This window comes from Lycium barbarum, chromosome 4 (assembly GCF_019175385.1).
Source record: "Lycium barbarum isolate Lr01 chromosome 4, ASM1917538v2, whole genome shotgun sequence".
Classification (NCBI taxonomy): Eukaryota; Viridiplantae; Streptophyta; class Magnoliopsida; order Solanales; family Solanaceae; genus Lycium; species Lycium barbarum.
The window spans coordinates 138,761,816-138,833,904 of record NC_083340.1 but is presented as its reverse complement, the minus strand read 5'-3'; the positions used below and the strand labels follow the sequence as shown (position 1 = coordinate 138,833,904).

The window sequence follows — 72,089 nt, the reverse complement described above, 5'->3', positions numbered from 1 at the left end:
GAATCTCTGTGGTCGCCTCAGTAACCAGCTACTGCACTATTCTTACCACCTTCGGCCTGAATTGTTGCAAGATTTTGTCTACTTGCCTTTCGGTCCGCACCGCTTTGACTGAAATCTAGCTGTAGTTAGCAGGGCTGAAGTGCAGCAACCCCAGCTCTGGATCAGCAGGCTCGACTGTCGCAGCGACAGTGGCAGACCCCGAAGGAGGGCCCTGTGTGGCCAGAGGTGGTGGTGGAGGTCGTGCCTCAGAAATACCCAGTGTGGCTGCAACAGCCTATGTATCGACAGTATCTGGAACACCTGTCGTGGGAGCCTCAGTCCTAGTAGTAGCAGCACCAAACTCGGACCCTACAGGATCAGTCCCATAAGCACGGCTCGGACTCAACTCTAACTGAGTGTCGTCGTCATCACCGGACTGATCTGCCTCCCGATCCTTTTTACTTATCACCTTATTTTTCCTCCAATCCCCTCCATGTGCAGGTGTGATGGTACCGTCCCAATCTGGAAGCTGAAATATCCTTGCCCGTCGACACAATTCCGTAATAAGAAACAGAACTACTATGTTCTGGTTGGGCTTGTGTGCCCGCACATGCAGCTCCTCAGCTATTAACTCTCCAATATCCATCAATTTGAAATGAAAGAGGCAATAGTTACTGCCTGACTGGTGGAAAGGGTATTATCTGCCTGGGTTGGCGTGATCCTGTACCGCAGCAACGTCCACCAGAATTTAGCCTCTGTGGACAAACAACTTTTAGTGATCTTGACTTTCCCATCATTAGTCCATTTTTGCTCATGTGGCTCAGATGAGATAAGTGTCGCAGTCCATTCCCTGACGAATTTCTTGTCCTTCCTGTCTCGTTTGTCTAGGAACAGGCTCAGATCAGTAGGAGCCACAAAATCATCACCAAACAGGACCCTGTTGATGGCTTTGGAGGAAATATCAACTAGGGAGTTCCGGACCGTCACATTTTCCAGCATGGGAATCTGATGCCACGCAAGACTCAGCTTCTTCATCGATATCAGGACGGCCCCATATGATGCATAGAACTCCCGCAATATATGCGGAGCATACTCTCCCGGCTCATGAGTGAACGCATCTAACTTGTACCCTTTGATGGTATCATCTAGTTGTGGATGAGCGGAAATACCATCGATAATCAGCCGCCGTTCTTCAAATATTTTCCGCGGCGGCTGTCCACCAGTTTCGGTCCCGACCATCCATTGGTCATACAATTTATTTGACCCTTTTACGGAGAACCGCAACTTTTCTTTCTCCAGCCGTTTGGTCCGGACGGCCAGTTTTCGACCCTTAGGCGGCGTACCATTATCCGGATCATTATAATCACTAGGCCCTGCTGATTCACTCTCCGGATCCGTTTGGGTGGCAGCCCCCCTACTGGATGCTTCCACGTCAGAATCCCCCTCTTCAGACTGGGAGGCTTCCGACGCAGACTTGGACGGAGTCATAGTTGAGGGCTGTGATGATTTTACCGTTGTGTCTTGCGTGGGGGCCCCCCTAACCTTGGGTGGCGGTATAACCTCGGCGTACTCGGATCCTGATTGTTCCCCTTCCGAATTGGAAGGTTCATCGATCAACCTTGAATCCGAGCGCACTTTCTTTCTTTTGCCCGTGCTTTGGGCCCCCGCTTTCTTTGCGTTCCTTTTTTGACCCATTCCTGCAAAAGACAACATCATCTTAGTTACCATGGAACATCCAACCAAGGACAAGACAATTTGACTAGGCACAAAATATATGTTTTGTCTATGGTCGTAAACTTTAAAGACGGACAGTAAACTGATTTACGGTCCATAAAGTACGATCGTAAACTGAGCATTTTTATTGGATAACATTCTGTCCCTTCATGTAATCTTAATTACGGACCGTAAACTGAAATACGGTCCGTAAAGTTAGATTGTAAATTGCTCATTCCTTTTGGATAACATTCTGTCCACTCGTACATGCTTAAATACGGACCGTAAATTGAAATACGGTCCGTAAAGTGTAGTCATATTTCTCACCACAGACAGATACATATTTTGATTTCAAAATTTCATTTCACATCTCGGTTTCACATTGTGTTCGGGGATTAGGTTACTCAGACTTCACCTATTTTCTACCAAATTTTGCATAATTCCCACAAGAGTCAAGTTATTGGTGGGCAGACCAAAACTTCAAATATTGAAATTTAAAGTATGGAATACTCTCCAACCCATTTGGGTTTTATTAAAAGAAATTGAACACCTCTATCCCCTCACAGGATCATTAACCAAGATAATTAAGCACTTAATTACACAAGCCCAGCCTAAACAATCACTTACCACCAAGTTCAAATTCACAGATGTAAAAGAGAATGGGGAGTGTCAATCATACCTTTCAAAGATGAACCACAGAGCACTATAAGCACAGATTCTGAGAGAGCACAACTTGAATCACATACAATTTTAAACCTAGGGCAGAGGGGATACGAACTTTTGGTGAGATGGGTTTGTTGGTGGATGGGAGTTATGTATTTATGGTGGTTAGGAATAAGGGAGATGATGGGTGATGGTGGGGATCGTGGGAATGAGGGGGATAATCGTTTCAGTTGAAGGGAAATTAATTGAGGGAAGTTTAATGGGTGACGGTTCTCTGCCCTTTATTAAAAACACTGTTGTGGTTTTAAATCGTGCCTCTTTCATTTTTTTTTTCTTATTTTTTTTATAATTCTAAATACAGTCTGTAAACTAGTTTACGACCCGTATTTAGAGAGGTTGATGAGGGCAAAACACTGCAATGTCTCATGTTAGTTTACGATCAGGTTTACGGACCGTATTGTGAAATACGGTCCGTCCTCCATGGTCGTAAACTAGCATGTTACATTACAGTGCTCACTGTTTGGTAACATTGTTAAACACACCCTGGTTTATGAGCCGTATTGTGAAATACGGTCCGTAAACTTCAGGCGTATTTTGTAATGTTGCGAAACAGTGTCTTACAACTGAACTTACCTGCTTTTCAGCAGAATTTTTCTGTGATATATGCCTGCACCAAAACAACCATTACCCTATATGTAAGAAAAAAACAAAGAGCAATATACATTACACTTGGGTTGCCTCCCAAGAAGCGCTTGATTTAACGTCGCGGCACGCCGGTGGTGACCAATCACTCCTTATCTTGGTACACCAGATCATTGTTCGTTCCGAGGTGTTTCAACCTGTAGCGATCAACAATCCTATCCTCCGAAATCATTCCGTGATAGTGCTTCAATCTCTGCCCATTCACCTTAAATGTCTGAGTACCATCTCCGGACTTCAATTCAACAGCTCCATGGGGCGAAGCATCTACTACCTCAAACGGACCAGACCACCTGGATTTAAGCTTACCTGGTAGCAACTTCAGCCGAGAGTTAAACAGCAATACAGAGTCACCCTTGTAGAACTCTCGCTTCAGAATCTTCTTGTCATGGTATTGCTTCATCCTTTCTTTATAAAGTGCTGCACTCTCATATGCCTGGTACCGAAACTCATCCATCTCATTTAGTTGGAATAACCTGAGCTTGGTCGCCTCCTCCCAATCCATATTCAATTTCTTCAGCGCCCACATAGCTTTATGGTCAAGTTCAACTGGCAAGTGACAAGCTTTCCCGAATACAAGCTTGAAGGGTGAGGTCCCAATCGGAGTCTTGAAAGAAGTTCGGTATGCCCATAGAGCATCATCGAGCTTGCGGGCCCAATCAATACTATTTGCATTCACTGTTTTCGCTAGAATACTCTTGATCTCCCTATTAGACACTTCAACCTGTCCACTTGTCTGAGGGTGATAAGGCGTTGCCACCCTATGCTTCACACCATATTTCTCCTTCAGTCCCGCGAAAGCTCTATTACAAAAGTGGGATCCACCATCGTTGATTATCGCCCTCGGAGTACCAAAACGGGTAAATATGTTCTTCTTAAGGAACCCCATAACACTCTTGGCCTTATTATTAGGCAAAGCTACCGCTTCTACCCATTTTGACATATAGTCCACAGCAACCAAGATATATTTCATGCCACCTGAACTCACAAAGGGTCCCATAAAGTCAATCCCCCAGAAATCAAACACTTCTACCTCCACAACAAAATTCATAGGCATCTCTTGCCTTCTGCCGATATTCCCTTGCCTTTGACATTGATCACAGGACCGCACCAATAAATTAGCATCATGAAAAATGGTCGGCCAGTAATAGCCGCACTCAAGTACCTTAGCTGCAGTCCGATTTCTACTATGATGACCCCCAACAGGAGAGTCATGGCACGCCTTTAGAATCGCCATCACTTCACATTTCGGGACACAATGCCGAATGATGTTGTCAGCGCATGTCCGGAACAAATAAGGCTCGTCCCAATAGTACTGCCGAACATCCCGCAAGAACTCTTTCTTTTGGTAGGCTTTGATCTCTTCTGGGATTATACCTGTTACCAAATGGCAATATCAGCATACCACGGTGCTACCTGCATTGACACCGCTAACAGTCTTTCATCTGGAAAAGCTTCATCTATATCAAGCTCATCAGAGGGTCTCCCAGCTTCTTCAAGCCGAGAAAGATGGTCAGCCACCTGGTTTTCAGTGCCCTTGCGGTCCTTCACCTCAAAATCAAACTCCTGCAGCAATAGCACCCATCTGATCTGTCGCGGCTTTGCTTCCTTCTTTTCCATGAGGTATCTCAAGGCTGCATGATCAGTATAAACCACAACTTTGGACCCCAACAAGTAGGCCCGAAATTTCTCGAAAGCAAACACAATGGCAAGCAGCTCTTGCTCCGTCACTGTGTAATTCATTTTTGCAACATTCAGTGTTCTGCTAGCATAATAGATCGGGTGCATAATTTTATTGTGCCACTGCCCAAGCACAACACCTATTGCAAAACCACTAGCATCACACATCAGTTCAAACGGCAGGGACCAGTCAGGAGCAACAATAATAGGAGCAGTAGTGAGACGCTCTTTTAACTCCTCAAACGCCTTCTGGAACTTATTATCAAACACAAATTTAGCCTCTTTTTCAAGAAACTTGCACAATGGATTGACAATTTTGGAGAAATCTTTGATGAAGCGCCTGTAGAACCCAGCATGTCCCAAGAAACTTCGGACACCTTTGACTGAGAAAGGTGGAGGAAGTTTTGCAATCACATCAATTTTTGCTTGATCGACCTCGATTCCCTTTTCAGAGATTTTGTGACCGAGGACGATTCCTTCCTTTACCATAAAATGGCACTTCTCCTAGTTTAGCACCAGATTGGTCTCCTCACACCTTTTTAGCACTTGACCCAGATGGCCAAGACAATCTTCAAATGAGTCACCCACCACAGAAAAGTCATCCATGAACACCTCCAAGAAATCCTCTACCATGTCAGAGAAGATTGACATCATGCACCTCTGAAAAGTGGCTGGTGCATTACACAAACCAAACGGCATCCGGCTGAATGCAAATGTCTCATAAGGACAAGTAAATGTGGTCTTCTCCTGATCCTCCAAAGCGATGTTGATCAGATTGTAGCCCGAATAACCATCAAGGAAACAATAGTAGGAACGCCCTGCTAACCTATCAAGCATCTGATCAATGAAGGGCATAGGGAAATGGTCCTTGCAAGTTGATGTATTGAGCTTGCGATAGTCCATGCAAACTCTCCATCCGATGACAGTTCTGGTCGGGATCAACTCATTCTTTGCGTTCGGCACAACAGTGATGCTGCCTTTCTTAGGAACACATTGGACTGGGCTCACCCATTTACTATCAGCAATTGGGTAAACTAAGCCCGCATCCAGCCATTTAATGATATCTTTCTTTATGACCTCTTGCATATTCTCGTTGAGTCGCCTCTGATGCTCTACACTCGGTTTGCTACCTTCCTCCAACTGAATTTTGTGTTCACAGATACCAGACGGAATACCTCGAATGTCTGCTATAGTCCAACCAATAGCACGCCTATACTCCCTCAACACCTCCAAAAGCTGCAAAATCTGCTCCTCAGTCAATAGGGCTGAAACAATCACCGACAATGTATTGTCCGGACCAAGGAACTCATATCTTCAGCTTCTTTGGGTGGTATGTGTATGAGCCCAGCCCAACAAGTGAATTAACTGTCTCCACATAGCCTTCCATGTCTTCAGCATCGAAATTCATAAGAATACCAGCTAAAGCCTCGCCCAAGCTCTCTTCTTCCATCTTGAACTCCACTGCTTCATCAACAACATCGAACGAATCAATTACCGAAATACTCTCGTAAGCACTTGGTAACTTCATTTTTCATTTTTCGTAAGAACGAATCAACAACATCCATCTTGATTTCATTTTTCTCCGAATCCATCAGCGCCTTCCCTGTAGCAAGGAAAGGTCTCCCCAGAATGATAGGAATGTCCCGATCTACAGCACAGTCAAGAATCACAAAATCAGCGGGCAACATAAAATCACCAACCCGCACAATTACATTATCAACCACCCCAACAGGTCTTTTGATAGACCTATCAACCATCTGCAACCTCATCGTAGTCGGCCTTGGCATCCCCAAACCTGATTGATTATATATAGCAAGGGGCATCAAGTTAATACTCTCCCCATTATCACACAAAGCGCCAGCAAAATCATGGTGCCCAACAGAACATGGAATGGTGAACGCCCCAGGATCTCCCTTTTTCTGCACAGTTGTGGTTGAGATGACGCAACTCACAGTGTGAGTCAAACTCAAGGTTTCATGTTGAACCGTCTTCTTCTTGGTCAGCAAATCCTTCAAATATTTCGCAAAACCAGGCATCTCCTTGACAGCTTCCAAAAAGGAAAAATTTAGAGATAACTGCTTCAGCTGATCATAAAACTTCTCAAACTTAGCATATTCCTTCTTCTTTACCAACCTCTGAGGAAAGGGAGGTTTAGATTTGAATAGCTGCATCAAAGGGCGGAGAGCCCCTTTCACTGCCTGCTTACTTGTGTCATCAGCTTCTTTCACCATCTCTGGAATATCAGCAATCTTCTTGTCAGTAGGAATCTCATCGGCAATAATGGGTGTTTCAGACTGCTCCTCATCCTCTTCATCTATTTGCTCCAGATCAATCACCTTCTCTGCAGTCACCTGGAGTGTTTTACCACTCCTAGTAGTGATGGCAAACGCACGGTCTACACCGCCTCCCCCATTCTTAGGATTTAGAATAGTGTCACTCGAAAGTACTCCCTTTTTAGGAGGGTACTGCTCTCTAGAAATATCCCTCATCTGTGACTCAAGCTTCTGAATAGCCGCTGTATGGGAACCCACTGTTTCTGTCAGCCCAGATAAAGTCCTTTCAGACTTAGATTGATTTGCTAGAATCTTCTCAAGCATTGCTTCAACCTTCGAACTACCCTGCTCTGTTGACTGCCCTTTTGGTGGTATATAAGGATTGGAACTCTTGTTCCCAAAGTTGTTGCTGTTGTTGTAGCTCCCTTGGTTCGCACCACCATAATTATTGTTGTAGTTCCTAGAGTTGTTGTAAGCACCTTGACCTTGTTGAGGTCTCCATTGATTCTGATTTTGATAGCCACCTCGGTAAATCTGTCTTTGATAACCCCCTTCAGAGTTATTAACAAAATTTGCATCCTCAACCTGCATAGGTGGCTCATCAAGGAACGGACCATCTTGAGCATGGTACATCCCTTTTGGCAAAATTGTATCATCCTCACAAACATTTACCTTCTTGATTTGAGATTCATCAAACTTCTTCGTCAGCAAGGAAATGTTTGTTGCAAGTTCTGCCAATGTTTGCTGGGTGTCTTGGTTCTCCTTCACTATATTCTGGATCATAGCACTACCATACGGTACCACATCAGCACTGTTTGAGTGCCAAGCCTGATTATGAGTTGTCAGCTTTTTGAGTATGGTGGTCACTCGTCGGAAGGTCTTGTTCATAAAACAACCATTAGTTGCATTGTTAGCTACTGACTGTGTTACTGGATCTAACCCTCGGTAGAACTTCTCCATCAATATATTTTTCTAAAAACCATGACTCGGGCTCTTCTACAAATATTCCTTGAATCTCTCCCAGGCTTCATATAATTGTTCCCCCGGTCGCTGCTTAAACTCATAAATCTTGTCACAAATTTCAGCCTTCTTGCTAGGGGGGTACCCCTTTGTAAGAAAAGCAGTCACCATCTCTGCCCACGAAGTAATTGAATTTCTGGGCAGTTTCTCGAACCATGTTCTTGCCTCTTCAGCTAAGGAATATTTGAATAACCTCAACGGAATAACATCTTGTGGAACACTGTTCTGGATGTGATTAGCACACACATCCACAAAATTCTGCAAAGGACGTTGAGGGTCATTCTCGGTAGAGTTCCGAAAGTACCCCTCAAGCTTCAACAACTGGTATAGAGAAGAGTCAATTTTCACAGTATTAGCTCCAACCCGAGGCTGAACAATAGCAGATGCATAGTCCTCCTCTGGAACAAGATCAGCAAAAATATTCTCATCATCAGATTCATTCGCCTGATTGTTCAATCGATTCCCTTGGTTACCAGCACGTTGATTTTGCTGATTCTGATTCATGTTCGCCTGGTTTACACAGAGTAGCAAACAAGGTGTGATGGAATAAGCAAAAGACTTCAATCAAAGCAAACACTATTTGGTAATTTCAAAACCGTATTCCCCGGCAACGGCGCCAAAATTTGATACGCTCAAATTACACCTATTAATGGTATAACGCGGACGTTGTCAAATATAGTAACCCAACAAGGTTGGGGTCGAATCCCACAGGGAATATGGTGTGAAAAGGTTACTAAAGTCGTAGATGCTAAGTTCTAGGTCTAATGTCTTAATCCGATAATTTTGGTAAAATTTGGTTTTTCTAGAACTAATTTCTAAACTATTGCTTTGGTGGAGATTTATGGTAAAAGAAACTAAGGTTGTGTCCCTGTTAGATAGGGTGTATGATCATGGGTATTGATCTTGATATACTTCTAATGGATCATTATATGAATGCACTTAATCTCTATGTGAATCTCTACTATTTCCCAATAAATAAAGATTATGTCTTTCTATGATTTTTCCAAATATAAGAAAGTCACCATGAAGAACAATTAATCATGCCAAGTAAATTCGTCTTATTCCTAAGTGAATTTATTAAACAAAGTTTAAAGCTTTGAGTTGTTGTTAGTTATTCTTACCAACCCTAATTATTTTCCCAAATAAATCAAGGTTTATGGCTTTAATCAATGTTTGCAACCATTAATTATGAATGAAGAATGAAGAATAACTAAACCCTAATAATCCATTACGAATATATCAATCACAAACCCCAATCACAAAATACCCATCATTGGGTTCACAACCCTAGTAAGGGAATTTAGCTACTCATGACAAAGAACAAGAAATAAGAGATTGAAGAATTCATAATTGCTTACTTTGGAATGAAAGAGGAATTGATAATACTTGAATTGATGTTTGAATCTTCAAAAACTAGACAGAAGTTTGTGTTCTAAGTCAAGAGACAAAAATATAATAACTCATAACTATTAAAACCCTACAATGACTATTTATAAGTTTTGGAAATATAAAAGTTACAGATTTGCACTTTGGTCCCGTCATTACGAAATACGGTCCGTAAATCACTTTACGGACCGTAAAGTGGTTTACGCCCAAGTCATCTTCTCAGTTGTGTGCAACTTCACCCTTCTGAAATACGGACCGTAAAGTGGTTTACGATCCGTAAACTGCCTGGTCGTATTTCAACATCCAACACTTCGACTTTCTGCCAGATGCTCAACTGGTTAAATACGTGATGGAATACGGACCGTAAACTGAAATACGGTCCGTAAACTGAGCTCGTAAATCACCATCTTCTGAACATGCCTTTCTGGTTCTGTTATCCTTTAACACGACCATGGAATACGGCCCGTATTGTAGAATACGGACCGTAAACTGCATTTACGGCCTGGTTCTGCACTTCAACTGTTGTCATGTCAAATTTGTTCCTTCACCTGAAAAACACTAAAAAACACGTAAAATCACATAGACTTGCTTAAAAACAAGTAAAACTTATAGCCAAAAAGCATCGATTGTGGCGTAAAATCACGCCACATCACTAAGTAGGTACCCCTTGTAATCTGCTCAGATGACTCCGCCATTTCAGCTTCTGCTGGCCAGCAATATGAACTTGCAATGCAATTTCCCTCAGCATTTTGGTTGTTGATATAGCCTTCTGCTTGAACCTCCTGTTGTTCCTTTCCATCCACACATTATACACAGCTGCAGCAAACATAAATCCCAGAATTCCAGCTTTTGGTAGTTCCTAAGTTGGTTCGGCATCTATCGTGTCTCAGTATTCCAATTCCCTGTTCTTAAGTTGGTCTGTTGTTCCTAAGCTGTCAAAGTTAGATACAAGATAGTTAGAAGTAGTTAAAGGCTAGTTAGTTACTTAGTGAATTTACTAGAGGCTGTTAATCTCAACCATGTATTTACGATCTATATAAGTCACCTTTGTAATCACTTTACATACAACTTGAGTAATGCAATCACAGATTTCTCTCTTTCAATTCTCTTCTCCTTTAACTTTGAGTTCTTTATTTTCTTGTTCATATTGATCACAAGAATCATGACTGATTCTTGATTCAATCTCACATAATAACAACCCTTAATAGATTTTGACCAATAAATATAAATAGATAAAATATTACTTATAATTTGAACCGCTTTTAAACTTAATCCAAACACCCCAATATTCATTCTAATGTCAGGTGCATTTTTTGTTCGGATAGCCCTTCAAACGCACTGGTCTTTAATTTTTGTCCCTCAAATTGCTGGTCTTTAAATTTTGCCCTTCATTTAAAAAAGTGGACGAAAATACTTGGAGGTTCTGTGTTCGAACCCCTGCTCAGTAAAAAAAAAAAAAAATCGCAAGGCAAGTCATTCACGAAACCTCTACCTTAAGACCTAGCATTTGGCCAAAATTAGGGCTATTCGAGCAAAAGTTAGGGCTTAAGGCAGAGGTTTGCTTTAAGGCCTAATATTGGGCAACAGTTTGCCTTAAGACAAACCTCTGCCTTAAGGCCTAACTTTTGCTCGAATAGGCCTAATTTTGGGCAAAAGTTAGCCCTAAGGCAAACCTCTGCCTTAAGACTTAACTTTTTCCCGAATAGGCTTAGTTTTGCTACGAAACTCTGGCTTGCGATTTTTTTTTGACTAAGCCGAGATTCAAACCCAGAACCTCAAGATTTAGGCGAAGGGAAAAAATTAAAGACCAACAATTCGAGGGACAAAAATTAAACACCACCCACGAACAAGGGCCATCGTGCAAATTGCCAAGGCTAGCCAATGTTTTGGGCCCACTTTTTACACATAGTTGTAATTCTTTCTTTTTTTTTTTTTTTTTTTTTTTTTTTTTTTTTTTTTTAAAGTAAAGAAAGTTTCATACCTAGTACTCCATCCATTATCATCAAGTAATTCACAGTGCCATGTCTGTATTGACTAGAAACTGACTGATGGTAACAGAATAATTATATCAGTACTATTCAGTATTGACTTAGTGTTGAGATGACAAGCTTATTGTAGAAATAATAGATCCTCCAGATTCGATTGGTATCGACCTATACTATGTCTACTTCTTGGTTTTTAGAAGAAAAAAATTATTACGATATGTTATTATCAACAGAAGGTTCTCTTAGTCTTAGGCAAGGACGTTTTGTAAGTTTGTTGAAGGTGCCTTAAAAAATATAAACCTTCGGGTCTGGAAAAGTTGTATCACTTGTCATATCGGAGTAGAAAAATTTACTTTTTCAAATTTTTTAATTTTTAAAATTTAGGCCGAAGGTGCTTTACAAAGGATGAACCTTTCTCCAGAGTTTGAAATATCCACTGAAGGCTCATGAATAACAGAGTACCTTCAGTGTAAATATATTTAACGGACCGTTCGTTTTTAGACATGAAAATTGTACACTGAAGGTGCTCTACTAGGGGTGCGTTTTCACCATTGACAAAAATTCTGACAAATCGATTTGTTGAATTTGTTCCTCAAAGGACACCATTTCAGTCAAAAAGTCCATATACCGGCTATACAAAGAAAATAGGGAAAAAAACATTATTAGCCATTCCAATGATACAATATACTTTTTATAGCCCTAAACTACATATAGCCATAAACCTTGTTTGCAAGGACAACATACTACAATAGAAAGGAACTACCATGCCTGCCGTTTGCTTAGATCATGGAAATGTGATTTTGTTGAACAATTTCCCAACAAAAGATCCCAAGAGTTTCTCTAACAAATGAGTCGTATCATTATTCCAGATTTATTCAGGTGTACGTTTTAAAAAAAAATATTATACAATTTTTGTGAAAAAAATCACAACACCAGATTTGTTGTTCTCATAAAAACTTTTCTTTTGAGTATCAAGCACTCCATTGAAGGGTACCTGAACATACAATATATATATATATATATATATATATATATATATATATATACATACATGATATGCATTTAATTTATACTCATTATGTATACATGATCGATGTACGAAAGATGGACAACGTATAAACTGGGTATAAACTATTTATGGACATTATACATTCAGCCTATAGTGTATAATTCATGTATCTTGGGTATGTACTTACGATTTATGCACATTATACATTGAGCCTACAGAGTATAATTCATGTATCTTGGGTATGTACTTACGATTTATGCATATTATACATTGAGCCTACAATGTATAATTCTTGTTTCTTGGGTATGTACTTACTATTTGCACATTATACATTGAGCCTACAATGTATAATTCATGTTTTTTGGGTATGTACTTACTATTTATGCACATTATACATTGAGCCTACAGTGTATAATTCATGTATCTTGGGTATGTACTTACTATTTATGCACATTATACATTGAGCCTACAGTGCATAATTCATGTATCATAGGTATGTACTTACTATTTATGTATGAAAACTAATTGATTTTTTTTGTAAAAATCAGAAAGTACTCACCCGAAAATTTTGATAAGAATGGGGGGAATGTGGGTTTATGAATCCCTTATGAATATTGGAGAAGAAGAAGTTGTTTGGGGTTTTGGGAGGGGGGGAGGGGGTTGTAAGGGTTATGTAACGGGGAAGTTGTATGAGGATAAAACTTTTAACTTAAATAAGCCTAGAAAGAAGGAAAATAATGGCTTAAGTCTATTAACTATTTCCTAAATTGTAGGCTTGGATATTAATGATCCCTAAGTACTCTATTATTCGGCTAAAAAAAGAAAAGAACTATCCCCGTTTTAAGTTTTCGTTAGTTATGGGCTGTTATATGAGTTAATTTTTCAAGAAAAATAACTGTACCAAATGAAAATCTTTAGAACTATATATCACACCCGCAAACTCGGGTAAGACATGATTAATACCGAACTCTTAGTCCCTTGCTACCTATTGAACGAATCTCGAACTGTCTAACTGCAAGCTTTAACTGAACTTGATAATATTAGTTAGTAACATGACAACGATGGTACTAATTAATATATTATCACAAGTTAAATTACATCAATTATATGAAATACACAACTTCATTTCAGCATTTGCACACCTATAAAATAAAAGTAATCATTTATTTATAAAATCAGCTCCAACATTTAAAAAGTGCAATTAAGCACTTAATTTAATTCAGCTAAGCCAAATTGGCTCTATGAATAAAATTGTGATAAAAGCTCATCTTTTAGTAGTATTTTGAAAAAAAATAAAAAATAAAAGAGAGACAATTCGGATCGTGTCCATGTATGCTAGTATAAGCAAAATAACATTTTATTAGCTCGATACGAACTGAATTAACAAAGATTTGCCACCCTATATAGGACACACGTTCCACGAACTAATAAATAAGAAAAGAAAAAGAAATTATTCGCCACAGAGATCTGATCCCCTTCAACATAATAGCTTATCAAAATTTCTCTTAGTTTCTAAAGGCACAATGTTTTCGAATTTCGCCTGCTTTCCCAGTAAGGACTCCAATCTTCCCCATTTTCACCATCGATTCACCAAAATCCTTGAAGAAAGTTGATCCATGAGGTTTTGATTGGGACAACTAGGGTTGTTCATGATTTGGTTAAAAACTGATCCAAATCGAAAACCGAACCAAACCGATTAAATAAATCGACACCTTTCTGGATTTGGTTTGATTTGGTTTTAAATTTTTTAAAACCAATAATATTTGAGTTGGTTTTGGTTTTATTAAAATAAAATCGGAAAAAAACCGAACCGAACCGAACCGACAAATTGTATACATAATTTTTATAATTATATAACATAATATATTAAATTAAATAGAAATTACCATGAAATTCCCCAAATTTAGTCACAAATGTTTCTTCCATAAGGATTAGCCGATCTTTCTTGTGCCATAAAAAGATAAATATTCAAGAATCTTTAGCTTTTGAGTATTTTAACTTACATAGAATATATCATTAGACACAGGATAGTTAAATATATTTGATTTGTTCTGATTATATTTAACGAAATGATGTTACATTTACCTAATAAAAAATGTCACTTCATTTGTTTGTCTAATGTGAAGAAATAATACATAGTAGAAAAAGAAGGAAAGAGTATATATTTATGTATGTTTAAAACCGAATAACCAAACTAAACCGAACCAAAATCGACAACAACCAAACCGATAAATGTATTTTATATTTGATTTGGTTTAGTTTTAATATTTAGAAAACCGATTAAATTGATTTGGTTTTGGTTTTGACCAAAAACTGACCCGTGAACACCCACAACACATAATCTTTCGCTTGACTATTTGTAAGAAGAGCTGCATCAGATCCAAACAACCCTCTTCTTTTGGCAACCATAGTGTAATAATCAGTGTCGAAACTCTTGAAACTTCCGGGGTCCATTTCAACAATTGTGGTCACATCATTGGGCTTACTTTTGATCTTCAAACGATTAATGTAGTTTTGGTCCATGTTTGGGTCCATGTTACCTTTGCCAGTGAAATTGTACAAACGGCTTGGGAAGGAAAAGCAATGTGACATCCCAATAGTGTGTCCTCCTAGATGAAAAAAACACAAATTTTAAGGATTTAGTGTTACTTGAATTAATGTAACTCTTCAACATGTAGTGGTTTCGCTTTAATTCTGATTTATCTTATGCATCTTAGTTTAGCTAGGTATAGAGTTCAAAAAGTAAGAAAGACTTTTAAATCTTGTGTGTATTGTATCAAAATACCTTTTGAATCTTGTGGTCCTAAACATGTCATATGAGATGTTGGAAATTAAAAATAATCAGGTACAGAAAGTGATATTCTTTTAAATTAAAACGAAAAGAATAAATTTACCTGATAGAACAACATTTTTTTGGGTGGATTGCTCTTGTTTTGCGGTGGTCTTTAAATTCTGCCCCTCAAATTGGTGGTCTTTAAGTTTTATCCTTCGGTTGAAAAGGTGACTGAAAATACTGAGGTTCTGGGTTCGAACCCCCGCTTAGGCATAAAAATAAAAATAATTTCACAAGGCAAGGCTTTAAGAAAAGTCTGCCTTATGTGGCATAAGTTGTCTTAAGGCATAACTAAAGTCATGTCGGATCCGGCATATGTAGTTGCCTTAAGGCATAACTAAAAGTTTACCTTATAAGGCAACCTATGCTGGATCCGGCATGACTTTGGTAATGCCTTAAGACAACTTATGCAGTCTCAGCAGAGGTTGCCTTAAGGCATAAAAGTCTGCCTTATAAATTGCCTTAAGGCATAAGATTTATGCCGGATCCGGCATAACTATACTTTGCCTCAAGGCGCTTCTGCCGGATCCGGCATAACGTTCCCCAAGTCTTGCCTTGTGAAATTATTTTTTATTTTTATGCTGAAGCGGGGGTTCGAACCCAAAACCTCAGGATTTCTACACGAAGGGCAAAAATTAAAGACCAACAATTTGAGGAGAACAAATTAAAGACCACCTCAAATGAGGGGCATTCCTGCGAATTGCCCATAGAACAAGGTCTTTTACATTTAGGCCCAATGCACCAAATATTGTTTTAAGAGTAGTGAAGTTATCAAAAGGAGTTGGAGGGTTCTTTAAGGCCTCTGAGAGAATTGACACTCTCCCATCTCCTCTCCCTAAGGGGGCTTGCCAACTTGGTCCATTAACCTGAAACAATAACCCAAAATATGTATGTTCAAAGAAAAAATACAATTGAAATGCTAATAAATGGATTAAGTGCTAATTGATTAGTTACCAGTGAAAATGCATCACGAGCTGCTAAGGCCAAAATATCAGAGCAAGAGACAACGTCAGGGCACTCTTTCTCTAAAGCAGATTTAGCAGCATCTATTACTTGGAACCCTCTTAGGCTTTGGTTTGGAATTGCATATTTCTCCGCTTGATTTCCATTTGTTGAATTAAGTAGCACTGAGCCATCATATCCCTACAACAACAAGTAAAAGTAATCGTAAAATAAAATCAGTTACCTATTACAACTGGTTAAACTGACCCGGTTAAAAAAAAATCCTTACATTGACGATATATATATATATATATATATATATAAATCTTAATCTAAATATGATTTAGTGCATTAGACGTAAGAAAAAAAAAACAAACAATTAGTCAAGGCTTAAAATCGCGGTACTTACCCTAACAAAACAATCATGAAAATGCATTCGCAACAATGGGGCAGTGAGAGTAGGAGCACTAGAAATGTAGTGAGCTATTTGATTAGTTATGAATTTTGATGATCGACATATGTATCAGGGACTAGGTCTTTTATCAGGTCCCCTGGGCACTGTACGAACGTGACAACTGTAAAGATGTGGCACTATTCTGACTTGCAGAGCCACAGTGGGACAGACGGATCATTGTAACGTCTCTATATATATCACATGCCACTCACATGATCCTCACATGCTCTCATTGGTCCCCTATATAAACAACATGTTGGCATTTGTTTAACCTAGCACTTGAAACATATAATTCTCATTGTTGAAAAGAGCAGCCGCCACGGTTTTCTCTGAGATTTCAAGATCAAGACTAAATAACTCCAAGGACCAGATCCCAAGACTGAAAAGAGCAGGTTCTTTCTAAAAGGATAACACCTAGAAAGGATCTCTCATTGGCTGCTCTACCAAACTTTGAGGAAGGACAGTCAGCCACGAGACTTCCAAGGTTTAATGGAAAGTATTATGGATGGTGGAAAACTAGAATACATGACTACTTGATGGATGAAGACTCTGAACTCTCGGATATCATTCTCGATGGCCCTTTGGTACTTACAAAGACTGATACTGAGTATGAAAAGTTAGAGGTAAAACCCAGAAAAGAATAAATCGAAGTTGATAGAAATGCTGCTGAAAAAGGGTTCAAGGCAAAGAAGATTTTAATGTATGGTGTTGGACCATATGAATACAATCGTGTTTCATCTTGTGAAACTGCCAAGGAAATATGGGAAGCCCTTTTAACGGCTCATGAAGGAACCTCTCAAGTCAAGCAGTCTAAAATAGACATGTTCACCACTGAGTATGAACTATTTAGAATGAAGGATGATAAGTCAATCTAGGATATATACACTCGTTTCACCTCCATTATCAATGAGCTTCATTCTCTTGGTGAGATCATTCCAATCAACAAGCGAGTTTGAAAAATAATTTGTGTTCTACCAGGGTCTTGGGAGAGTAAAGTTAATGCTATAACTGAAGCCAAACATCTGGAGAAAATGACCATTGATGATTTGATTGGAAATCTCAAAACCTATGAGGTGAAGAAAAAGAAGGAGGTTGAAATATTGGAGCCAAGGAAAGAGAAGAACCTGGTCCTTAAAGTGGCTAAAAGTGACTCAAGGGGTGATGAATCTGATATGGCCTACATTATAAAAAGGTTCCATAAGATTATTCATAAAAATGGTGGGTTCTCCAAGATATGAAGCTCCAGCAAGAACTTCAAACATAATGACTTATGCCACAAATGTGGGAAGCCTGGTCACTACATTAAGTAATGCCCTCTTCACAAGCAAGATTACTACAAGAACGCTAACAAGGGAGTGAAGAGGAACCAGGTCCCTGATAAGAAGTTCAACAGAAGAGATATGGCTGACAACTTGGTAAAGCAGGCTCTAGCTGATTGGGGAGACTCCTCTAGTGAGTTTGAAGATGAAGATACAAGGGATACCTCTATGATGGCAGTAGAAGACGAACCTGCGAAGTATGAGTCTATCTTTGCACTCATGGCCAAGTCCGAAGATGAAGATGACAACGAGAATGAAGAGGTAAAAAAATATTCTCAAAAGAATTTAGTATCTCTTGCAAATATGCTGATTGATACCTATCATAGCCTTATTAATGAGAAAAATATCTTAAATGAAGAGATTGAAGGGTTAGAACAAGTAAGGGATGAAGAATTCCTTTGATGTCCAGAAAAATCTAAAAAAAATATTCTCAAAAGAATTTAGTATCTCTTGCAAATGTGCTGATTGATACCTATCATAGCCTTATTAATGAGAAAAATGTCTTAAATGAAGAAATTGAAGGGTTAGAACAAGTAAGGGATGATATGGTAGTAAACATTGTGGATCTAAACGAACAAATTGAAGTATTAACTAGGGATAATGCTCTGTTGATTAGTCAGATGAACAAATGGGTGAACAACCCTTCTAAGGGAAAACAAGTGGGCAGTGAGACTTATTTTGAGCTTGATAGTGAACTCAAAAAGGCTAAAATGAATCTCTCTATTAAGATAGAAAGAAATAGGCAACATCAAGAGGATCTAAGCCATGTGAAATCTGAACTTGATAAGTCTCTTCACTGGACCCGCTTTTCTGATAAAGTGGCTACTATGTGCAATGGTAATGATGGTAGATAGGGCATTGGTTATAAAAAGGCCAAGACCCCGTTCAATACTCACAACAAATATGTTTCTGTGATTGATAATTGGCTTTGCAACCACTATGGAAACACTGGTCATTACAAAAACTCCTACAAAGCAAGATTTCAGTCTATGCACAGAAACAGAGCTTATGTTGAAAACAAACCCAAGAATGTGGGACTTGGTCTCCCAAAAATGAAATCTGTGCTACCTGTATGGGCGAATAGATCTCTTAGTCACCTATTCTATGATTACAAGCAACCAAATTAGCTTGGGATCCTAAGACTAACAAATAACTTTGTTTGCAGGCTAGAGTGAGAGGGAGCAGTCAAAAATAGTTTGTAGATAGTGGCTGCTCAAAGCATATGACTGGAAGGATGGAAATTTTTTCTCTCACTCAAGGCCTTGAAAGGTGGGAGTGTGTCCTTTGGTAATAAGAAGAAAGGATATATTCTTGGTATTGGCAAAATTGGCAAGACACTCTCTTATGCTATTGAACATGTTTACTATGTGAAGGGTTTAAGCTACAATCTGCTGAGTATGTCCCAAATATGCGACAAAGGAAACAAAGTGGAGTTGTTGCCACATGTGTGCACTATCACTAATATCAAAACTGGAGAAGTCGTCCTAACTGCAAAAAGATATAAGAACATCTATGCAACAGATTTTGGCTCATCTGATTATGGTAATTTGATTTGTCTTAGTGCTGTGGATGATAATGCTGAGCTGTGGCATAAGATACTGGGACATGCAAGCTTTACTTTGCTGTGCAAACTAATGGAAAAGGACCTAGTCCATGGGCTACCAAATGTCAAGTTCAAAGATCACAAGGTGTGTGATGCATGCATAAAAGGGAAGCAAGTCAGGACCTCTTTTAAACCAAAGAAGGAAGTGAGCACCTCTAGGCCACTTCAGCTTCTTCATATGGATCTTTGTGGGCCTATGAGGATTCAAAGCAGAGGTGGAAAGAAGTACATTTTTTGTAATTCTTGATGACTTTTCAAGATTCACTTGGACCTTATTCCTAAGAACCAAGGATGAAACATTCCCTGTGTTTGTAGCCTTTGTCAAACATATTAAAGTAAAGTTGGGACACCAAGTTGTAAATATAAGATTTGATCATGGCACTGAATTTAACAATGCAAACTTTAATGAATTCTGTGTTGAAAATGAGATTAGTCACAATTTCTCTGCTCCCAGAACACCTCGGCAAAATGGTGTTGTGGAAAGGAAAAACAAGACACTTGAAGACATGGGAAGAACAATTCTGATTGCAAGTGATGTGGCCAAAATCTTCTGGGCAGAGGCTGTCAACACTGCTTGTTATTTGATCAACAGGTGCATGATTAGATCCTTGCTTGAAAAGACACCCTATGAGCTGCTAAATGAAAATAAATCCAAGCTGACTTACCTTAAGGCCTTCGGATGCAAATTCTTTATTCTTAACAATGGTAAGGAGGCCTTAGGAAAGTTTAATGCTAAAAGTGATAAAGGAATCTTTCTTGAGTACTCCTCTCATAGCAAGGCATACAAAGTTTTCAACAAGAGAACTCAAATTGTGGAAGAAAGTGTGCATGTGATCTTCGATGAGACAAATGAGTTGGGAAGTAAAGGGACACAAAATAGTGATACAGATGATGGAAACATCTCAATTCCAAATGAGGTTTTGGAAATCACAAATGGAAAAGCTGAAATGATGAATCAAGTTGAAGCAAGCAATGAAGTAGATGTTGCTCAATATCTAAATGATGCAAAGGTACCTGGTCCCTCCATCACTCCACTTGAGGCTGAAGATTTAGTAGTTGATGTTAAGTCAGGCACTTCTGGTGCTGATCAAGAAGTAGAGATCATGAATCTCTAGATGCGAATGATGGATCAAATGCGGAGGCGCCTGGTTCCTCAAGCAGTGAAATTCAAGTATCCAACTGGAAATACAAAAAATCTCACCTTCTTGAAAATATAATCACTCCGTTAAAATCCGACATCCAAACCAGATTTAAGGCAAGAAACATGTTTGCCTACTCGGCGTTTATCTCCTAAATTGAGCCCAAGAATATCAAGGAGGTATTGAAAGATGCTAACTGGATTAGTGATATGCAAGAAGAGCTTCATCAATTTAAAAGGAACAAGGCGTGACACCTGGTCCCTAGTTAGTAGACAGAACAGTGATTGGGACTAGGTGGGTGTTTCGCAACAAGCTTGATAAGTTTGAAAACATTACCAGAAACAAGGCAAGACTGGTAGTTCAAGGATATAATCAAGAAAAGGGTATTGATTATGATGAGACTTTTGCACTAGTAGCAAGGATGGAGGCAATCAGGATTCTAATTGCTTTTGCATCACATATGGAATTTAAATTGTTCCAAATGGATGTCAAAAGTGCATTTCTCAATGGATACTTGAAGGAAGAGGTATTTGTTAAGCAATCTCCTGGCTTTGAAAGTCATGATCATCCTGATTATGTCTTGAAGCTTGACAAAGCTCTCTATAGCTTAAAGCAGGCTCCTCGAGCATGGTATAAAAGATTGTCAAAGTTTCTTCTAGAAAATAGGTTTACAAGAGAAAGAATTGACAACACTGTGTTTCTAAAGAAAAGAGGGAAGAATCTACTGATTGTGAAAGTATATGTTGATGACATCATTTTTGGTGCTACTCTTGATTCCCTATGTGAAGAATTTGCTAAGCTCATGAGAAGTTAATTTGAAATGAGCATGATGGGTGAGCTAAACTTTTTCCTAGGACTACAACTCAAGAAATCTCAAAAGGGCACCATGATTAGTCAACAAAAGTACATCAAGGAGCTGCTTAAAAGGTTTGAAATAAAAAATGTGAAGCCTATTGATACCCCTATAGGAACTGCTACTATGCTGAACATGGATGAACCTGGTCCTTCTATGAATGAAACCATGTATAGAGATATCATTGGGTCACTGCTATACCTAACTGCTGGCAGGCCTGACATTGTATTTAGTGTAGGGCTTTGTGCTAGGTTCCAATCAAGTCCTAAAGAGTCTCAACTGAAAGTTGCTAAAAGAATATTGAGGTATCTTAAAGGTTCATAGGACCTAGTCCTCTTCTATCCCTCTGGAGACAATTTTGATTTGGTTGGTTATACTAATGCTGATTATGCTGGTTACTTGGTGAACAGAAAAAGTAACTCCGGTATGGCACATTTTCTGGGGTCATGCTTGTTCTCATGGGGTACAAAGAAACAGAACTTTGTGGCTCTCTCTACATGTTGGCATTTGTTTGACCTAGCACTTGAAACATATTATTCTCATTGCTGAAAAAGAGCAGCCGCCACTATTTTCTTTGAGCTTTCAAGATCAAGACTAAATAACTCCAAGGACCAGATCCCAAGGCTGAAGATGTCTTAAGTCTTATGTTGTTTTAGTCGTTGTCTTTTGGTCTAAATATTGTAAACCTACACTTCTTTTAAGAAGGGCTTTTGTAGGTGTTTGGTTTATTAAGTTTTTTGTGTAGACGCCTAACTATAGTTAGTTATGGTGAGTTGAAGTTCAGCTAGAGGTAGTTGAATTAGTTTGGGTCTTGGCTAGAGTTAGTCTAGTGAGTGTTTGCAATAGAGTTATTGTAAGGGAAGGAATTAGTGGGCTAATTCCTTGGTTGGAAAAGGCTTGTAATCTGAAAAAACGTTGCTCAGTTAGTGAAGTTGAAAATCCTACCAGTGTAGGTCATGGTTTTTAATCCCTTGAGCAAGGAGTTTTCCACGTAAACATTGTGTCTTGTTTACTTTCTGTTTTTGCTTGAGGGAACATATAAGGTACCTGGTCCCTTATCTGTTCTGGTGGATGCTTAGTTTCTATCACTGTTATTTCTTTCACAATTGCTTCCACATTTGGACATATTTTCTTGTAGAACCCTACTTCCACGCCTTGCGAATTAACAACTTCCATCACCAAAAAAAGTTGAACAATGAGAAATGAAAGAAATTTTATTTTTTCCATTATATTATTTGTTTTGGACAGAAGGTGGAGAAAATCTCACTTAAGTAACTTGTTTACTAGAAGTGATTGATGATTAGAGCACACAAATGCATGCCCTTTAAATGCTAATTGAAGATGGTGATCATATCAGTCCTTTGATTTGTTAAAATTAGTGGCAGAGCTGGCATATAATGGAAAGTTGGTTTTTATAATTTAGCAGTTAGCACCTTCTTAACTAAGCAATTTTTAATGTTCTTGTTAATAATTCAAAAATAAGATTAAGAGGAATATCAACTCTATTAAGTTACAACATGCAAGAATATTGCTCAAGTGCTCAATGCAATAGGTATGCAAAATCTATCAACAGTTTAGTCATCTATCTTCCTGACCTGTTTAGCATATTTGTTTTAGATAATATCGAGCTGCAGAAATAGTCACTTTAATAATATATCATGTCAAAATAGAGTGGAGTCGTATTTGGTAAGGAACACTTTATCCTTAATGTGAGATTTTTCAGCTCGATTTTTCATTAGTCAGGCTCCAAAAAAAAATATCAAACGCTAGGTGAACAACCAACAAAAAATGTGAAAATGGAGAAATGTTTTTTTTTAATCTTTCTTGTGGAGCCTTCTATAGTGAGCAATATTTTTTGGGCAATTCGCAGGAATGCCCTTATTTGGGCTGGTCTTTAATTTCTATCCCTCAAATTGGTGGTCTTTAATTTTTATCCTTCCCCTAATATCATGAGATTTGGGGTTCGAACCCCGGCTCAGTAAAAAAAATAAAAAAAATCGCAAGGCATAGTTTTTTTAGCAACCTTAGGTCTATCCGGACAAAAGTTAGGCCTGCAGGCAGAATTTTGCCTTTTGGGGTAGAGTTTTGGGCAAAACTCTACCTTAAGGCAGAATTTTACCTTCAGGCAGAATTCTGCCTTAAGCCAGAGTTTTGCCTATGAAATTTTGCCTTAAGGCAGAGTTTTGAAGGCAAAATTTTGCCTTAAGACAGAGTTGTTTTTTTTTTTTTTTTTTTTTTGTTGTGAACGAAAAAACTTTATTAGTCACCAGAACAAACAACATACACAAATGTAACTGGACACACCTCAAGGGCCAAATCCGAATCTATTCTATATCCTATCTAGTCTGTTACTTTCACAGTATAAGCTTTGTGTCCATTCTCCTTCCTGTCTATTCATTCTTCTGTCTATATGATTATATATTTTAATCTGGCATTCCCTCTAAATTTGATCTCGTATGACATTTTGATGTGGGACTTTTTGATTCCAATGTGCTTCATTCCGTGCTTTCCATATGTTGTATACCAGAGTTGTCCAAGTTTTACCTGCCGAGATTTTTTTAAATTTTTGACTGAGCGGAGGTTCGAACTCGGAACCTAAGAGTTTTAGGCGAAGGACAAAAATTAAAGACCAACAATTTGAGGGGAAAAAAATTAAAGACCAGTGCATTCGAAGGGCACTCCGCACAAAAAAAAAAGATCATTTTTCTTCCCGACAATTTCTGTAATAGAAAGCCCACTAGTAATATCGTCCGTTTGGGCCTAGGCCCGCACGGCTTAAAAAGCGTCACTAGGGTGTAACGTCTGCTTACTTATATACCCAATATCTCTCCTGTGTTTTGTTGACGTGGACTTTCCTCCGAAGCTTGGGCGTTACTGTAAGGCAAAGATACTCAACATATTTAAAAAGTTAGAAGGGGTTCAGGGCTAGTTTATTTAGTGAGTTTTTTTCCATTCACAGTTTACGTGGATGATTCAAAACCCATTAGTAGTGCAGTTAAATATAATTAATCACAAGTTCTTGTAGAAAGAATATTCTACTTATCACTTTATTAATGTGTGACTGGTTATACTAAACCCAACTTACTATATTAAATCGAAAATAAATTTGGTATAGTTAGTGTTGTTTTTGGTGTAAATTATTGATGTCAAACGCATTTGGGGATCGAATCTGCAACCCACTCCCTCGGACCACTGCAAACTAAAATGCTAATCATATACATGTATATCTGTGTATATTGATACCTAAGATTGCTTTTATACACTCACCTCTACTCTTCAGTACTTAATTAGCACATGGAATCAGTTACGTTAATGGGCAGTAATCTCTTTATATGATTATTTCGAATATATAATTCTCTTCACTCAAGCTAATATTTGGGGTAATGTAACGTTTAATGTCCATTTTTAAAAATGATATCCAAGCTAGACCTCCCACTTGTGGGATTATACCGTGTATGTCGTCGTCGTCGTCGTTGATATCCGAGCTAGACCTATGCATAGCCGGACACTTCTATATGTTGCTCCAAATGTCTAGTTTTGAGCGTGCCAAGGGGTGTTAGAATCCTGAATGCATCGGTTTCGTGTATGAGTTACGTTACGTTACTAATATAGAGTCATTGAGGAACAGTACTCCTAAGGAGATACAATTCGTATGAGTTAAAAGCTGGAATGATAAGATTACGACTATAATATATATAGATTGATGTTAACAATACATAAATATGTAAAAATATAAAATTAGCCGTTTAGGTAGTGTATATGGAATCATGGATAGAGTTGAGTTGGTATGTGCGTATGTAATTAGTCCTTTTAATTTTTGTTAGAATAATAACAATGTAGAACAGCGCCGCTAACCAGCTCTTTAAAGGACACAATGAGCTGAAACTACGGATATTTTTAATGGCTACAATAAGTAACAATTAAATCATATAATTATCTATTAAGCTCAACTGCTAGGAATCTCAAATCATCACTCATCTATTCATATTACATGGTATTCCACTCTCCAGATGTCTAGCGTTGGGACATATTAAGATGTGTTAGAATCGTATATTGGTTAATTGTATAGGTCGTAATCTCATATAATTAGCTTCACTAAAAGATATAGGAATTAGATTCGAAATGCATCACTCATATGTCGCTGCTCGTAGCTAATAGAATTTCTTTTAGCAAGCGACAGTTTTTTGATTTTTAGCGACTGATATTATCTATCGCTTTTTTTTATTTTTTATTATTATTGTTTGTGGAGTTTGAATTTCATCCAAAGTAACTGGGGTTAAATAAGAGGCATGTTGGACCATAATAACTTTGTACTAAACCAACTTAAGTGCTCGAGCTGAGGAAATAAATATTCGCTAACTACCCTATTCTTCAATTGGGTAGCTAAGGATATTGCCTAATTCTCGTTTGACTAATATCGCCTAAAATTAGCTACATTATTCTCATAGAAAATCGCTTCTCCGCCACTTTGTAGTCCAAACTCTAGGACTTTTTTTTCCATGGTTTGAACTTTCTTAGTTAAAACTCTAGCATTTTTTTATGGAGTTTGGACTACCACAGTTCAAATTCCATCATTTTTCGGGATTTGATTGTGATAGTTCAAAACCTCAGAAAATTTTATCAAATTTCAAGAATTTTACATCAAGTTTTGAACTTCCACAGTTCAACTCCAGCATTTCTTTCATGGGATTTGAGTTGTAGCAGTTCAAAATTCTGGAAAAAAATTATAAGAGTTTGAATTGATACAGGTTCAAATTGTATAAATTTTTCTGGAGTTCGTGATGTTCAGTTTAAAGTCGAAGATATTCAACACAAAAAAATTCTATAGTCTGAACTAATAAATATTCAAATTTAAATAAAATTTCATTAAACTTTTCTATATTGTAGCTAAAAGTTCTTTTGTCCAAATTTTATTTCTACATAAAAATTGACGGACATTGAATAATTTTAAAACGCTGGCTAAAATTTTGATTAGCGTGTCTTTTGTCCAAATTTTATTTCTATAGCTCTTGCTATAGAAATTGAACTGCAATTGGCCATGGCTAGAACTTAAAATTCCTACAAAAATCAATACTAGAAAACCCAAAGAGCTAAATGTAGCCATTTTGTTGTTACTTAATTAATTCCCAAAAGTGATCACTTGTTTTGTTGCGTTTGTGTACTAAACAGCATGCATTAGAGCAAATTTATTGGCACTTTGCTTTTCCAATATAACCAACATGTTTATTTTATTGCATTAGAAAATGGATTAGTTATAATCGGTCTCTAGTTATCGCACTTGCTCATGTCACATCATATATATCATAATCACGTTGACCGATCGACCTTCCCAATAATGAAGTAACCCAATCATCAGGATTAAATTTAGCGTTCTTCTCTTTCCTTAGTCTAAAAGTTAACCATTATATACAGAAAAATTAGTTGTGAGTATTTGGTGCATCGTGATTTTTCCTTACTCTAATAGTTAACCCGATAAGGAAGTTTTTTCGTAAAAGATATTTTCTAACCAATTATATGAAATATTGCTTTGTGTGTAGATCTTCTTAGTTTTTGTTTCCCTTCATGACTGTCACTAGAGCTGTGTTGGATGTAGAGTACAATTATGAGGTTCATCTAAATTGGGTATTTTTGACAGGGGCGGATTTACATTGCAGTGAGGGTGTTCACCCGAACACGCTCAACAAAATATTATAGTGTATATATAGGGTAAATTTTTCGTGTTTATGTACATATATTGACTTTTGAACACCCTGAACAAATGCAAAAGGTTAGCTCAAGCGATCCAGGGTGTCCAAAATTGTCTCTAACGTCCTTAGTTCGATATATGACACTATCTGCTCCTGCAAGTGAGGTCCAGTTTCTTTAATTTTAACAACAGGAAATAATACCTGGCCTGCTATTGTAGCATCCCAGACAACTCATAAATAGGTCCTTCTAGCATATCCATGTTAAACCAAGTACCTTCCAACCTGTTATATATGCTTTACTTGTTCTATTTCACACACTATTTTCTTAATCAAATTGTTTACTGTGACATTAATTGTACTGATAATGCTATGCTTATGCCCCAGAAAATAAACATGTTCTTTCAACTTTCAACATGTTAAGAAGCAAAATCCATAATTTCTGCTGAAGAGTTATCAGAGTTTAATATCAATTAGAATTTGTTTGATCCGAACTGAAAATATTTTTTAAAGATGTTTTTTGAAAAAATAATTCATGACCTTTGATTGCTGAAACTTAGACAATTATCCATAATATATAGCTGTGGATTGTGCCCAGGGGCGAAGCTAAAACGAAAGAAGTTCAATTAAATTCCTATACCAAAACATTGTACTACGTAGATGGACTAAAAATAAATTCTTTGTTTATATATAAGTTCTTGAATGTGATTTTAGTTGTGTAGGGGCAGAGAAGGTTCAAAAATTGTTATAGATTATAAGTTCAAATTCTAAGTATGAAGTTGTATTTATTTTTGGAATCTCCTTATATAAATTTCTCCCTCCGTCTTTTGTGCCTTTTCGAAAACCGGATATATAGTTGTATGCTCCATTGTTATTTAGGGGCGGATCTTGAATGCGAGTTACGGGTTCAGCTGAACATAGTAGCTTTAGTCCAAACTTCATACTATTTGTCTTCAAAATTTGTTGATTATGTACAATTTATTAATTTAAAATCCGATAACTTAAAAGAACTAAAATTTTGAACCCATAATCTTCAAATCTTGGCTCTGTCTCGGTTAATATTTGAGTAAGTGACATTATACAAATAATCTGTTGGTATTTGATTAAGCGATATTATACAAATAGCAGACAACTAAAGGAATAACATACCAATTCAACTCAATCCATACATATGCAATACCCAAACAGTGTGTTATTTATTGCATCGTTGGCTTTGTCTTCAAATAATTTAAATTATACTTAAAACAATGAACTTTATTACCATACAATTCTATACTTCACGTATTGTTAACTTCAATCTGTATTTTAGTTGATACTTAATCGTAATCATATTTTTTCCAAACCTTAACTCAAAAGAGTTGTAATTCAAGAACTCCTCTACAATACTCCTCATAGTTTTCTATATTGACTTAGCAATTCTTTCTTCAATATATACATGAGTGAAAGCACTGTATATTGGTTGGAAGATATGCACAGTATACATCACTTGAAAATACCCGGCTATCTCATTCCTTTGTTTTATTTTGTACTGGGCTCAGCCCACATGTAATTTAATATTTCGGGTCACTATATAAGGGTGAGCCCAAGTTGTTTAGAGCAATTCAATTCATTCATTCTGATTTCCAAGTCAATAAAATTTCTCTCTTTTCTTTTCTCTCTGAACCGACTATCAATTCTAGTTTTATTTACTTTGATTTTTTGCTTCAATGAGTGTTTTAACATGGTATTAGAGCCCAGATCCTGCATGATCTGTTTATTAGCTATCGATCGATGTTACCCCGATGAAGTTTTATCGTAGTTTCGTACTTCCGCTGTTCCTTTCGAAATTCTCGAAGTTTCGTCAAGATCTCGGTTTTTCTTTGGCGATTTTGTGTACATTTTTTTAGTACTTTCACTTCACTCAGTTTTGACAGCGATATTTTGATTGTTGTTGCTATGTTAGTGGTTTTGTTGCAGTTTTGATGATATTTGCCCTAATTTTACTGTTTTGTTGATGTTCCTGTGAAGTTTGCCCTAATGTTGTGGTTTGGCTGCTGTTTTGGTGTGTTTTTGTCGTGATTCTGGTGTCAGGTAACTTCGCTCAACTCATCAAGCTCTATTAGGTGTGAATTGCTTATTTTTCTCTTCAATATTGGTTTCGTTTCTATAATTACACTGCAAAAATGTCGAATAGTACTGGTACTGCTGCTACGAATAATACTTCTGTTCCTCAATCCCATGTTGCTTTTCATGAGGACGATTACACGCATCCTTGCCATCCACTATACGTTCATCCATCAGATGTGCTAGGAAACTGTTTGGTTTCGATGCCATTTGATGGAACTTTCTATGGTAGTTGGAAAAGGAAAATCCTTGTAGCTTTATCCATTAGAAACAAGTTAGATTTGATAGATATTAACTCTCAGAGTCCTCCTGAGAACTCTCCTCTGATTCGACAATGTGGCAAAGGTGTAATGATCTAGTAGTTTCATGATTGACAAATTCGATGACTAAAGAATAGCTCGCAGTGTTGAGTATTGTGTGTCTACTAGGGATATTTGGGTTGAATTAGAAGAAAGTTATGGTCAAGCAGATGCTGCTAGGATTTTTGAGCTAAAGAAAGAGCTGGCTCATATATCTCAAGGTTCTCTTGATGTGGCTTCTTATTTTAATAAGATCAAGCAACTCTGGGATGAAATTGCTTCTTTATCTGTTAGTAAAACCCATAGTTGCACTTGTGAGGCTAAATCTGAATATGCCAAGGATGAGGATGTTCAGAGGGTGTACCAATTTTTGATGGGATTAAATGACACCTACATCCAGACTAGGAGCAATATCCTGATGCTCAAGCCCTTTTCTTCTATGAGTGTTGTGTAGGGTATGTTGTTGTCTGATGAAAAATAGAGACAAGTTTCCTCCTCTTCACAATTTTCATCCAATGCTGCTTCTTTTCATGCTAGTAGTTCTAAACAGAATTTCTCTCCAAAGTTTAACTTTAATGTGTCCAACCAAAACCAAACTTTTCCCTCAAAGGTGAATTTTGATCCTGCAACCCTCTTTTGCAAGTGTTGCAAGAGAACTGGTTATCTTATGCAGAAATGTTATAGACTACATGGGTTTCCCCCTAACTTGAAATTCACCAAGAACACTAGAAAGAATGGTTCACCTAGTAATTCTCCAGTGGCTGCTCAAGTTAATGTTGACCCAACTCAGGCTCAGTCTTCTAGTCCATCTGCTGCTATTGAGGCACTTGATGGTGCTTCTTCATTACCTGGATTGTCCAAGTTACAGTCCAACCAGTTGAGCTCACTTATTCAACAGGGACTGCTTTCTTTGGATCTATATGGAAATCCACACTTTTCCGCTTCAGCAAATTTTGCTGGTAAGTTGCCTGGTCCTAGTGTGCTGCTCAAATCATGTATGTTGTCTCAAGTTGCTTCTTTTATTTGGATCATAGATTCTGGGGCAACTGATCACATGACATCCCACAAAAACCTTCTTTTCAATATTCAACCTCTTACTATACCTTATTTGGATCTAGGTTATCTATTTAGATGCAAGCAGGCTCTAGATGCCAATTGATGTAATACAAACATAAACAACGGAAGCAAATAGCTAGGATCGAATTTGCATGTAATATAGACAACACATAATCATAGATTTTAATCAAACATAAAATCAATACTTATCTCTTGAAGCGTGACTGTGACCTCGAATCTAGCCTTCAACCACGACCAAAAACAATCCACGCGTTCATCCTCCAGTTCCACGGTCTTCTACTGTGTAACCCGAATAATACTAGAATCTGCGAAATTCGTGTGGGTGAATTTCTATGGAAAAAATGTATAAACTTGTAAAACCCTTTTTTGCCTCCTTATGGAATAAGACCCTTTTTATAACTATAGGTTTTAGGGTTTAAACCCTTTTCCCAAACCTGCTAGATCTTTCTTTTCCACCAAGAAATCGGATTCCATTTAATTCTTTGTTATTCAAGCACAGTAGGGACCACCGAATTTAATTAACGAGACTTCCTATTATGAAATTAATTCGAAATATCTGAATTAATCCTACCATAATAAATTACGAATTATTTCACTAAAAATTCGTAATTGCACTCCGCAGTTCAATACATACAAAGTGTGCTAGCACAAGAAGACGGGACTATATCGTTCTGATAATGAAGATACATTACATTTAGTCTTGTGCTACAATCATACCGATGACTATGTCTAATTTCCATCTTAGATTGTGAACATAAATTTTATACTTATAAGAACCGATGATTTAATCTTCCGTGTATAAGCTAAACTCTATACACTAAATCATTTACTATATAAGTAAAGGACAAACATACTAGTACATGGTCTATTTAAATCTTTATTAAAAATGAATAAATAATTGTTCTATAATAAATACTATATCCAAACACATGGTTAATAATATATATCCCATCAAGTTCGCCACAGACAAAACAACTATTATTTCACTGAAAGTTCGATAATTAGCTTTCCAGAATATCAATATCATAACATTTGACACACATGAAACAATTTTGTGAAGCTATCTCATGATAAAACTTGTTTGTAAGTACCAATTTCACTTTCATATTCAAATACCAAAGTAACTTTTTCTAAATATAAACGCACCACAAAGCTTAACTTCCACATAAATGTCCTATACTTATAGAAAAAGAGACCGATCATAATTGAACAATTTCTTCCCCAAATAACCAAGCAAGATAAGCAAAGATTATTTTAAATTCTAAAATTGTTTCCCAAGAATCAATATGCTTTGGTCTCCCAATATATCATAAAAATCTCAAATAATTTGCAAGGATTAAAATTTAATAAACCATTTTGTCCCAATTAAAACTTTATGTTAGAACTTCTTTTTTTTTCCAGGTCTAATTACCTTCCAAAGAGTACACAAAATCAAACGAAAAGAAAAACAAAACAAGTACCATAAACATATCAAATTCTAGAATCAGGGAACAATATGGGCTTAATGAAAACCAATTCTTTAATCAGTATAAGTCCCAGATGATCACAATCAGTAACTACAGATTATACGCAAACACACAAGCAACTTTGAAGAGCATGAAGATTGTCATAATTAGTCCATCCATTTTCCCTTATTTGGCACTTGATATTTTTTTTTATCCCATTGATTTTAATATGTATAACTACACAAAACCAACAATTACGAAGTTAAAGTGCAATATCTTTCATCTACAAGACCATACCAGCAAATAATATAAAATTATAAATACTTCAAAAATAGAAATGAGAATATATGTATCATCTCTAGGCCAAAGTTCATCTACCTATTATTAAGTATGTTTAACATTCGAATATTAACAGAAGCATACTTGGAACTTAGACAGAATGTACTAAGGTATTCTCTTTTTATTTTCCGTAAGAACATAGCGTAAAATATCCTTAAGGTTGTTGGAAATCTTACGAAAAATACTTCATTTAGCGAACTCACATAGCTTGAGGCATGTCAATTAAGACACTGTCCTTAAGGTCACCCGGTATGGGTACATCCCCAGGATTCAATAAGCTCTTCTAGTATAAAACAAGGAGCCAGAATCTAACAAAGATTAAATAATTTTATAAAACCCAGCAAAACAAAATAAGAAAAGGAAGAATGTTTAGCTCTTGAGATCTCATATCTCTGATATCTAGAAGTAGAAGAAGACTAGACTTCATATAGAATTTGCCATGGCTATTGAAGCTCCAACGGCCATATCAAGATTAATGCCAATTAAAAAGGCCAAAGATTAATACCAATAAAGAGGAGTAAATACTTATGAAGGATATGTTACTAAAGCACAAAGTAACTGCAATGAGGGAGCAAATAAGCATCCGTTGGAATGTCATGTAATTCTAGAATTAATATTAGAATAATGGTTAAGAAAGAGTATGTTACCAAAGTATAAAGGGTATTTCATAATACAAAGATGACTTATAAATGGTCTGTTACAACAACCACACGAGAGGAACCTAGACGCTATTTTAGTAGGAATAAATTTGGACACTTCTTTTTGATATGTCACATTTATTTTTATAACAGTTTCAATACCCGAAATAAGTAGACTTACTTTTTCTTTACTTGGATCATCTAATCATAAGGTGTCCACCTATACAGGCTCTTAGTTCTAGCCACGAAGCAGGTGGATATAATTTGATGAGGCAAATGGACAAGAAAGAAATTATTGCGTGACATGTTTTAGAAGCTTGATATTAAGTAAACTGAATATTATCATAGTTAGTAGCAGTGTTGACCTTTCTATAAGTTATTGCTTTCAAATGCATTAAGAGAATCTATTCACTCCCTCCGTCCCTTTCTAATTGGTAAAATGCTAATCATATAAGTTTATTGGGGATTCTTGTTGTGAAAGATTCATAATATAGGCCAACAAAAAAAATTACACAATATAAAGAAAAAGAAAGATGGACATAACATTTAATGAGGCTCGAAAACAGATGGTCACACAATTATGCCAAAATTATTTATTTAGACCTGGTAAAATAGAAGGAATATATAGATTTAAGTTATTTATATAAATAGTCTGCATAATGTTTACACTATCAGTTGAATTTAAACGACTAACATACATGTTAATTCTATGATTCTATCTATTTTCCAGGTAATCATATTAGGCGTTCTATGAAGACTACGTATCACTGTAACTGTAACTCTGTAAGTCAACTTAATAACCTGATGATGTACAAAATTTATCCGGCTATAATATTGTTAAAACACTCATTGAAGCGAAAAATCAAAGTAAAGAAAAATAAAGTTGATAGTTGGTTCAGAGAGAAAAGAGAAGAGAGAGAAATTTTATTGACTTGGAAATCAGAATGAATGAATTGAATTGTTCTAAACAACTTGGGCTCACTCTTATATAGTGACCCGAAATATTAAATTCCATGTGGGCTGAGCCCAGTATAAAATAAAACAAAGGAATGAGATAGCCGGGTATTTTCAAGTGATGCCTTCAATTGATGTATACTGTGTATATCTTCCAACAGCCCCCTTCAAGTTGGAGGGTGATAACATACCCAACTTGCGAAGATGAACATGATGAGTGGCTCCAGTCAGGATCTTAGTGAATGTGTCAGCTAATTGAGTGGCACTGGAAGTGTGAGATAAATCAATCAACCCATCAGCAAGTTTGCTCCTGACAAAGTGGCAATCGAGCTCTATGTGTTTGGTGCGTTCCAGGAAAATCTGGTTCTTGGCAATGTGAATGGCTGACTGATTGTCACAAAACAAAGAAACTGAGGTGAGAGCAGGTAGACCAAAATCAACAAGAAGTCTGGACAACCAAGTAAGTTCAGCCACTGCTTTACTCATGGCTCTGTATTCAGCTTCAGCTAAAGAGATTGAAACTACTGGTTGTTTCTTGGACTTCCAACCAATCAGACTGCCACCTAATAAGATGCAAAAACCAAACACAGACCTCCTGCTATCTGGACATGAGCCCAGTCACTGTCACAATATACACTAAGAGAAAAATCAGCAGATTTGTTGTAAAAAATACCAAAGTCTGAGGTGCCTTTAAGATATCTAAGAAGGTGCAAGGCAGCCTTCATATGAGGAACACAAGGCTGCTGCATGAATTGGCTTAAGTGTTGTATAGCAACACAAATGTCGGGCCTTGTATGGGTTAGAAAATTCAACTTACCCACTAAGGATCTGTATTCTTCGGGTTTTGGAAATACATCACTCACACCAGCCTTCAATTTGTCATGCATTTCTAGAGGAAAAACACTGGAGAAGAGTCAATAGCATTGAAATCAACAAGTAAATCATGAATGAACTTCTTCTGATGAAGCAGCAGCCCATCTGAAGAGTATAACACCTCAATACCCAAAAACTAATTCAGAATGCCCAAATCTTTGATTCTGAACTGATCATGGAGGAAAGCCTTGAGGGAATCAATTTCATGCAAATCAGTCCCAATGATGATAATATCATCCACATACACCACAAGCAACACCACAGAATCAAAAGTTATCTTTGAGAAGAGAGAATAGTCATTGAGTGAGGGAGTGTGACCTTAAAAACAGAGGGACTGAGACAATTTGGCATATCATTGTCTGGAAGCCTCCCTTAAACCATACAAGGACTTGTTCAACTTACATACCAACTGAGTAAATGAAGAAAGAACTGAAAGGCCATGAGGAATCTTCATAAAAATCTCTTCATCCAAATCCCCATGTAAAAAGGCATTATTACCATCTAACTGGTACAAAGGCCACTATTTCTTAACAGCAATAGCAATGAGAGACTTGACAGTAGACATCTTCACAACAGGGGAAAAGGTCTCATGAAAGTCTATTCCCTCAATCTGAGTGTCACCTCTCACCACAAGCCTAGCTTTATATCTCTCTATAGACCTATCAGCCTTATATTTGACCTTGTACACCCACTTACAGCCTATGGGTTTCTTCCTAGAGGGAAGGGCAACAATGTCCCATATCGGATTAAGTTCCAAAGCATCAAACTCTTTTCTCATAGAAACTTCCATTCAGGGACTGAGGCTGCTTGAGAATAAGTGTGAGGCTCAAAAACATAATGCTGGCCAGAAGTAGAGGAAGGAGCAGACCCAAAGTAATGACAATCATAACTATCAAGATAATTGGGTCTTTTGTGAATCCTAGATGAAGATCTAGTAGAAACAGGAGGTAGCTCAGGTGGAGGCGGTGGATGGACAGGTTGTGCAGGATAAGGTGATGAAATAGGTGAAGGATTAGGTAATGGGGGAGGTTGGGGATCAGTAGAAGGGAAATTGGAAGTGGAACTGGAAAGAGAATCAAGAGCAGAAGGTGGTATAGGGGAATGAGATGGAACAGGGACAGGATCAGCAAAATAAAGAGACAAAGAAGAAGGTAAAATAGAAGGAGTGGAAGTAGAGTTTAGAGCAAAAGAAAAGATGTGCTCATGGAACACAATATCCCTGGAGACAAAAGTCAACTTAGAGGTCAAACTATACACTATGTATCCTTTCTTAGCAAAAGGATAGCCAAGAAAAATGCATGGAGTGGCTTTAGGTTGAAATTTATCCATTTGAGGTCTAGGTATAGTACAATAGCAAAGGCACCCAAAATCCTTGAGGTGAGAATACTGTGGTTGTTTGTTATACAGGATTTCATAAGGACTTTTGTTATGAAGCAAACTAGAAAGGAATCTATTTATCAGATAGATATCAGTTAAAATACAATCTCCCCAGAACTTAGCAGGGAGAGCAGATTGAAATAGTAAAGCCCTAGCAGTTTCTAAAAGGTGTTTGTGTTTTTTTTCACAACTCCATTTTGTTGTGGAGTGTGTGGACAAGTGGTTTGATGTAAAATGCCTTTGTCAGAAAAGAAAGTGGAACCAGCAATACTAGAACCTAACTCTAGAGCATTGTCACTTCTAACAGTTTGGACTTTTAGTTCAAATTGTGTCTCGGTCATGGAAATAAAAGATTTCAACAAGTCAAAGGCATTACTTTTAGCCCCCATTAAGTGAGTCCAAGTAGCTCTAGAAAAATCATCTACAATAGTTAACAAATACTTGGAACCATTTGAAGTGAGAGTGTGATATGGACCCCAAGTGTCAATGTGGATAAGTTGAAAAGGTCTGGTGGTTTGAATACTACTATCTGGGAAGGGCAGTCTGGTCTGTCTGGCTTGGGGACAAATTGGACAAGGGAAAGATTGTTTGTGAGACCACTAACTAAGTGAAGGTATAGCTTTCATTCTTGAAAAAGGAATATGACCTAGCCTGTAATGCCAAACTACATCTTGTTTATTAAAATTTGAAACAAAAGTAACAAGAACATCATCTTCATCAATAGTAGAATTTGAAATAGCACATACATCAGAAAAAGAAACAGAAACAGTACTAACATCAGAAACAACATCAACATTATTACTATAAGAGACCATAGAAGTAGGAAAAGAATCACAAGTGGAAGCAGATGAGGGTAGAATCAGCTTGTAGAGGCCCTTGTCCATATTACCAAGAACCAGAGGCTTCTTCAAAGAAGGGCCCTATATAACACATAGATACTTGGTAAATAGAACAAAACCATCAAGCTGACAAAGTAGTTTGTGAATAGAAATGAGATTGTATTAAAACGTTGGAACATAAAGGACATGATGAAGTACTAGGTCTGGAAATAAAGTCATAGAGCCAACAAAGTTCACCTTAACCATATATCCATTAGGCAAAGATACAAGATAAGGTATAGTAAGAGATTGAATATTTAAAAGAAGGTTTTTGTGGAATGTCATTTGATCAGTTGCCCCAGAATCTATTATCCAAATAAAAGAAGCTACTTGAGACAGCATATATGATTTGAGCAGCACACTAGGACCAGGAAACTTACCAACAAATTTTGCTGAAGCAAAGAAGTGTGGATTTCCAAATGGATCAAAAGAAAGCAGTCCCTGCTGAACTAGTGAGCTCGACTGGTTGGACTGTTCCTTGGACAATCCAGGTATTGAAGAAGCACCATCAAGTGCCTCAATAGCAGTAGATGCACTAGAAGACTGAGCCTGAGTTGGGTCAACTTGAACTTGAGCAGCCACTGGAGAATTAATAGGTGCACCATTCTTTCTAGTGTTCTTGGTGAATTTGAAGTTAGGGGGAAACCTGTTACACCCTGCACTTTCAGAGCATGATCATGCCACGTACATCACCGTAGTAATGGAGTATCGAAGACTTCCCATGATGTTTTGGAAGGTACAATCCATGAGAAGTATGTAACAATAAAGTAAAGAATGAATTAGGATCTCGTAAGTCGTAATCGGAAAAGGCTATTTTGAAACACAATACATGGCCATTATCAAGTACAATAAATGATAAATATCATGTATGGAGAGTTTCGGAATATTTCGAGATCAAGCAAATTGAAGAAAATAAGTTTGACGAAAAATTTGAGATATGTTGGCAGGATTTTGGGCAGATTTTTAGTCAACTTTGGAGGGGTATATCTCCATGTATATTAGGAGTTTTAAGGTGTTTCAAAATCCTAATATAAATTTCGTTGAGTCTAGTTTCTAATGCAACAAACTGCTCATCAATAGGACCTCGAAGTAAAGAATTATGGACGTTACAAACTGAGCTGACAAAGCTGAAACAGAGTTGCTACAGTACCGCTACAGTACTGCTACAGTACTGCCGACCCAACCCACTATAAAAGGGTAAACCCCCCCCCCCCCCCTTTTTCATCATCATAATTATCCAAAATCTTCCAGAAATTTCAGCAAACAAAAGGGGATCTTATATCACATAGAAGTGAGGATTTTGAGCAAATTTCAAGCTACGGAATATTAATCAAGGTCCGGACAACGCGTAGTCTCGATTATAATTTCATTTTCTGTTGGAGTTAGCTTGGGAACAAGTAAATATTGAAGATCTTGCTACTTTAGTAAACATAAGGTATGAATCATTGAATCTCTCTCTTTATCAACCTTGATTAAGGAATATTTACAAGAATAAGAGTTATAGTTTGTTGTGTTGATGTTGTTGGCTTATGGATTGAGGTTTGAAGAGAATTTTGGATGAAAATATATATATTTATCTTGTGGAATATTGAGGATGTTGTTGGTATTGTTTGGGAATTGTTTTGGTATTTGGAGGAATTCGATGATAAAGGGGAGATGCTGCCCAAATTTTCGTAACCAAAATTAGACTTCCATAAATTAGTGCTTATAAGTTGATGGAAATATGATGAAACTGTGATTAAGGGTGTGTTTCTCGATATATAGGTTTGGGTGAAGGGCAAGCTTCGGCGTAAGGAATTCTTTAAGTGGTGGCTTGACGGATAAGGTATGTAAGGTGTTCGTTCCCTCTTTCTTTGGCACGAATCCAATTTGAATATAAACACAAGCGTAATCCACTCTATTCCCATGCTTTGTACTTCAAATCTTAATATCTTGTTATTTTAATGATTCCTAAAGTATTATTTTATTTATCATCATCGATTACTTCTTTTGGACTCGATACGAATTCCATAAGCTATTCGGAGGCTACCGACCTTATGTCACTCCGAAAGGGCAAGATCAGATCATTGAATTCTCATCCAAAATCAGCTCCAGGATCAAGCTTTCCTTCTGCATAGCGGAAGAAAAGCGAAAGGCCTCAGAACTTTGCGCTTTCCTTCCGTGAATAAATAGGTATGAATAAATGCATTGTATATATATAAATGTATTGCACTATTTTACTACACCGTGCCGCGCTATAGTCGGCCGAGCATGGTGCGTAGATGCGCACACCACTGCAATGGGCATGTTATGATATTACCCCGGATGCGGGAGGCCCTGACGCGGGCTAATGATGATAACACCGAGCCTTAATAGTCGGGCATAATTTTACACATATAACACCGAGCCTTACGGTTGGGCATGGATATATATATATATATATATATAAGCAAACCAATGATTTTATCATGCATAGTCTCTTGTGCTACTTCCAGATGTTCGGTTTTCTTTTGCATTTATTAATGTTACATTATATTTGAATTATGTCGTTACCCTCCTGCCTTACATACTCAGTACTTTTATCCATACTGACGTCCCATTACACGGGACACTGCATTTCATGCTGCAGGGTCTGACAGAGTTATTGAGGAGCAACCGCAGTAGGATTTTCCAGCTTCAGCGGTATTAGCAAGTACCACTACTCCGGGCTTGCTATCTTTTGGTACTTTTCTATTAGTATAATATATGTCCATATGTATACTCTTAGAGGCTCATGGACATTGTGGGATATGTAGATATTATGTATGGCCTTGTCGTCCTTGTCTTGACTTCTTGGGATTTGTTTCTGATAGCCTTGTCGGCCTTATGATATACTTTATGTCGTAGCGACCTTACTAGTCCGCACATGTACATATGTGTTGAATTATCGAATATTTCTATGTTGGCCCTTTTTCCACGAGCAGATGTTCTTTGAGTCATGGTATGTGATGTCTAAGTAACAGTTAAGTCATGTGACTTTCGGCCTACGGGTCGGAGCCTGTCATACTCCTCGTCGGGGGTGTGACAAATTGGTATCAGAGCAGTTCGTCCTAGGGAATGTCTACGAGCTGTGGACAGTAGAGTCCTATTTATGAGTGTGAAGCGCGCTACACTTATAAACAAGAGGATGCAGGGCATTTAGGAACTATTGACCTTTCTTTCTTATCTTAGATCGTGCCATAGAGCTAAATCATAGGATATGATGTCCCAGATCCTAACCCAAATGTTTTGATCATGGATAAGCAGTTGATTATGCCGCTACGAGGAAATTGCTTTGAATTGAAGTTGGTCATTCGAAAGGTATATTTCCTGTTTTATAAATATGGATAGATGTTGATATAAGAACTTGGGCAAGATATTATGGGTATTTGTGATTGCTCTGCGGGGCATTGGATGTGTTTTTTAGGCTGTGTGCAGGAATGAGGTAGTATGAATTATAGAGGAAACTCTGTCAAAATTTTTACAAAATGAATTATTTTCATGTCTATAAAGAAAGAGTAAAGGGAAAATATGACCATCAGCCGTTTAGTAAGTCATGATTGAAGGGACAACTATGAGACGCTTTCAAAGAGAAGTTTTAGAATGATCTTATTTTAATTTAAAGGAGGAAACCTGGAGGGAAAATGATTAGTAGTTAAAGAAACTAGAATGAGTTGCATCCGAGATTTCGGGGATCGAGACCTATTGGAAAAATAAAGAAAGTTGACATTAGGAACTCAAATACGGTATTACAATTTATAGATTAGATTGGTTAGTAAGAGATAACAAAGAGATATTGCTATGGAAGAGGAAGTTAACGAGTACGGGAAAGTTTCACCCTATATATATATACGAGATCAAGATGGGTTTGTACTCTTAGTGGAATGTTATGCAAACTTCCAGATAGATACTATTAAGTGGCAAACGGGAAAAGAGCACTTTAAGAGAAAAGGAAATCGAGGAGGACCTTGAGGAGAAAAGGAAATCGAGGAGGACCTTGAGGAGAAAAGTACAAGAAAGTGCGGTTATAAATTAATTAAAGGAATTTATGTGATCAGTCGCGATAAGAGGAAGCTTAATAAATTAGTAAGGTTGGCCAAAGGTAGACAGTGATGGCACAAGACAGTGGACTTGGAATAGAGATGCGATTATAAAGGAAATAGGACGAATATACGAGGAATAGACTTACATACGAGCAATCTATGGTATCGTAAAGGGAAATAAGAAATGAACAAAGGAAGAAAGAAAAGGGGTGTATTTTGCTAAAATTTCATGATGAAAACGAGAATCGGCGGGACATTAGAAGGATTATGACACATGATTATGATACAAACAAGTAGTTAAGAGAAACTATGGGACACTATGAGCTGAATAAAAGAAAGGACGAGTCGTGAGAATGAATAAGAGAGAGAGTATCGACTTTTACTGGTATGGTATAAAACCAACTCGGAATCGGGAACCAATGGAAAGAGGAATCTCAAGGGTACTGGTGAAAGGATAGCTATGAAAGAAAATTCTGACTGAAGTAGCATGGTATAGTCGGGCATTCTATAAGGAACCTAACGAATTTTGATGTCACCATTGATTCATTAACCTGGGGACTATTAAGCATGAATAAATTAAGTGGGTTGAGTTGTGTCCAATATGTGTGGACATTGGACTTGATACAAGAATCCAATTAGCAAAAGAGCAATAAGTCAAACCATGCGATGAAAGTAACTCTAGCATTATATGGACTAGAGGAGTTAAAGGATCGCTAGGCTCGGCCAAATGACTACCAAAGCGGCCAATACTCAAATGTTACTGGTATATGAGAACATTCTTAGACGAATTAGAATATTCCCAAGTACATAAGAAGCAAATGTATTGGTTTGAAAGAGTCGAAATTCAAGATGAACTAATATAGCAAGGATGTGCTAAAGAAAAGTGGAAATGGACTAAATGCAAGTATATTATAAGACAAACAGGGGAAAGGAGGCATGACAAGATAATGAAGGTTTAGCAAATAAAAGGAAATAAGTTTTGTCAATGCAATACGTTGTGTTCCGGGCTATGATTCGAATAGCTCGTACCAGAGATTTTTTGTTGTTACAATTAAATATGCAGCAGACGTACCCCACAAAGGTAATGGAGGAAGTGAGAAGGCCTACAAGTGATCAAGGTTAAGTATCAAGCACAGTCGGGATTAGTAAAGAGAAATCATAGCACTAGAAGAGGTGAGAGTTTTAAAAGAGGAATATTTTGGGAATTTCAATGGCCGTCAAAGGAAAGAAAGACAGCATGCCTATGGATAGCGCGACAACAGTACTGCCTGAGACTAGAAATACCTCATGCGTCGTGAAATCATAAGTCACCGTTTATATTAAATCGTGAAGAGTATATGTCATAGTACCATATAAATAATCGTCATGATGAAATGACTAGTAAAATGGTGTGGGGACGACAACAAATATTTGAAGAAGAATGAAAGCTAGTTAAGTCTCAATTAGCCGCTAGTATAGGAGAGCCCAAGGACTTAAAGAGGAAGCACACTCGTATTGAAAGGAAGTTGTGATTAAGTAAGGTTTTATTTTAGTCTCCGGCTTATGAGTTATTTTGTAATGATGCTAAGATTAGAGGAGAAGAAATTGGAGGAAAGATTCAAACATAGATTTGAAGATATTTTGAATAGTAAATTACCTTGAGATATGATCATTAGTATGTTGTGAGTATAATTTTGTTATGAGGGATAACAACAATGATAAGAAAATATTGTACAAGTGTATAAGGAATGGTGCTGAGGATTGTTGTATAGGTCGAATGGAGTCCCATTTGAATATAGATCTCTTGGCTATGGTATGTTTGACGCATTGGATGAGTAATCTGAGGTAAAGTAATTAATGAGAATAATAAGACATTGGCAAGGGAATTCTATTGCAAGCCATCTGGGCACTACCATAGGTGGAACTACGATGACATTGTAAGGAATTAAGGAGTTTGACAAAATCATTAAAAAGGAGATGGAATGATTTGTATATAAAATCGATTAGTACTAAGAGGAATAATCTAAACTAGCACTAGAGAAGCAAGCAAGGAAAAGTGCCACAGCTAAATAAAAAAAAAAGTTGCCCACCAGTAGAGAAATAGAAGGCTGCGAAATAGGAGGGACTAAGTCAACGGAAGGTGAAGTCATGGAAGTAGATGAAGATAAGATTGCTGGAAAATAATTCAAGGATATAAATAAAGGAGATGGACATTTAAGGAATTAAGAGATCCGCTTGATTGATAAACCAAAATGATAGATGAGCGCGTCAACCTATGGAAAGACGTATTAAGTGAGAATCGGGCAAAGGTTAAAAGTTGAAGGAGAACTCCAAAGGAAATGATCAAAGGATATCATGTTTCATTGGAACAAGCGGCTGACAAAGAGATCTCGTGGAAGAAGAAACATGATGGATCTTATTGGAAAAAGGGATGAATGAAGGTTACAGACAAAGGAAAGAATGAAAAGATTCGAATTCGCTGCATGACTAGGAATCTTGTTTGTTTTTTGACAAATTTCTGAATCCACCCCTAGGTTATTAGCTGAACTAAGGATTAGAAACTTTAAGAGTAAATTGAAGGAAAGGAATCAGTAAATTGAAGGAAAGGAATCATTAAAGAAGAGGTTTGAAATGTTTTTGATATAAGTACAAGAATTATTGTTAGTTAGCCAAGTGCCAGAAGTCCAATTGAAGGAAAGGGAAATTAAGCAAGACATTTTTGTGTTAAACTAGTTTAAAGATAAAGTAATGCAAAGATTAATTTGACTGCTATAGAAAGCAAAGGATGCTAAAAATGTGAACAGTCTTGGGGTTATCTTTAAGGGAGGAAGAGTAAGAATAAGTAAATAAGAAGACAAAGGCCTGTGACATCTGTGAAACGTAAGAAAGACACGTGAAGATCGAAGAGAATAAGAATTTCTGTATAAAAAGAAGATGGGATCAAAATTGGATAAAAGTATGTGGTAAGTACGGGATGAAAGGGCATACAAGAATCTAAACAACAAAGGCTGAAGAGGCAATGAGAACGATAAAGCATAAAGAGTTAGTAGACAGATATATAATAAGAAAAGGGATGACCTTGAGTACGAGCATAGATTTGGCCACAAAAGAAGAAGGATAGACTACGTAATTCGAATAGGTTCAATTTTAAAGGAACAAGTAAGACTGCAAGTAAGTAAAGTAAATACTGACAAATACAGGTAAGAACATTGATATCTACCTCGGAGCGAACTCGACCTCAACATTCGAGGATGAATGTTTTTAAGGGGGGGATAATGTTACACCCCACAATTTCAGAGCATGAGCATGCCACGTACATCACCGTATTAATGGAGTATCGGAGACGTCCCATGATGTTTTGGAAGGTACAAGCCATGAGAAGTATGTAACAATGAAGTAAAGAATGAATTAGGATCTTGTATGTCGTAATCGGGAAAGACTATTTTGAAACACAAGACATGGCCATTATCAAGTATAATAAATGATAAATATCATGTATGGAGAGTTTCAGAAGATTTCAAAATCAAGAAAATTGAAGAAAATAAGTTTGACGAAAAATTTGAGAAATGTTGGCAGGATTTTGGGCAGAGTTTTAGTCAACTTTGAAGGGGTATATCTCCATGTATATTAGGAGTTCTAAGGTGTCTCAAAATCCTAAAATGAAGTTCGTCGAGTCTAGTTTCTAATGCAACAAACCACTCGTCCATAGCACCTCGGAGTAGAGAATTATGGACGTTACAAACTGAGCTGACAAAGCAAAAACAGAGCTGCTACAGAACAACTACAGTACTGCTATAATACTGCCGACCCAACCCACTATAAAAGGGTTAAAACCCCCCTTTTTCATCATCATAATTCTCCAAAATCTTCCGGAAATTTCAGCAAAGAAAAGGGGCTCTTATATCACATAGAAGTGAGGATTTTGACCAAATTTCAAGCTACGGAATATTAATCAAGGTCCGAACAATGCGTAGTCTCGATTATAATTTCATTTTGTGTTGGAGTTAGCTTGGGAACAAGTAAATATTAAAGATCTTGCTGCTTTAGTAAATCCACTCTATTCCCATGCTTTGTACTTCAAATCTTAATATCTTGTTATTTTGATGATTCCTAAAGTATTATTTTATTTATCATCATCAATTACTTCTTTTGGACTCGATACGAATTCCATAAGCTATTCGGAGGCTACCGACCTTATGTCACTCCGAAAGGGCAAGATCAGATCATTGAATTTCTCATCCAAAATCAGCTCCAGGATCAGGCTTTCCTTCCGCATAGTGGAAGAAAAGCGGAAGGCCTCAAAACTTTGCGCTTTCCGTCCGCATCGCGGAAGGAAAGCGGAGTCCTGCACAGATTTTTTTCCGGTCCAGATAAATAATGGTATATATGTATGAATAAATGCATTGTATATATATAAATGTATTGCACAATTTTACTACACCGTGCCGCGCTATAGTCGGTCGGGCATGGCGCCTAGATGCGCACACCGCTGCAGTGGGCATGTTATGATATTGCCCCGAACGCGGGAGGCCCGGACATGGGCTAATGATGATAACACCGATCCTTAATGGCCGAGCATGATTTTACACATATAACACCGAGCCTTACGGCCGGGCATGGATACTATCTATTACATATGTATATATATATATATATATATATATATATATATATATATATATATATATATATATATATATATATATATATATATATATATATGTAAGCATACCAATGATTTTGTCATGCATAGCCTCTAGTGCTACTTCCAGATGTTCGGTTTTCTTTCACATTTATTAATGTTACATTATATTTGAATTTTGTCGTTACCCTCCTGCCTTACATACTCAGTACTTTTATCCGTACTAACGTCCCATTGCACGGGACGCTGCATTTCCTGTTGCAGGCTCTGACAGAGTTATTGAGGAGCAACCGCAGAAGGATTTTCCAGCTTCAGCGGTATTAGCAAGTACCACTACTCCGGGCTTGCTATTTTTTGGTAATTTTCTGTTAGTATAATATATGTTCATATGTATACACTTAGAGGCTCATGGACATTGTGGGATATGTAGATATTATGTATGGCCTTGTCGGCCTTGTCTTGACTTCTTGGTATTTTTTCTGATAGCCTTGTCGGCCTTATGATATACTTTATGTCGTAGCGACCTTTCCGGTCCGCACATGTACATATGTGTTGAATTATTGAATATTTCTATGTTGTCCCTTTTTCCGCGAGCAGATGTTCTTTGAGTCATGGTATGTGATGTCCAAGTCACGGTTAAGTCAGGTGACTTGCGGCCTACGGGTCGGAGCCTGTCATACTCCTCATCGGGGGTGTGACAAAACCCATGTAATCTATAACATTTCTGCTTAAGATTACTAGTTCTCTTGCAATATTTGCAAATGAGGGTTGCAGGATCAAAATTCACCTTTGAGGGAATAGTTTGGTTTTGGTTGGACACATCAAAATTAAACTTTGGAGAGAAATTCTGTTGAGAACTACTAGCATGAAAAGAAGTAGCATTGGAAGAAAATTGTGAAGAGGAGGAAACTTGTCTCTGTTTTTCATCAGACAACAGCATACCATACACAACACTCATAGAAGAAAAAGGCTTGAGCATGAGGATACTGCTCCTAGTCTGGAAGTAAGTGTCACTCAAGCCCATCAAAAATTGGTACACCCTCTAAACATCCTCATCCTTGGCATATTCAGATTTAGCCTCACAAGTGCAACTATGGGCTTTACTAACAGGTAAAGAAGCAATTTCATCCCAGAGTTGCTTGATCTTATTGAAATAAGAAGCCACATCAAGAGAACCCTGCGATATATGAGCCAGCTCTTTCTTTAGCTCAAAAATCCTAGCAGCATCCTCATGGCCATACCTTTCTTCTAATTCGGCCCAAATATCCCTAGCAGACACAGAATACTCAACACTGCGAGCTATTTCTTTAGTCATTGAATATGTCAACCATGAAACTGCTAGATCATTACACCTTTTCCATTGTCGAATCAGAGGAGAGTCCTTAGGAGGACTCTAAGAGTTAGCATCTATCAAATCTAACTTGTTTCCAATGGATAAAGCTACAAGGATGTTGCTTTTCCAACTACCATAGCAAGTTCCATCAAATGGCACCGAAACCAAAGAGTTTCCTAGCACATCTGATGGATGAACGTATCGTCGATGGCATGCGTGTAATCATCCTCATGAAAAGAAACATGGGATTGAGAAACATAAGTATTATTCGTAGCAGCAGTACCAGTACTATTCGACATATTTACAGTGTAATTATAAAAATGAAACCAATACTGAAGAGAAAAAAAAACAATTCACACCTAATAGATCTTGATGAGTTAAGCGAACTTACCCGACACCAGAATCACGACAAAAACACACCAAAATAGTAGCAAAACAACAAAATTAGGGCAAACTCCACAGGAACATCAGCAAAACCGTAAAATTAGGGCAAATATCATCAAAACTGCAACAAAACCACTAATACAACAACAACAATCAAAATATCACCGTTAAAATCGAGTGAAGAGAAAGTACTAACAAAATGTACACAAATCGCCAAAGAAAAACCGAGATCTTGACGAAACATCGAGAATTTCGAAAGGAATATTGAAAAAAAGGTTTTTGTGGGATGTCATGTGATCAGTTGCCCCAGAATCTATGATCCAAATAAAAGAAGCAACTTGAGACAACATACATGATTTGAGCAGCACACTAGGACCAGGCAACTTACCAGCAAAATTTGCGGAAGCAAAGAAGTGTGGATTTCCAAATGGATCAAAAGAAAGCAGTCCCTGCTGAACAAGTGAGCTCAACTGGTTGGGCTGTTCCTTAGACAATCCAGGTATTGAAGAAGCATCATCAAGTGCCTCAATAGCAGCAGATCGACTAGGAGACTGAGCCTGAGTTGGGTCAACTTGAACTTAAGCAGCCACTGGAGAATTACTAAGTGAACCATTCTTTCTAGTGTTCTTGGTGAATTTGAAGTTAGGGGGAAACCCATGTAGTCTATAACATTTCTGTTAAAGATGACCAGTTCTCTTGCAATACTTGCAAATGAGGGTTGCGGGATCAAAATTCACCTTTGAGGGAAAAGTTTGGTTTTGGTTGGACACATCAAAGTTAAACTTTGGAGAGAAATTCTGTTTAGAACTACTAGCATGAAAGGAAGCAGCATTGGAAGAAAATTGTGACGAGGAGGAAGCTTGTCTCTATTTTTCATCAGACAACAGCATACCATACACAACACTCATAGAAGAAAAGGGCTTGAGCATCAGGATATTGCTCCTAGTCTGGATGTAGGTGTCATTCAATCCCATCAAAAATTGGTACACCATCTGAACATCCTCATCCTTGGCATATTCAGATTTAGCCTCACAAGTGCAACTATGGGCTTTACTAACAGATAAAGAAGCAATTTCATCCCGGAGTTGCTTGATCTTATTGAAATAAGAAGCCACATCAAGAGAACCTTGAGATTAATGAGCCATCTCTTTCTTTAGCTCAAAAATCCTAGCAGCATCTACTTGACCATACCTTTCTTCTAATTTTGGCCAAATATCCCTAGTAGACACACACAACACTGCGAGCTATTTCTTTAGTCATTGAATTTTTCAACCATGAAACTACTAGATCATTACACCTTTGCCATTGTCGAATCAGAGGAGAGTTCTCAAGACGACTCTGAGTGTTGTGTATAGTATAATATATGTTCATATGTATACTCTTAGAGGCTCATGGACATTGTGGGATATGTAGATATTATGTATGGCCTTGTCGGCCTTGTCTTGAATTCTTGGTATTTTTTCTGATAGCCTTGTCAGCCTTATCATATACTTTATGTCGTAGCGATCTTGCCGGTCCGCACATGTACATATGTGTTGAATTATCGAATATTTCTATGTTGGCCCTTTTTCTGCGAACAGATGTTCTTTGCCTCATGGTATGTGATGTCCAAGTAACGGTTAAGTCAGGTGACTTGCGGCCTACGAGTCGGAGCCTGTCATACTCCTCGTCGGGGGTGTGACAAAACCCATGTATTCTATAACATTTCTGCTTAAGATGACCAGTTCTCTTGCAATATTTGCAAATGAGGGTTGCAGGATCAAAATTCACCTTTGAGGGAAAAGTTTGGTTTTGGTTGGAAACATCAAAGTTAAACTTTGGTGAGAAATTCTATTTAGAACTACTAGCATGCAAAGAAGCAGCATTGGAAGAAAATTGTGAAAAGGAGGAAACTTGTCTCTGTTTTTCATCAGACAACAGCATAGCATATACAACACTCACAGAAGAAAAAGGCTTGAGCATCAGGATATTGCTCTTAGTCTGGATGTAAGTGTCACTCCAGCCCATCAAAAATTGGTACACCCTCTAAACATCCTCATCCTTGGCATATTTAGATTTAGCCTCACAAGTGTAACTATAGGTTTTACTAGAAGATAAAGAAGCAATTTCATCCCAGAGTTGCTTGATCTTATTGAAATAAAAAGCCACATCAAGAGAACCCTGCGATATATGAGCCAGCTCTTTCTTTAGCTCAAAAATCCTAGCAGCATCCGCTTGACCATACCATTCTTCGAATTCAGCCCAGATATCCCCAGCAGACACAGAATACTAAACACTGCGAGCTATTTCTTTAGTCATCGAATTTGTCAACCATAAAACTGCTAGATCATTACACCTTTTCCATTGTCGAATCAGAGGAGAGTCCTCATGAGGACTCTGAGAGTTAGCATCTATCAAATCTAACTTGTTTCCAATGGATAAAGCTACAAGGATGTTCCTTTTCCAACTACCATAGCAAGTTCCATCAAATGGCACCGAAACCAAAGAGTTTCCTACCACATCTGATGGATGAACGTATAGTGGATGGCAAGGATGCGTGTAATCATCCTCATGAAAAGCAACATGGGATTGAGGAATATAAGTATTATTCGTAGCAGCAGTACCAGTACTATTCGGCATTTTTTTGCAGTGTAATTATAAAAACGAAACCAATATTGAAGAGAAAAAAAATGCAATTCACACCTAATAGATCTTGATGAGTTGAGCGAAGTTACCCGACACCAGAATCACGACAAAAACATACCAAAACAGTAGCAAAACCACAAAATTAGGGCAAACTCCATAGGAACATCAGCAAAACCGTAAAATTAGGGCAAATATCATCAAAACTGCAATAAACCCACTAATACAACAACAACAATCAAAATATCACCGTTAAAATCGAGTGAAGAGAAAGTACTAACAAAATGTACACAAATCGCCAAAGAAAAACTGAGATCTTGACGAAACTTCGAGAATTTCGAAAGGAATGTTGAAAAAAAGGTTTTTGTGGGATGTCATATGATCAGTTTCCCCAGAATCTATGATCCAAATAAAAGAAGCAACTTGAGACAACATACATGATTTGAGCAGCACACTAGGACCAGGCAACTTACCAGCAAAATTTGCTGAAGCAAAGAAGTGTGGATTTCCAAATGGATCAAAAGAAAGCAGTCCCTACTGAACAAGTGCGCTCAACTGGTTGGACTGTTCCTTGGACAATCCAGGTATTGAAGAAGCACCATAAAGTGCCTCAATAGCAGCAGATGGACTAGGAGACTGAGCCTAAGTTGGGTCAACTTGAACTTGAGCAGCCACTGGAGAATTACTAGGTGAACCATTCTTTCTAGTGTTCTTGGTGAATTTGAAGTTAGGGGGAAACCCATGTAGTCTATAACATTTCTGCTTAAGATGACCAGTTCTGTTGCAATACAAATGAGGGTTGCAGGATCAAAATTCACCTTTGAGGGAAAAGTTTGGTTTTGGCTGGACACATCAAAGTTAAACTTTGGAGAGAAATTCTGTTTAGAACTACTAGCATGAAAAGAAGCAGCATTGGAAGAAAATTGTGAAGAAGAGGAAACTTGTCTCTATTTTTCATCAGACAACAGCATACCATACACAGCACTCATAGAAGAAAAGGGCTTGAGCATCAGGATATTCCTCCTAGTCTGGATGTAGGTGTCATTCAATCGCATAAAAAATTGTTACACCCTTTGAACTTCCTCATCCTTGGAATATTCAGATTTTAGCCTAACAAGTGCAACTATGGGCTTTACTAACAGATAAAGAAGCAATTTCATCCTAGAGTTGCTTGATCTTTTTGAAATAAGAAGCCACATCAAGAGAACCTTGAGATATATGAGCCAGCTCTTTCTTTAGCTCAAAAATCCTAGCAGCATCCGCTTGACCATACCTTTCTTCTAATTCAGCCCAAATATCCCTAGTAGACACACACAACACTGCGAGCTATTTCTTTAGTCATCGAATTTGTCAACCATGAAACTACTAGATCATTACACCTTTGTCATTGTCGAATCAGAGGAGAGTTCTCAGGAGGACTCTGAGAGTTAGCATCTATCAAATCTAACTTGTTTCTAATGGATAAAGCTACAAAGATTTTCCATTTCCAACTACCATAGAAATTTCCATCAAATGGCACCGAAACCAAACAGTTTCCTAGCACATCTGATGGATGAACGTATAGTGGATGACAAGGATGTGTGTAATCGTCCTCATGAAAAGCAACATGGGATTGAGGAACAGAAGCATTATTCGTAGCAGCAGTACTGGTCTTATTCAGCATTTTTGCAGTGTACTTATAGAAACGAAACCAATATTGAAGAGAAAAAATAAGCAATTCACAGCTAATAGAGCTTGATGAGTTGAGCGAAGTTACCCGACACTAGAATCACGGCAAAAACACACCAAAACAGCAGCCAAACCACAAAATTAGGGCAAACTTCACAGGAACATCAGCAAAACAGTAAAATTAGGGCAAATATCATCAAAACTGCAACAAAACCACTAACATAGCAACAATAATCAAAATATCGCTGTCAAAACCGAGTGAAGTGAAAGTACTAACAAAATGTACACAAAATCGCCAAAGAAAAATCGAGATCTTGACGAAACTTCGAGAATTTCGAAAGGAACAACGGAAGTATGAAACTACGATAAAACTTCATCGGGGTAACATCGATCGATAGCTAATAAACAGATCGTGTAGGATCTGGGCTCTAATACCATGTTAAAACACTCATTGAAGCAAAAAATCAAAGTAAATAAAACTAGAATTGATAGTCGGTTCAGAGAGAAAAGAGAAGAGAGAGAAATTTTATTGACTTGGAAATCAGAATGAATGAATTGAATTGCTCTAAACAACTTGGGCCCACTCTTATATAGTGACCCGAAATATTAAATTACATGTGGGTTGAGCCCAGTACAAAATAAAATAAAGGAATGAGATAGCCGGGTATTTTTCAAGTGATGTATATTGTGCATATCTTCCAACAAATATACAGAGCCTTCACTCATGTATATATTGAAGAAAGAATAGCTAAGTCAATATAGAAAACTGTGAGGAGTATTGTAGAGGAGTTCTTGAATTACAACTCTTTTGAGTTAAGTTTTGGAAAAAATATGATTACGATCAAGTATCAACTTAAAAACAGATTAAAGTTAACAATACGTGAAGTATAGAATTGTATTATAATAAAGTTCATTGTTTTAAGTATAATTTAAATTATTTGAAGATAAAGCCAACGATGCAATAAATAACACACTGTTTAGGTAGTGCATATGTATGGATTGAGTTGAATTGGTATGTTATTCCTTTAGTTGTCTGCTATTTGTATAATATCGCTTAATCAAATATCAACAGATTATTTGTATAATGTCACTTACTCAAATATTAACAGAGGCGGAGTCAAGATTTGAAGCTTATGGGTTCATAATTTTAGTTCTTTTAAGTTATCGGATTTTAAATTAATAAATTGTACATAATCAACAAAATTTGGAGACAAATAGTATGAAGTTTGGACTAATGCTACTATGTTCAGTTGAACCCGTAACTCGCACTCTAGATCCGCCCCTAAATAACAATGGAGCATACAACTATATATCCAGTTTTCGAAAAGGCACAAAAGACGGAGGGAGAAATTTATATAAGGAGATTCCAAAAATAAATACAACTTCATACTTAGAATTTGAACTTATAATCTATAACAGTTTTTGAACCTTCTCTGCCCCTACACAACTAAAATCACATTCAAGAACTTATATATAACCAAAGAATTTATTTTTACTCCATCTACGTAGTACAATGTTTTGGTATAGGAATTTAATTGAACTTCTTTCCTTTTAGCTTCGCCCCTGGGCACAATCCACAGCTATATATTATGGATAATTGTCTAAGTTTCAGCAATCAAATGTCATGAATTATTTTTTCAAAAAACATCTTTAAAAAATATTTTCCGTTCGGATCAAACAAATTCTAATTGATATTAAACTCTGATAACACTTAAGCAGAAATTATGGATTTTGCTTCTTAACATGTTGAAAGTTGAAAGAACATGTTTATTTTCTGAGGCATAAGCATAGCATTATCAGTACAATTAATGTCACAGTAAACAATTCGATTAAGAAAATAGTGTGTGAAATAGAACAAATATAGCATATATAACAGGTTGGAAGGTACTTGATTTAACAAGGATATGCTAGAAGGACCTATTTATGAGTTGTCTGGGATGCTACAATAGCAGGTATTATTTCCCGTTGTTAAAATTAAAGAAACTGGACCTCACTTGCAGGAGCAAATTGTGTCATATATCGAACCTAGGACGCTAAAGACAATTTTGAACTCCCTGGACTGCTTGAGCTAACCTTTTGCATTTGTTCATGGTGTTCAAAAGTCAATATATGTACATAAATACGAAAAATTTACCCTATATATACACTATAATTTTTTGCCGAGGGTGTGTGAACACCCTCACCGCCATGTAAGTCCGCCCCGGTCAAAAACACCCAATTTAGATGAACCTCATAATTGTACTCTGCATCCAACACAGCTCTAGTGACAGCCATGAAGGGAAACAAAACTAAGAAGATCTACACACAAAACAATATTTCATATAATTGGTTAGAAAAATATCTTTTACGAAAAAACTTCCTTATCGGATTAACTATTAGAGTAAGGAAAAATCACGATGCACCAAATACTCACAACTAATTTTTCTGTATATAATGGTTAACTTTTAGACTATGGAAAGAGAAGAACGCTAAATTTAATCCTGATGATTGGGTTACTTCATTATTGGGAAGGTCGATCGGTCAACGTGATTATGATATATATGATGTGACATGAGCAAGTGCGATAACTAGAGACAGATTATAACTAATCCATTTTCTAATGCAATAAAATAAACATGTTGGTTAGATTGGAAAAGCAAAGTGCCTATAAATTTGCTCTAATGCATGCTGTTTAGTACACAAACGCAACAAAACAAGTGATCACTTTTGAGAATTAATTAAGTAGCAACAAAATGGCTACATTTAGCTCTTTGGGTTTTCTAGTATTGATTTTTGTGGGAATTTTAGGTTCTAGCCATGGCCAATTGCAGCTCAATTTCTATAGCAAGAGCTGCCCAAAAGCAGAGAAGATGATTCAAGACTATGTCCAAAAGCACATTCCAAAAGCTCCATCTCTTGCAGCTGCCTTACTCAGAATGCATTTCCATGATTGCTTTGTTAGGGTAAGTATATATGTTTATGGAGACGAATTATGAATGTAGAGTTGATAACTAGGTTCAGAATGAGGACGCTCTATTATTTGTATGCATTTTAATTTTCTTATATATATATATATATATATATATATATATATATGCATGCATAGTTCGAGAAGAAAAATAAAAGTGGGTTCAATTGAACAATACTGAACTCATGATGCACCCTGCATCCGCCTCTATTTTGCGTAGTTTCACGTGCAACTTAACACATCTGTACGCATTTCATTTTTAATGTACTTTTGTGATTTTCTCTTTTTCTATTGGGTGCTGGCAGGGATGTGATGCTTCTGTGCTCCTAAATTCCACTAAGAGTACAGGAAATCAGACAGAAAAAGTGGCAATCCCAAATCAAACATTGAGAGGATTTTCCTTCATAGACGGTGTGAAGAAAATAGTAGAAGCAGAATGCCCAGGAGTTGTCTCTTGTGCTGATATTGTTGCCTTGGTTGCTAGAGAGTCTGTAGTACTCACTGTAAGCAAAATACTTGAACAAATAAATTAATTACCAACTAGCTTCTTCAACCAATATTTTTTTTTTTCATTCTTCTATTTCTTCTTCATTATATATAGGGAGGTCCATACTGGAATGTGCCAACTGGTAGAAGAGATGGAAGAATATCAAATTCCTCGGAAGCCTTAGCAGATATTCCAGCTCCAACTAGTAACTTCACTAGACTCCAGTCATCTTTTGCCAAGAAGGGTCTTGATCTAAAGGACTTAGTCCTATTGTCTGGTAAGTCAAAGTACTGGATTAATTTCACTCATCGAACTTTTCACTATAATAGTAAAGTTACAAAATGATTGAATATGTCAATTCTGTCATTATAATAGTTAAAATTCAGTGAAAATTTAACTGTTGTAATGCGCAAAGTTCAAGTTCTAACGTAACAAAATAACATTGTGGATTTACTGTTATAGTCTGTAAAGTTCAGTGACCATTATCTGAAATTAATACATGCTCTTTGATTTATAGTCTTATAAATATGTAAAAGTTTTTAAATTTATGAAAATTAACCATGGTTCATTTATTTTCAGGTGCTCACACCATTGGAATTTCTCATTGCCCATCATTTTCATCACGTCTGTACAATTTCACCGGAACTTTTGGTACACAAGATCCATCTCTAGACAGTGAATACGCGGCCAATCTAAAGGCCAAGAAATGCAAATCCGTCAATGATAATAAAACAATAGTTGAGATGGATCCTGGTAGTTTCAGAACATTTGACCTTAGTTACTTCAAGCTCTTGCTCAAAAGGAGAGGCCTTTTCCAATCTGATGCTGCCCTATTAACAAGTTCTACGACAAAGTCGTTTATCGATCAACTAGTACAAGGATCACTCAATGAGTTCTATACTGAATTTGCTAAGGCCATGGAGAAAATGGGCAAAATTGAAGTTAAGACTGGTTCTAATGGTGAAATTAGAAAGCAGTGTGCAGTTGTGAATTGATAGTTGAAAGCACTTTTTCCTTCGGTACCAAATTTCTATGATTTTGCATTTTGTGTTTATGTCTATTGTGCGAATGCGTTTGAGGTACATACATGTATCATGTTTTTATTTCCTTTTCTAAATTTGTATCTATCCTAGTATTTTATAACTTGATGGTTATTTTCATAATAAACTGAGATGCAAAGATAATATTTCCCAAGCAGAGTACACTATCTCTTTTGTAAATTCTAATTTTAGTCTCTCTTTGTTGCTAATTAGTTCGAATGTTTTGTTCTCACAATATACGTCTTATAAAAGCTTCGCCGGTACTTTCTCTCTATCTAAATTAACAATTCACTAAACATAAGTCAATTTGTTAATGGAGGGATTAAGTTTACGTGTAATGATTGATCTTTATCCACTTTATTGTTACAGTAGGTAAGTTTAATTACTTTAATATGATAGAAGATATTTTTGTGACTTTACCGTTACCAATGAACCTAGTACATGAAATTACAATCCGTAAATCGGAGAGACCAAAAGAACACATTTCTGTAAATTTGAAAATGAAATTAATTTGTTAGATATCACGACGTATTAAAAAAAGAGTGAATGATTGAGTAATCAATTTTTTTAATTACATTGGCGACAAAATTTCTATTAGTTAAATAAAACTCTATTATGATAAATTAATCCAGATAAAGTTGACTTTAGACCTTTGCCATGTTAAGTATCTCTTACTCTCTTCGGCCAAGAAAAAAAAAACAATTTATGTCTCTTGATGGCTTAATAAAATATTTTATAGAAGAAGATGAGGAAGCTAAAATAAACCATGTGCCTTGTCTCGTTCATTATTGTCCTTTTATGTGACAGGAATAGCAAAGCTCAGCAATGCTTTCATCATACTTTAAAGGGAAAAGGTCAAAAATACCCCTTTACTTTGGGAAAGGAGTTAAAATATTTTCCGTTATTATTTGGGTAAAAAATACCCCTCTTGTCATTAAAGTTTTCAAATATACCCCTGTCTTAATGAAAATTCCGAATTTTCCAAAATAACCCAATTTCATACTTTAAATCTGTTCCATCATTAAACCCGATCCAACTAAACTCGTTCAGGTCCGGCAACATGGTCAAAAGCATTTCTTGAATCCGACGACACTGAAACTGACGTTGTTCTTAACCCTTCTTCTCCTATTCTCCACACACCCAATAAACCACCACTACCTCACCCATCAACTACTCACCCGGGTCTACCGATCCTTAAACCCGCAACTGGCGGACCCACCAACTATTCGGATCTATTTGAATCATCCGGTGGTGGTGGTAGTAATTTTCTCAAGCAGAACAGTTCACCAGTGGAGTTTCTTGCACATTAATTCTGATGGTTACTTCTCAAGCTATGGAATCCCGACCACTTTGGACTATCTTTCTCAGCCCACTAAATGAGCTAGAGAGGGTGATTCGGAAAGCTCCCCCAGAAAATCAACATCTCACTTGGTTAGTATATAGCTGGGTGGGGTTTAATGATGGAGCGGGTTTAAAAAATGAAATCAGGTTATTTTGGGGGATTTCGGAATTTCCGTCAAGACAGGATATATTTGAAAACTTTAATGACGGGAAGAATATTTTTAGCCCTTTTCTTAAAGTAGAGGAATATTTTTACCCTTTTTCCAACTTTAAGCCCAAAAGCAACCCCTTGGAATTTTCTCTTAGTGATGAATTGGAGAATAGTGGAAGAAATTGGCAGTCATTTTTCGGACACGCTAATCAAAATTTTAGCCAGCGTTTTAAAATTATTCAATGTCCGTTAATTTTTATGTAGAAATAAAATTTGGACAAAAGAACTTTTAGCTACAATATAGAAAAGTTTAATGAAATTTTATTTAAATTTGAATATTTATTAGTTCAGACTATAAAAAATTTTTGTGTTGAATATCTTCGAGTTTAAACTGAACATCACGAACTCCAGAAAAATTTATACAATTTGAACCTGTATCAATTCAAACTCTTAGAATTTTTTTCCAGAATTTTGAACTGCTACAACTCAAATCCCATGAAAGAAATGCTGGAGTTGAACTGTGGAAGTTCAAAACTTGATGTAAAATTCTTGAAATTTGATAAAATTTTCTGAGGTTTTGAACTATCACAATCAAATCCCGAAAAACGATGGAATTTGAACTGTGGTAGTCCAAACTCCATGAAAAAATGCTAGAGTTTTAACTAAGAAAGTTCAAACCATGGAAAAAAAAAGTCCTAGAGTTTGGACTACAAAAGCGGGAGTGGTGGAGAAGCGATTTTCTACCGCTTTCAAAGGAAGACGATAAGGACAAAAAAATCTAGTATATTTTAACGGGTGACTGAACATTTAAAAATGCTTACAAAAAGTAATTAGTCCACCCAATTTTTATGAGAATAATGTAGCTAATTTTAGGCGATATTACTCTAACGAGAATTAGGCAATATCCTTAGCTACCCAATTGAAGAATAGGGTAGTTAGCGAATATTTATTTCCTCAGCTCGAGCACTTAAGTTGGTTTAGTACAAAGTTATTATGGTCCAACATGCCTTTTATTTAACCCCAGTTACTTCAGATGAAATTCAAACTCCACAAACATTACATTACAAAAAAAAAAAAGCGATAGATAATATCAGTCGCTAAAAATCAAAAAATTGTCGCTTGCTAAAAGAAATTCTATTAGCTACGAGCAGCGACATATGAGTGATGCATTTCGAATCAAATTCCTATATCTTTTAGTGAAGCTAATTATATGAGACTACGACCTATACAATTAACCAATATACGATTCTAACACATCTTAATATGTCCCAACGCTAGACATCTGGAGAGTGGAATACCATGTAATATGAATAGATGAGTGATGATTTGAGATTCCTAGCAGTTGAGCTTAATAGATAATTATATGATTTAATTGTTACTTATTGTAGCCATTAAAAAAATCCGTAGTTTCAGCTCATTGTGTCCTTTAAAGAGCTGGTTAGCGGCGCTGTTCTACATTGTTATTATTCTAACAAAAATTAAAAGGACTAATTACATACGCACATACCAACTCAACTCTATCCATGATTCCATATACACTACCTAAACGGCTAATTTTATATTTTCACATATTTATGTATTGTTAACATCAATCTATATATATTATAGTCGTAATCTTATCATTCCAGCTTTTAACTCATACGAATTGTATCTCCTTAGGAGTACTGTTCCTCAATGCTCTATATTAGTAGACGTAACGTAACTCATACACGAAACCGATGCATTCAGGATTCTAACACCCCTTGGCACGCTCAAAACTAGACATTTGGAGCAACATATAGAAGTGTCCGGTGATGCACAGGTCTAGCTCGGATATCAACAACAACAACGATGATGACGACAACATACACGGTATAATCTCACAAGTGGGAGGTCTTGCTTGGATATCATTTTTAAAAATGGACATTAAACGTTACATTACCCCAAATATTAGCTTGAGTGAAGAGAATTATATATTCGAAATAATCATATAAAGAGATTACTGCCCATTAACGTAACTGATTCCATGTGCTAATTAAGTACTGAAGAGTAGAGGTGAGTGTATAAAAGCAATCTTAGGAATCAATATACACAGATATACATGTATATGATTAGCATTTTAGTTTGCAGTGGTCCGAGGGAGTGGGTTGCAGATTCGATCCCCAAATGCGTTTGACATCAATAATTTACACCAAAAACAACACTAACTATACCAAATTTGTTTTCGATTTAATATAGTAAGTTGGGTTTAGTATAACCAGTCACACATTAATAAAGTGATAAGTAGAATATTCTTTCTACAAGAACTTGTGATTAATTATATTTAACTGCACTACTAATGGGTTTTGAATCATCCACGTAAACTGTGAATGGAAAAAAACTCACTAAATAAACTAGCCCTGAACCCCTTCTAACTTTTAAAATATGTTGAGTATCTTTGCCTTACCATATTAAAGTAACGCCCAAGCTTCGGAGGAAAGTCCACATCAGCAAAACACAGGAGAGATATTGTGTATATAAGTAAGCAGACGTTACGCCCTAGTGATGCTTTCGAACCTCCGCTCAGTCAAAAATTTTAAAAAAATTCAGCTGGTAAAACTTGGACAACTCTGGTATACAACATATGGAAAGCACGGAATGAAGCACATTGGAATCAAAAAGTCCCACATCCAAATGTCATACGATATCAAATTTAGAGGGAATGCCAGATGAAAGTATATAATCATATAGACAGAAGAATGAATAGACAGGAAGGAGAATGGACACAAAGCTTATACTGTGAAAGTAACAGACTAGATAGGATATAGAATAGATTCGGATTTGGCCCTTGAGGTGTGTCCAGTTACATTTGTGTATGTTGTTTGTTCTGGTGACTAATAAAGTTTTTTCGTTCACACCAAAAAAAAAAAAAAAAAAAAACAACTCTGTCTTAAGGCAAAATTTTGCCTTCAAAACTCTGCCTTAAGGCAAAATTTCATAGGCAAAACTCTGGCTTAAGGCAGAATTCTGCCTGAAGGTAAAACTCTGCCTTAAGGCAGAGTTTTGCCCAAAACTCTACCCGAAGAAGGCAAAATTCTGCCTGCAGGCTTAACTTTGGTCCGGATAGGCCTAAGTTTGCTAAAAAACTATGTCTTGCGATTTTTTTTTTTTTACTGAGCCGGGATTCGAACCCCAAATATCATGATATTAGTGGAAGGACAAAAATTAAAGACCATCAATTTGAGGGATAGAAATTAAAGACCAGCCCAAATAAGGGCATTCCTGCGAATTGCCCAAAAAATATTGCTCACTATAGAAGGCTCCACAAGAAAGATTAAAAAAAAACATTTCTCCATTTTCACATTTTTTGTTGGTTGTTCACCTAGCGTTTGATATTTTTTTGGAGCCTGACTAATGAAAAATCGAGCCGAAAAATCTCACATTAAGGATAAAGTGTTCCTTACCAAATACGACTCCACTCTATTTTGACATGATATATTATTAAAGTGACTATTTCTGCAGATCGATATTATCTAAAACAAATCTGCTAAACAGGTCAGGAAGATAGATGACTAAACTGTTGATAGTTTTTGCATACCTATTGCATTGAGCACTTGAGCAATATTCTTGCATGTTGTAACTTAATAGAGTTGATATTCCTCTTAATCTTATTTTTGAATTATTAACAAGAACATTAAAAATTGCTTAGTTAAGAAGGTGCTAACTGCTAAATTATAAAAACCAACTTTCCATTATATGCCAACTCTGCCACTAATTTTAACAAATCAAAGGACTGATATGATTACCATCTTCAATTAGCATTTAAAGGGCATGCATTTGTGTGCTCTAATCATCAATCACTTCTAGTAAACAAGTTACTTGTAATAATCCATATTTTTTTTAGGCTTAGTTGGCAATTTAAATAAAAGAAGGAAATAAAAAGGGAATTAAGTATTATTGAAAAGAAAAGAAAAAGAAAGAAATGGGCCAAGCCCAAAAAGGAAAAAAAAAACGAGTTTAAAGTCTGATGGTCTAAACGTGAGAAACAAAAAAAATCAGAAAACAGAGATAGACGCAAAAAGGGAAACACAATGCAAGAAAAGAAAAGAAGGGAAGAAAAAGAGGGGAGAAAAATAAGGATTTTCAATCTAAATCATCAAAGTAATGACTCTGATCTTTTATTTAAGTTTATTACACAATTATGGGTGAATCTTTATGGTGAAAACATGGGATATTTTGAGGAATTGAGAAAGTTTAGCTCTAGGGTTCTTCAACTAAAATCATTGATTTGAAAGGGCAAACAGCATCGGATTTTAGACTTCTATATATCATTGGAATCCTCTCGTTAAGGCCTTTCCGAAAACATAAGTCTTGTCGGATTTTGAACACATTGACCAGAGGGCGTTTTCGTCCTTTAAAATTTGACTTTAACCGTTTAAGCCTCTAAAAATATAGAAGTGGTTTACCCTAAGGGTTTAGACCATTCTAAATCCGTTTTTGTGTAGTTTGAGGCAATCCGGAGACTCGAGAACGCAGTTTTGATTTATTGGGAAGTGTGCTTGAATTGTGAATTTGAGATAAGTGAGACTTTAAGCTTTGGGTACTTGCTTTTCAAAACCCGTTTTAAAAATATGTTTTGTCTGCCTGGTTCATGTGTTGGGGCAAGCGTGTGCTTGGCAGAATCGGTGGTCCTTAAGGCCAACCGCATATACTTTATTTTCAAATAATCCAAAACTCTCTTTATAAATTATTTTGTGATGTGATATAGCTGTGAGCCATGATATTGGGGCATTGTGTATGCTTCTTGATTATATTGGGGCATTGTGTATGTTTCCCTTAGCATTGTGTATGCTTCCTGACATATTTGGCACATTGTGTATGTTGTCGTGGATTCATAATGTTGACGAATTCTTTAATTGCCACTTATGACGGTTCGTAATGTAAATTGTGTTGAGATATATAATATATTTGATAAACAGTGGTTTGGACCTTGGTTGCTATTACATAATGATATATTCATGTGCATAATATTTTTGTGCCTGTTGTGTGTTTGTATTTTCTAACACTTGTTCCAGGAGTATTTGAAGTGGCGGGTCAAGGATCTTACTGGGTTATATTTATGTATAACTCACTCCTTACCTGCATGTCCATGCAGATACTGTCGTTGAGAACGAGGCTGGTAATTGAAGACTTCGTGAGTGGATTCTGTTGCTGAGGTGAGCCACCGCATTGTTCGTGGAGGCAGCCATTTCAGCTTATTTAGTTTATTTCTAGTTATTTCATTTATTTTGGGTTTACATGCCCGACACTCAAACTCATATAACTCTGTTAGATGCTCCTAGGTCTTAGCGTGGGGTGTGGGCTAGAGATTTTTTTCATCTTAGCGTTGATTGGTTTTCATAAATCGATTATGGATTTGGTTGGCGACTATTTCGCATTTTTATTCATTAATAATGTTGTTGGACCTGCACTTATTTTCTTTTAGTGCTTTTGTAAATGATTAAGAGTATGATATATGGTTCGCCTGGCGGGTGGTGTTGCTGGGTGCCAATCACGCCTAGCGGGTATTTTGGGACGTGACAAAGTTGGTATCACAGCCTAGGCTTTAAGTCCCGGGCCATGGAGCAGTGTTTAGTAGAATCTTGTTCATGGGTATGTAGGCGCCCATACTTATGACCTTGAGGCTACTGGACATCTAGGAAGTTTTCCCTTCTTTCATTCCTTGTTCGTGCGTGAGATGAATCAAGTTTAACCTTGTAATATTTATTTCGCAGAAGGCTAAGAAACGCGCATCTTCATCTGCTAAACGTGGTGCTGGACAGAGCACTACCCGCGGTTATAGACAAGCTAGTGCTCATCAGACTAGAGCTCAGACTAGGACTCAGGCCAATCCTCAGCCTGAAGTTGTGAATGGGGGTCAGCCCTGAGTAGCGTCAGAGCAAGTGCAGGAACAAGTGGTTAAGAACAATCCACCGGCACCAGCTGCTGCCCCTACTATTGCTATGCCCGCAGAGGTGGTGACCAGATTATTGAATGTGTTGGAGGCATTGGCGCCTAATCATGGTGGAATTCTAGGTCCTCAGGCTACTTCACAAGAACAAGCTCAAGTTCAGTTGAATGTTGTAGCTAATCAGACACCTCAGTTGGCCCCTCAACAGGTTGTCCAGTCTGCAGGGCAATCTAAAGAGTTTAAGAATTTCATGGATCTTAAGCCACCAGAGTTTGATGCTTCACCAACTTCTATTGAACCTCAGAAGTTCATTGATCGTTGTGAAAAGATATTGACAAAGTAACTCTGTTAGATTTGGTTGGCTACTATTTCGCATTTTTATTCATTAATAACGTTGTTGGACCTGCACTTATTTTCTTTTAGTGATTTTGTAAATGATTAAGAGTATGATATATGGTTCGCCTGGCGGGTGGTATTGCTGGGTGCCAATCACGTCTAGCGGGTATTTTGGGACGTGACAAAGTTGGTATCACAGCCAAGGCTTTAAGTCCCGGGCCATGGAGCAGTGTTTAGTAGAATCTTGTTCATGGGTATGTAGGCGCCCATACTTATGACCTTGAGGCTACTGGACATCTAGGAAGTTTTCCCTTCTTTCATTCCTTGTTCGTGCGTGAGATGAATCAAGTTTAACCTTGTAATATTTATTTCGCAGATGGCTAAGAAACGCGCATCTTCATCTGCTAAACGTGGTGCTGGACAGAGCGCTACCCGCGGTTGTAGACAAGCTAGTGCTCATCAGACTAGAGCTCAGACTAGGACTCAGGCCACTCCTCAGCCTGAAGTTGTGAATGGGGGTCAGCCCTGAGTAGCGTCAGAGGAAGTGCAGGAACAAGTGGTTAAGAACAATCCACCGGCACCAGCTGCTGCCCCTACTATTGCTATGCCCGCAGAGGTAGTGACCAGATTATTGAATGTGTTGGAGGCATTGGCGCCTAATCATGGTGGAATTCTAGGTCCTCAGGCTACTTCACAAGAACAAGCTCAAGTTCAGTTGAATGTTGCAGCTAATCAGACACCTCAGTTGGCCCCTCAACAGGTTGTCCAGTCTGCAGGGCAATCTAAAGAGTTTAAGAATTTCATGGATCTTAAGCCACCAGAGTTTGATGCTTCACCAACTTCTATTGAACCTCAGAAGTTCATTGATCGTTGTGAAAAGATATTGACAAAGTAACTCTGTTAGATTTGGTTGGCGACTATTTCGCATTTTTATTCATTAATAACGTTGTTGGACCTGCACTTATTTTCTTTTAGTGCTTTTGTAAATGATTAAGAGTATGATATATGGTTCGCCTGGCGGGTGGTGTTGCTGGGTGCCAATCACGCCTAGCGGGTATTTTGGGACGTGACAAAGTTGGTATCACAGCCTAGGCTTTAAGTCCCGGGCCATAGAGCAGTGTTTAGTAGAATCTTGTTCATGGGTATGTAGGCGCCCATACTTATGACCTTGAGGCTACTGGACATCTAGGAAGTTTTCCCTTCTTTCATTCCTTGTTCGTGCGTGAGATGAATCAAGTTTAACCTTGTAATATTTATTTCGCAGATGGCTAAGAAACGCGCATCTTCATCTGCTAAACGTGGTGCTTGACAGAGCGCTACCCGCGGTTGTAGACAAGCTAGTGCTCATCAGACTAGAGCTCAGACTAGGACTCAGGCCACTCCTCAGCCTGAAGTTGTGAATGGGGGTCAGCCCTGAGTAGCGTCAGAGCAAGTGCAGGAACAAGTGGTTAAGAACAATCCACCGGCACCAGCTGCTGCCCCTACTATTGCTATGCCCGCAGAGGTGGTGACCAGATTATTGAATGTGTTGGAGGCATTGGAGCCTAATCATGGTGGAATTCTAGGTCCTCAGGCTACTTCACAAGAACAAGCTCAAGTTCAGTTGAATGTTGCAGCTAATCAGACACCTCAGTTGGCCCCTCAACAGGTTGTCCAGTCTGCAGGGCAATCTAAAGAGTTTAAGAATTTCATGGATCTTAAGCCACCAGAGTTTGATGCTTCACTAACTTCTATTGAACCTCAGAAGTTCATTGATCGTTGTGAAAAGATATTGACAAAGTAACTCTGTTAGATTTGGTTGGCGACTATTTCGAATTTTTATTCATTAATAACGTTGTTGGACCTGCACTTATTTTCTTTTAGTGCTTTTGTAAATGATTAAGAGTATGATATATGGTTCGCCTGGCGGGTGGTGTTGCTGGGTGCCAATCACGTCTAGCGGGTATTTTGGGACGTGACAAAGTTGGTATCACAGCCTAGGCTTTAAGTCCCGGGCCATGGAGCAGTGTTTAGTAGAATCTTGTTCATGGGTATGTAGGCGCCCATACTTATGACCTTGAGGCTACTGGACATCTAGGAAGTTTTCCCTTCTTTCATTCCTTGTTCGTGCGTGAGATGAATCAAGTTTAACCTTGTAATATTTATTTCGCAGATGGCTAAGAAACGCGCATCTTCATCTGCTAAACGTGGTGCTGGACAGAGCGCTACCCGCGGTTGTAGACAAGCTAGTGCTCATCAGACTAGAGCTCAGACTAGGACTCAGGCCACTCCTCAGCCTGAAGTTGTGAATGGGGGTCAGCCCTGAGTAGCGTCAGAGCAAGTGCAGGAACAAGTGGTTAAGAACAATCCACCGGCACCAGCTGCTGCCCCTACTATTGCTATGCCCGCAGAGGTGGTGACCAGATTATTGAATGTGTTGGAGGCATTGGCGCCTAATCATGGTGGAATTCTAGGTCCTCAGGCTACTTCACAAGAACAAGCTCAAGTTCAGTTGAATGTTGCAGCTAATCAGACACCTCATTTGGCCCCTCAACAGGTTGTCCAGTCTGCAGGGCAATCTAAAGAGTTTAAGAATTTCATGGATCTTAAGCCACCAGAGTTTGATGCTTCACCAACTTCTATTGAACCTCAGAAGTTCATTGATCGTTGTGAAAAGATATTGACAAAGTAACTCTGTTAGATTTGGTTGGCTTCTATTTCGCATTTTTATTCATTAATAACGTTGTTGGACCTGCACTTATTTTCTTTTAGTGATTTTGTAAATGATTAAGAGTATGATATATGGTTCGCCTGGCGGGTGGTGTTGCTGGGTGCCAATCACGTCTAGCGGGTATTTTGGGACGTGACAAAGTTGGTATCACAGCCAAGGCTTTAAGTCCCGGGCCATGGAGCAGTGTTTAGTAGAATCTTGTTCATGGGTATGTAGGCGCCCATACTTATGACCTTGAGGCTACTGGACATCTAGGAAGTTTTCCCTTCTTTCATTCCTTGTTCGTGCGTGAGATGAACCAAGTTTAACCTTGTAATATTTATTTCGCAGATGGTTAAGAAACGCGCATCTTCATCTGCTAAACGTGGTGCTGGACAGAGCGCTACCCGCGGTTGTAGACAAGCTAGTGCTCATCAGACTAGAGCTCAGACTAGGACTCAGGCCACTCCTCAGCCTGAAGTTGTGAATGGGGGTCAGCCCTGAGTAGCGTCAGAGGAAGTGCAGGAACAAGTGGTTAAGAACAATCCACCGGCACCAGCTGCTGCCCCTACTATTGCTATGCCCGCAGAGGTAGTGACCAGATTATTGAATGTGTTGGAGGCATTGGCGCCTAATCATGGTGGAATTCTAGGTCCTCAGGCTACTTCACAAGAACAAGCTCAAGTTCAGTTGAATGTTGCAGCTAATCAGACACCTCAGTTGGCCCCTCAACAGGTTGTCCAGTCTGCAGGGCAATCTAAAGAGTTTAAGAATTTCATGGATCTTAAGCCACCAGAGTTTGATGCTTCACCAACTTCTATTGAACCTCAGAAGTTCATTGATCGTTGTGAAAAGATATTGACAAAGTAACTCTGTTAGATTTGGTTGGCGACTATTTCGCATTTTTATTCATTAATAACGTTGTTGGACCTGCACTTATTTTCTTTTAGTGCTTTTGTAAATGATTAAGAGTATGATATATGGTTCGCCTGGCGGGTGGTGTTGCAGGGTGCCAATCACGCCTAGCGGGTATTTTGGGACGTGACAAAGTTGGTATCACAGCCTAGGCTTTAAGTCCCGGGCCATAGAGCAGTGTTTAGTAGAATCTTGTTCATGGGTATGTAGGCGCCCATACTTATGACCTTGAGGCTACTGGACATCTAGGAAGTTTTCCCTTCTTTCATTCCTTGTTCGTGCGTGAGATGAATCAAGTTTAACCTTGTAATATTTATTTCGCAGATGGCTAAGAAACGCGCATCTTCATCTGCTAAACGTGGTGCTTGACAGAGCGCTACCCGCGGTTGTAGACAAGCTAGTGCTCATCAGACTAGAGCTCAGACTAGGACTCAGGCCACTCCTCAGCCTGAAGTTGTGAATGGGGGTCAGCCCTGAGTAGCGTCAGAGCAAGTGCAGGAACAAGTGGTTAAGAACAATCCACCGGCACCAGCTGCTGCCCCTACTATTGCTATGCCCGCAGAGGTGGTGACCAGATTATTGAATGTGTTGGAGGCATTGGAGCCTAATCATGGTGGAATTCTAGGTCCTCAGGCTACTTCACAAGAACAAGCTCAAGTTCAGTTGAATGTTGCAGCTAATCAGACACCTCAGTTGGCCCCTCAACAGGTTGTCCAGTCTGCAGGGCAATCTAAAGAGTTTAAGAATTTCATGGATCTTAAGCCACCAGAGTTTGATGCTTCACTAACTTCTATTGAACCTCAGAAGTTCATTGATCGTTGTGAAAAGATATTGACAAAGTAACTCTGTTAGATTTGGTTGGCGACTATTTCGAATTTTTATTCATTAATAACGTTGTTGGACCTGCACTTATTTTCTTTTAGTGCTTTTGTAAATGATTAAGAGTATGATATATGGTTCGCCTGGCGGGTGGTGTTGCTGGGTGCCAATCACGTCTAGCGGGTATTTTGGGACGTGACAAAGTTGGTATCACAGCCTAGGCTTTAAGTCCCGGGCCATGGAGCAGTATGTAGGCGCCCATACTTATGACCTTGAGGCTACTGGACATCTAGGAAGTTTTCCCTTCTTTCATTCCTTGTTCGTGCGTGAGATGAATCAAGTTTAACCTTGTAATATTTATTTCGCAGATGGCTAAGAAACGCGCATCTTCATCTGCTAAACGTGGTGCTGGACAGAGCGCTACCCGCGGTTGTAGACAAGCTAGTGCTCATCAGACTAGAGCTCAGACTAGGACTCAGGCCACTCCTCAGCCTGAAGTTGTGAATGGGGGTCAGCCCTGAGTAGCGTCAGAGCAAGTGCAGGAACAAGTGGTTAAGAACAATCCACCGGCACCAGCTGCTGCCCCTACTATTGCTATGCCCGCAGAGGTGGTGACCAGATTATTGAATGTGTTGGAGGCATTGGCGCCTAATCATGGTGGAATTCTAGGTCCTCAGGCTACTTCACAAGAACAAGCTCAAGTTCAGTTGAATGTTGCAGCTAATCAGACACCTCATTTGGCCCCTCAACAGGTTGTCCAGTCTGCAGGGCAATCTAAAGAGTTTAAGAATTTCATGGATCTTAAGCCACCAGAGTTTGATGCTTCACCAACTTCTATTGAACCTCAGAAGTTCATTGATCGTTGTGAAAAGATATTGACAAAGTAACTCTGTTAGATTTGGTTGGCGACTATTTCGCATTTTTATTCATTAATAACGTTGTTGGACCTGCACTTATTTTCTTTTAGGGCTTTTGTAAATGATTAAGAGTATGATATATGGTTCGCCTGGCGGGTGGTGTTGCTGGGTGCCAATCACGTCTAGCGGATATTTTGGGACGTGACAAAGTTGGTATCACAGCCTAGGATTTAAGTCCCGGGCCATGGAGCAGTGTTTAGTAGAATCTTGTTCATGGGTATGTAGGCGCCCATACTTATGACCTTGAGGCTACTGGACATCTAGGAAGTTTTCCCTTCTTTCATTCCTTGTTCGTGCGTGAGATGAATCAAGTTTAACCTTGTAATATTTATTTCGCAGATGGCTAAGAAACCCGCATCTTCATCTGCTAAACGTGGTGCTGGACAGAGCGCTACCCGCGGTTGTAGACAAGCTAGTGCTTATGAGACTAGAGCTCAGACTAGGACTCAGGCCACTCCTCAGCCTGAAGTTGTGAATGGGGGTCAGCCCTGAGTAGCGTCAGAGCAAGTGCAGGAACAAGTGGTTAAGAACAATCCACCGGCACCAGCTGCTGCCCCTACTATTGTTATGCCCGCAGAGGTGGTGACCAGATTATTGAATGTGTTGGAGGCATTGGCGCCTAATCATGGTGGAATTCTAGGTCCTCAGGCTACTTCACAAGAACAAGCTCAAGTTCAGTTGAATGTTGCAGCTAATCAGACACCTCAGTTGGCCCCTCAACAGGTTGTCCAGTCTACAGGGCAATCTAAAGAGTTTAAGAATTTCATGGATCTTAAGCCACCAGAGTTTGATGCTTCACCAACTTCTATCGAACCTCAGAAGTTCATTGATCGTTGTGAAAGGATATTGACAAAGTAACTCTGTTAGATTTGGTTGGCGACTATTTCGCATTTTTATTCATTAATAACGTTGTTGGACCTGCACTTATTTTCTTTTAGTGCTTTTGTAAATGATTAAGAGTATGATATATGGTTCGCCTGGCGGGTGGTGTTGCTGGGTGCCAATCACGTCTAGCGGATATTTTGGGACGTGACAAAGTTGGTATCACAGCCTAGGCTTTAAGTCCTGGGCCATGGAGCAGTGTTTAGTAGAATCTTGTTCATGGGTATGTAGGCGCCCATACTTATGACCTTGAGGCTACTGGACATCTAGGAAGTTTTCCCTTCTTTCATTCCTTGTTCGTGCGTGAGATGAATCAAGTTTAACCTTGTAATATTTATTTCGCAGATGGCTAAGAAACGCGCATCTTCATCTGCTAAACGTGGTGCTGGACAGAGCGCTACCCGCGGTTGTAGACAAGCTAGTGCTCATCAGACTAGAGCTCAGACTTGGACTCAGGCCACTCCTCAGCCTAAAGTTGTGAATGGGGGTCAGCCCTGAGTAGCGTCAGAGCAAGTGCAGGAACAAGTGGTTAAGAACAATCCACCGGCACCAGCTGCTGCCCCTACTATTGCTATGCCCGCAGAGGTGGTGACCAGATTATTGAATGTGTTGGAGGCATTGGCGCCTAATCATGGTGGAATTCTAGGTCCTCAGGCTACTTCACAAGAACAAGCTCAAGTTCAGTTGAATGTTGCAGCTAATCAGACACCTCAGTTGGCCCATCAACAGGTTGTCCAGTCTGCAGGGCAATCTAAAGAGTTTAAGAATTTCATGGATCTTAAGCCACCAGAGTTTGATGCTTCACCAACTTCTATTGAACCTCAGAAGTTCATTGATCGTTGTGAAAAGATATTGACAAAGTAACTCTGTTAGATTTGGTTGGCGACTATTTCGCATTTTTATTCATCAATAACGTTGTTGGACCTGCACTTATTTTCTTTTAGTGCTTTTGTAAATGATTAAGAGTATGATATATGGTTCGCCTGGCGGGTGGTGTTGCTGGGTGCCAATCACGTCTAGCGGATATTTTGGGACGTGACAAAGTTGGTATCACAGCCTAGGCTTTAAGTCCCGGGCCATGGAGCAGTGTTTAGTAGAATCTTGTTCATGGGTATGTAGGCGCCCATACTTATGACCTTGAGGCTACTGGACATCTAGGAAGTTTTCCCTTCTTTCATTCCTTGTTCGTGCGTGAGATGAATCAAGTTTAACCTTGTAATATTTATTTCGCAGATGGCTAAGAAACGCGCATCTTCATCTGCTAAACGTGGTGCTGGACAGAGCGCTACCCGCGGTTGTAGACAAGCTAGTGCTCATCAGACTAGAGCTCAGACTTGGACTCAGGCCACTCCTCAGCCTAAAGTTGTGAATGGGGGTCAGCCCTGAGTAGCGTCAGAGCAAGTGCAGGAACAAGTGGTTAAGAACAATCCACCGGCACCAGCTGCTGCCCCTACTATTGCTATGCCCGCAGAGGTGGTGACCAGATTATTGAATGTGTTGGAGGCATTGGCGCCTAATCATGGTGGAATTCTAGGTCCTCAGGCTACTTCACAAGAACAAGCTCAAGTTCAGTTGAATGTTGCAGCTAATCAGACACCTCAGTTGGCCCATCAACAGGTTGTCCAGTCTGCAGGGCAATCTAAAGAGTTTAAGAATTTCATGGATCTTAAGCCACCAGAGTTTGATGCTTCACCAACTTCTATTGAACCTCAGAAGTTCATTGATCGTTGTGAAAAGATATTGACAAAGTAACTCTGTTAGATTTGGTTGGC

The 72,089-nt window shown here is 37.9% G+C and overlaps 4 protein-coding genes and 1 non-coding gene across 5 annotated transcripts; 2 read left to right on the top strand and 3 right to left on the bottom strand.

Moving 5' to 3' along the window:
* Positions 1-7,983: 7,983 nt before the first annotated feature.
* LOC132638917 (small nucleolar RNA R71) lies at positions 7,984-8,090 on the top strand. Its single transcript, XR_009581975.1, has one exon. It is a non-coding gene; the product is annotated as a small nucleolar RNA R71 (small nucleolar RNA).
* Positions 8,091-13,912: 5,822 nt separating this feature from the next.
* LOC132638701 (peroxidase 27-like) lies at positions 13,913-22,777 on the bottom strand. The gene is made up of 6 exons (XM_060355494.1): positions 22,636-22,777; positions 16,592-16,662; positions 16,195-16,383; positions 15,938-16,106; positions 14,736-15,013; positions 13,913-14,044 (listed from the first exon to the last, which is right to left on the bottom strand). Exons 1-6 carry the CDS (start codon positions 22,775-22,777, stop codon positions 13,913-13,915), a joined length of 981 nt encoding a protein of 326 aa, XP_060211477.1.
* Positions 22,778-35,736: 12,959 nt separating this feature from the next.
* Positions 35,737-46,902, bottom strand: LOC132637900 (uncharacterized). The gene is made up of 5 exons (XM_060354918.1): positions 46,617-46,902; positions 37,377-37,873; positions 36,944-37,259; positions 36,578-36,760; positions 35,737-36,500 (listed from the first exon to the last, which is right to left on the bottom strand). Exons 1-5 carry the CDS (start codon positions 46,900-46,902, stop codon positions 35,737-35,739), a joined length of 2,046 nt encoding a protein of 681 aa, XP_060210901.1.
* A 2,718-nt stretch (positions 46,903-49,620) lies between these two features.
* On the bottom strand, positions 49,621-50,214 carry LOC132637899 (uncharacterized). Its single transcript, XM_060354917.1, has 2 exons — positions 49,872-50,214; positions 49,621-49,823 (listed from the first exon to the last, which is right to left on the bottom strand). The coding sequence occupies exons 1-2, from the start codon at positions 50,212-50,214 to the stop codon at positions 49,621-49,623; spliced, it is 546 nt and encodes a 181-aa protein (XP_060210900.1).
* A 4,305-nt stretch (positions 50,215-54,519) lies between these two features.
* On the top strand, positions 54,520-56,507 carry LOC132638700 (peroxidase 3-like). The gene is made up of 4 exons (XM_060355493.1): positions 54,520-54,827; positions 55,138-55,335; positions 55,434-55,596; positions 55,899-56,507. Exons 1-4 carry the CDS (start codon positions 54,618-54,620, stop codon positions 56,312-56,314), a joined length of 987 nt encoding a protein of 328 aa, XP_060211476.1. The 5' UTR covers positions 54,520-54,617; the 3' UTR covers positions 56,315-56,507.
* Positions 56,508-72,089: the final 15,582 nt, after the last annotated feature.

Bases quoted from the DNA above. Each gene is read 5' to 3' on its own strand.
- LOC132638701 (XM_060355494.1), bottom strand. From the start codon at position 22,777: ATGGAAAAAATAAAATTTCTTTCATTTCTCATTGTTCAACTTTTTTTG. The intron at 16,384-16,591 runs GTAAGTACCGCG...TTGTTGTTGTAG, and splicing joins TTCATGATTGTTTTGTTAGG to GGATATGATGGCTCAGTGCT. The intron at 15,014-15,937 runs GCAGGAATGCCC...TTCATCTAGGAG, and splicing joins CCTTGTTCTATGGGCAATTC to GACACACTATTGGGATGTCA.
- LOC132638700 (XM_060355493.1), top strand. From the start codon at position 54,618: ATGGCTACATTTAGCTCTTTGGGTTTTCTAGTATTGATTTTTGTGGGA. The intron at 54,828-55,137 runs GTAAGTATATAT...GGGTGCTGGCAG, and splicing joins TCCATGATTGCTTTGTTAGG to GGATGTGATGCTTCTGTGCT. The intron at 55,597-55,898 runs GTAAGTCAAAGT...ATTTATTTTCAG, and splicing joins GGACTTAGTCCTATTGTCTG to GTGCTCACACCATTGGAATT.
- LOC132637899 (XM_060354917.1), bottom strand. From the start codon at position 50,214: ATGCCGAATAGTACTGGTACTGCTGCTACGAATAATACTTATATTCCT. The intron at 49,824-49,871 runs GTGTTTAGTATT...CTGAATTCGAAG, and splicing joins GACTAAAGAAATAGCTCGCA to AATGGTATGGTCAAGCGGAT.
- LOC132637900 (XM_060354918.1), bottom strand. From the start codon at position 46,902: ATGGGCTTGAGTGACACTTACTTCCAGACTAGGAGCAGTATCCTCATG. The intron at 37,874-46,616 runs GTAATCTTAAGC...CTGAAAGTGCAG, and splicing joins CAAATATTGCAAGAGAACTA to GGTGTAACAGGTTTCCCCCT. The intron at 37,260-37,376 runs GTACTTCATCAT...TGTGTTATATAG, and splicing joins TGACTTTATTTCCAGACCTA to GGCCCTTCTTTGAAGAAGCC.